Genomic DNA, 67,861 nt, shown 5'->3' with positions numbered 1-67,861 from the left:
AGAGAGCTGCGGGTCTGTAACGATCGGATGCCTGCACTCAGCCGGGCGGCGAGATGTGCCGGCCGGCGATACGACACCCACCGCGGATGATCTGCAGCAGCTGCTCCACCTGCTCCGCGCAGGCGTCCAGGAACTGGCGGCGCGACTGCTGCTGGTGTTGCGCGGCTCGTAGATGGTGGGCGTACTGGGACTCGTCTGCGGACGGCGGGCGGCGTCAGGGTGGCGCGGCGGCCGGCGTCCGTCAGCACGGTCGCCATCAGCAGCGGCGCAGCCCACACACACAGCTGGAGCCGACACACACAGCCGCCCATAAGAACCGTACCGCCGGCAGCCCGATGATGTTCGATATTTACGGTCAGCGTCGAGCGCGATAACCAGCATCTGGGACACGTCCTTATGGCGGCAGACATCTATTACGGGGCAAGTTACATCTCTCAAAGCTACAACAGGGCGCATGCGTTACGGGGCCATTGCTCTCGCATTCGACGCACTTCACCTGAAACACGTAGATCGCTGACGATTGAGCGATAACCAAAGCACACACGCAGCACGAGCAAACGCCACGGGCAGGCACGCTACGGCAAACACGGCGCACAAAACACCGCGCGCGCGATTAAGAGCGCGCGCGGCCCACATGTCGGCGGGTCGGGACCACACAGGAGGCGGCCGGGCCAGGCGAGCCCCGCCGCGACGTCACCGGCCGACACTGGGCCGGGCCGCACAGTGGCCGCGCCGCGCCGCCGCCGGCCGGTTGGTCGGGCCCTCTGCAGCGTGGGTGACCCTCGGCGGCCGGCCGCGTTACCGGACATGCGTCTCAATCGCGCTACAAACGCGCCTCCAAGGCTGAATCCCTGCTGACAACAGGCGCAGAACGAGCCGGGCGAGGCGCCGGCCGACCGTTAACAGCGTGCACGTGCCGGCCGGCCGCCTGGCCGGCGAGCCGCGCAGCGGATCGGCGCCGCCGCTTAACGGATCGGGCATGGACGACTGCCAGCGAAAGTAGAGGGGGTCCCCGCCAGGTTGAGCGAAGTCTGCAGGTTCGTGAGAGCCGGACCGAAAACCATCGTTCCAAAGCTGTCCCCTGTTCCTGTCACCTGCTCACGGACCGACGACCGCACTCGTCCCGGCTGTTCTCTAACCTACTGGGGAACGCCACCGCAGCGGGGCGACTGACCCGACCGCGTCAGCAGAGCTGTGTCACGACCCGGGCCGGCCGCTGAGCTCCGTGCCGAGGGGGCAGCACAGCACGCGCCAGAGCCGGCCCGGGCGTGGCCGCTGTCAGCACCGAGTCGGTGTGACGCCCGGCCGCCCCAGGCCTGGAGACGGTCGTGGGTCGGCCCCCTGCGGCCGGCGCACGGAAGCTGTGGGCAGATAGCGGCCGGCGCCGGCAGGGGCGGAAGGAAAGGCGGCACCTCCGGGACGCATCGCCGGCTTATTATAGCCGCCACGCGTGTGTGTGTCATTGGGGTTTTACGACACACTCAGCTGCTGAGACTATATGGCGTCGCCTGCCTCTCACCCTGGCAGGAAGGACGGGCACCGCGGGGAATCGAACCCCGTACCTTCGGTTTCCCACACGCGCAGTGGTTAACGCAGGGGCGTTACCCACTACCCTACCGGCACCCGCCACGCGTCACGCCACAGCACGCCACGGGGCTATCACATCCCCGTGACGCGGGACGCCCCGGCGACGTCGCGTGCGGTCCGCCGGCGGCTGACGCAGCGTGCGATGCTCCCCGGCAGCTGACGCAGCGTGCGATGCTCCCCGGAGGCTGACGCAGCGTGGGATGCTCCCCGGAGGCTGACGCAGCGTGGGATGCTCCCCGGAGGCTCCCCGCTGACGCAGCGTGCGACGCTCCCCGGAGGCTCCCCGCTGACGCAGCGTGCGATGCTCCCCGGAGGCTGACGCAGCGTGCGATGCTCCCCGGCGGCTGACGCAGCGTGCGATGCTCCCCGGAGGCTGACGCAGCGTGCGATGCTCCCCGGAGCCTCCCCGCTGACGCAGCGTGCGACGCTCCCCGGAGGCTCCCCGCTGACGCAGCGTGCGATGCTCCCCGGAGGCTGACGCAGCGTGCGATGCTCCCCGGAGGCGTCCCCGCCCAGCCTCCGACGTCAGCCGGCATGACAGAGGTCGCCGATAGCCGCACTTCCCGCCTCTGTTCCGCTATCGCGCGCCGCCATCGCCGGCTGTCGTTAGCGTGAGCCCAGGCGATAGCGGCACTCTAACCCTGTCGTCAGCGCGACGGTCCACCACGTGTCGATGGCCCCACCTGGACCCGGTCGCACCGAGCGGCCGCCGGCCCGTGCTGGCAACTGCACCCGGGACTAGATTAAATCCACTTAGGATAGCGTGCGCTTCGTATGAAATATGTACCCCAACAAGTGTGCAAACGCTTGTTGGGGTACATGTTATATGTAAAGCGCGCAAACGGGCGTGCAAGCGCTTGTTCGGGCAACGTACTCTACTTATCCATAATGGTTCATGAATTCAGCATACGCCATGCATCAAACTAGTTAATATTGTACATGATCATGATATTGATTTTCCTGGCATTCGTCTCATATTACGTGTCACAACCAATTTGCAACTGAGCACCCAGCCTCCGAATCGATGTCGCGAAGCCCCAGGCCAGCGGTCGGCCTGTCCCTGTCGCAGTGGGGGTGCCGGCCGGGTCCGCGCGGACCGTCCGGGGGTCCGCGCGGACCCTACAGGCGGCCGGCTCCACTATCAGCCAGCCACAATAACACTGTCGCAGCGAGAGATGAGATGCCCTTGGGCCGTTTGCAGGCGCCTGATGAAGACTGAGGAGCCGAGCGGTCGCCATAAATCACCAGCCGGCCGCCGGTGATCGAGACAACGGTATCAGGGCCGGCCGGGTCGTGACGTCGCGGACGGTTCAAAGGGTCGGGCGGCGTCCGACGGAAGGCCACCGGCGCAGAAGGGCCATAAGTCCATCTCCGTCCTCGGTCGCGCCAGCCCCCCCCCCCCCTCCCTCCGCAGGTGGAGGGGGCCTCGGTCGGTCGTCCCCGGCCGCCGCCGGCCGGCCGTCACCGCTCCTGATCACACATCACGCGAGCCGCTGCGGCCGGGCCGCGAGGACCACACGGCTCCGGCGCCGCCACGTCCCAGCCACCGGGCCACCAAGGCTGCTGCGGACAGCCTCTGCGCAGCAGCGCTCCATGACGCATTTGTACAGCTCTCCGCGTTGACTTGCGCCGCGTCGGTGCACCCACCGTTAAATGCGATCCCCAAAAAGCCGCCCAGGAATGCACGTTGCCCCGGTGTGAAGCCCAGCCGGGAGCGGTCGTGAGCAGGCGCGCGAGACTCGCGCTTCGCCGCGCCAGCGCGGCGCTGCTGACAGCGGCCGCAGTGGGGCGCGCTGGGCCGGTCCGGCCCGGTGGCGGTCCGGTTCACACCGCGGACACCGGCGCTCCGTGCACCGGGCCGGCCACTATCTCCCCATCGGCGGCGGCGCCGAGCCGTGGCGGTTTGCGGCCGATCGTGCCGTGGCGCGGCCCGAGCGCGGCGCCGCCAGCCCGGCGTCGAGCCGGCCGACAGGTCGTGACAGCCGACTGCCCCGCTTCGGCGCGCCCGCGGACAGGTGCTGACCGGCGACAGGTGGCCACGGACTGGGAGCCCCCGCCGGGCCAGCAGCGGACCCTCACCTGGCGCCGAGTCGGTGGACAGGTTGTGGCTGTTGATCAGGTCGTAGCCGGTCTCGACGCCGCCTGTCGAGGAGGCCGACGTCTCGGTGGCGTCACCATCCGTGGCGCCCAGGCTGCCGCCGCCGTCCGAGCTGGGGCGACCGGTCTGCGCGACAGGAACTTCTCTTCAGCGTGCTGGAGCGGGACGCGTAGGCGTCCATCTTGGCCAGCATGCAGTCCCGCACACCTGACTCTTCTCTGCGGGCGGACGGGGATGACGTCAGCGCTTTAGTCCCATACGCCGCACGTGGTCACGGACACGGGCCTCGCGTAACATGCTTCCACCAGGCACGTGGCACACAGCCCAACACGTTTAACAACAGAGCTTAAACGAGCCGCCGGCGGAAACGTGGAGCACTGATGTGTTTGCCACCGGTCTAAACAATGGAGGAATCAAAAACAAACACTGTCAATGTCGGCTGGAAGAACCTCGTTCACAACGCCGAAATTGGTTCATAATAGCACAATACAAACGGACGTGATGGCGACGATACAAATTGTGGACTCGTTGGGGTACTTTCGTAAGATTGTGGGCGCGAATTGTGAACGCCTAATAATGCTTTTGACGGGTTGGAGCACAGGCCATCTTCGTTCCAAGCTTGTCGCTTCTCATCGAAATCAGAACTTCTTAAGAGCACGTCGCAGGTTGCTGAACGATCCCAACCACCGGAGTGCAATCTATGCAGATAGGACCTTGCCTCTGGCGAGCCTAACGACGTCTATTTCACTGGGATACATTTACATTTTTCGTTAGATATAGCGATCTTTTGAACTCGGCACCCCACTTGCGGTGGAGGCGGCCCGTCGCAGCCACACAGCGGCCCCACGTGGCGCGCTGCGAACGGCGCCCCTCCATCTGTCCGCAGGCTGACGGCCGGCCCGTATCAGACGGCCGCCACCCACGGCTGAGCTGCGACGCCGGCCGGCCCCACACCACTCCGGTCACGAGCCGTGCGCGCGCGCGCGCGCCGGCGCCGGTCCCGCGCTCCATCTCGCCCCGTGGTTATGTCAGCTCCGGGGTGCAACCTCTGCCGCAGCTGCTGCCCGCCAGCATGACTGATCACCGCCGCCGCCTGAGCGACGCCGACAGATGGCTTCGTCAGGCCACGCAATAGCAGGCAAAACAGTGAGCGAGCCACGCAGCGGGATGGAGTGAGGCGGCGGCAGCGCGATGTCGCAGAGGTGACCCTTCGCCGCCTTGCCGCGCCGGAGCTTGGTCAACAGCGGGCGCGGGGCGCGGCGGCGCCGGACCCACCTTGGCCGACGACAGCGTCGAAGTCACGCAGCGCAGAGTCGTACAGAGTCACGGCGTCTTCGTACATGCCCTCGAGGTCCTGCTCCGTGGCGCGCGTCACCGTTCCGATGGCCCTCTGCAACAGAACGCCGCGCCCGGTCAGGCACAGTCCGGAGGCGGCGGCCCACTTACGAGTCAGGGGCAGCCTGGACCGGCTGAAGAAAGGTATGGGACGAGGCCCCGCCACCGTCCCGCTGCGGACCCGTGCATGAGGTGGACAATCTGGGCCCTGACATCAGAAGCACGCTAAGCCGACGCGAAGAACATCATGATTGAACCAACATGCTGACACACGGGAGTAAGCACAACAGGCCTACGGTAATCCGGCCATCCATTCGGGTGCTTACGCCGCGCGAAACCTGGGTTAACAAAGAAAACAACGGCTGGGCAGCGTGGCAGCTGATGCTGAGAGGCGGACACTGCAGCTCCAAATAAGCAGGGGACCGGTCCGAGCGGCCCACCGCTTAGGAGCCGACCGGGGCGGGTGACGGCCGCCGGGCTGACAGCCGCGCGCCCGCACAGGGCGGCACAGGAGCTACGCGGCACCAGGCCGAGAGCGTAGACGTGCAGGAGGGACGATGAGGGGTTTGATGGCCCAGCACGGGTCAGCTAGCTACGAAGTGATAAACAGATGCGAAAATTATGGAAGGAGGGAGAGTGAGGTGGAATATATACACGCCATATGGCATGGGAAAGCCATTCGACGGCTGCCACGTCACCCGAACACATCGGGCAACTTTACTACAGTGACGACATTGACACGACCACGCCACACAAGCCATATCTATCACGGATCGGACCAGTCTAGCCCATCGGATAGGACACGCTGAGTTGTGTTCGCGTGCTGGAGTCCTACAGCACGTTTAGCAAGTCAGCAAACCGGCTGGTAGATTTCCTAAGACCTGGCCGTACCGATTAGTCGGAGTGACAGCTGATCACGTTTGTTGGTTTGTAAACTGACGGCGAATCTGGAAACCGAGTCTGGCACCAGACGTCACCAGTAAGACATCAGCCCTCGGTCGGGCATCAGTGTGTGGCAAAAATAGAATGCAAGATTCAATTTTGCGTGCATCTCAGACCGTTCACCCATACTCCAGCCCCGCAACACCAGCATAAGGTTCGTCGACACCCTTGTCAGCCGCAGCCAGCTTGGACTCGAGCATAATAACATCGCCAACCAAAACCGCCTCCAACAGCCAGCGCATGTGTCACCAATGAACGCGAACAAACGACAGCCGCTGCAGAGCGCATTTCCAGCCTCCATTAAGGCGCGACAGCTCACGGCGGCGCCGGCCATTATTCTGTGCATCGCGTCCAGTGCGACGCACGTCTCAAGGTGCCCCTCGCCCACTCCCTCTCCCCCCATCCCACCCCGCCCTCTCTTGGCCGAGTGACTCGCCGCTGTGTACAGCGCTACACAAAGGCCCAGCACCGTCAGCAGCCGTCAGAAGAACGGCACCGGTCCGCGTCCGGGCGGCGGCGCCGGTCGAGGCGAGGCATGCCGACAAAAAGTCACCCTCTAACCGGCGCACGGGGACAGCCGACCGCCAGCCGAGCCAGGCGGGCGGGGAGGGCCGCCAACGACACGGCCGCCGGCGGACGTCTTTGAGACGCGCCGCAGGCACGGGATGCGACAGTCGAACAGAACGAGCGTGGACGGAGGTGTGGGAGTGTACCCTACCCTCATCTCAAGTGTTGCAGACTCGCTTCGAAACTGTCACGTGCGTATATCATGGTCTGTCAACGTCGTGCTCCTGATCGCAAGGTACAGGTAACGAGTATCACCATTGCTTTTCCGCGGAGCCGTGCCGAAGGCCACCAACAACGTCGCACGACAACGCCACTCGTTCCTAAGGCCGCCCCAGAGCCGCCACCTGGCAACCTGGTCCAAGTCCCGGGCTGCCGACTGGACAGCGTACGTCGTACACCGCACAGCACGCCAGTATGGGCTTCCGCGCTGCCCCTGACGCGGCTGTCAGGGCTGACGCTGCTGTTGCCTCTGAGTTATGCACGCGCGCACACGTAATCGCGGTGGCGCATCCCACGCAGATAACGGGCATCGGGCCTGGAATGCGGGCGGGGATAGCTGTATGGGGCATGCCTAGACCAGCAGCTGGCGGTCCTCTTCGGCCGTCGGTTAAATGGACGGGTATTAGACGGCTATTTATCGGTAGCTATTTAAAATCCCGCCAGCAACTTCCGGCAGAGCCGCCACATCCGCTGCTGGCGGTGGGTCGGCAACGGATACATATTTTTTACTGGCACGGAGCCAAGCAGCGGCAGCCTCGTCGCACGGAGTTCACCGGGGCACCGCGCGCCACCGCAGACAGGTACGTGGACGGAGGTGGATGGCCGCCGACTGTTTCGCGCCGCCGTCGCCTGGGCGGCGCTGGCGGCGGGCCGGAGCCGGTTCACGGTGCGCGGCTCCACCCCGCCGTGACGTCACAAAGCGGCTCTGTCCGGACGGCGGCGGCTCGCCACCCCGCTCTGGCCGCCAGCTTTCGCCGTCCTGCCACAGCGCAGCGGCCGCAGCGGCCGCCCTGCCATAGCGCAGCGGCCGCCCGCCGCCGCCCTGTGCGGCACGGCGGCGGCCGGCGGCGGCCGGCCCGACAGCACTACGTGCCGCACTAACCCGCACTCTGGTCCGGTTCCGCTCGCGCGGCAGACGTGGTGGCATTTCGGGCAGACTGAATCAGAAGCAGTACTAATTACAGCTAAACGCGTTCGCTCCTTAAGTGGTACACAGACAATAGCCCGTGTGGGCAAACGACCTAGCCTACGCATTCCGAAGACAATGGTCCGAACGGTGCTGATAACGCCTTTTGTCGCGCTATTAATAGCCAGTTTGACGACGAGAAGCAAATTGGTTTCGTGGAAGCGTGTCTCGAACACACCATGCCGAAAATTACAGCTACAAACTACCATCCAATTACGCAAGCTGCTGAAAAAACATCAATCTGAGCTGCTCCGAATCTGACGTGAGCTGCTCCAACGCCTGAAAGTGTGTAATCCGACTGCATTGCCCATATGCACGGAAGAAATCGCATTATGATGAGCCACGCACGGGGTGTAAAGGCGCGGCGTTAATCGCAGCGCATTGTTACAGGAGCCCCGGCAGCAGGCCAATACGGCAGCGCCGAGCCGTGCTAATCCTCACGTCGCTCGCGCTCAGAGCTCAAGTGGCCGTTTCGAGGCGGAGCCGCGGCGGACTGGGGGGCGGAGGCTGTCCGTGCCCGCTCACGCAGCACCCCTCCTCCCGAAGGTCGCGGGTTCCATTCTCGGTGGGCGGGCTCTTCCGGCTCTCAGTCCAGGGACGCGGAGGTAATAAGGCAAGACGAGGAGGGGGAGGGGGAGGGGGAGGGGGAGGGGGAGGGGGAGGTTGGCAGCCAACCACAGAGGGGAAACCCTTCAGCTAGTCATATGCAGACGAGGAAAGCCGTCACCACAGCACAAGCTGCGGGGGAAACCCTACGCGAGAAATAGCCTGCTGGAATATCGCAGTGTCACGGGAAGAAGCGGTGCAACCGTCACTGCATTCAGGGTCAGGAACAACAACGGCGTCTGAGGGCAAGCTCATCGCTTAGAAATGGGTGGCGAAAATCCCTCCCCAGGTGGGAGCGGTTGTTTTAGAGGCCTCCATACGAACCGTTGCATAGTCATGAACAGCTGCACCCTGCCGCTACCCAACCAACTGTATCATTTCAGCATGTTAGTTTTAACTTATGACAGCGTGCAGGAAGGCTCACAAACTAACTCTTGTACAACAGTAATCGCAAGACAACATTGCAAGGAGCTGAAAACGAAGCAAAAAAGAAACACGAAGCACAAGAAGCGAAGAAGGCCTGACCATGACTAAAACAAGTGCAAACAGCAACGTAGTGGACTATTTCTGGATATGTTTATCCGACATGGTGGGAACGTCTCGCCCGTACCCGTAATTCATCCCAGATCTGTACCCAGTCCAGCCCGTTACCCACTCCACCAGGATGTCAGTGGTCGACATGGGTATCAACCCCAGCGGTGAGCGAACTCGGAGCCTGCCGCTGGGCGAGGCCCGAGAGCCCGGTGATTTCCGCCGCATTCCGCCCGCCCTGTGAGCCCCGCCACGTCAGCAGAGGCCATCCTCGGGTGACACTGGCTGCACTCCCTCGAAGCGCCCCGCTCCAGGGAGAGCGCGTCACAGGCGCGGAGTTCCCGCGGCCAGCCGACGTCGGTAGCAGACCCGGACCGGCCTGACCAGGGGAGCCCCGCACCAGAGACGGCCCCCTGACGCCGGTCTGGGGCAGGTCGGCACGACGCCCGCCGCTGTCCTGACCGAGACGGCGCCCGCCGCTGTCCTGACCGGTACAGCGTCCGCCGCTGTCCTGACCCGGACGGCACCCGCCGCTGTCCTGACCGGCACGGCGCCCGCCGCAGCCTCGGGGCCGGCGCAGTGGAGCTCAGCTGCACCGATGCATGCGTCAACACGGCCCATGCTGTGTCCTGTTTACGGCCGACCGGCCGGCCTGGCCTCCGTCACCACCGCGCCCGTTCTCAGAAGCGCGGTCAGCGCCGGCCCGCTGCCCACACGGCGCCAGCCGCCGATGCGACGCCCGCGCCGCTGCCCCCCCCCCCCCCCCCGCAGGGAGTCGTGACCGGCGACGGCAGCGCCCACGGTCAGGCAGAGTCGTCCGCGCCGTCGCTGTCTCTGAGCCGGCGCCGCGCTGGTCACAACAGCGTCTTTGTGGAGGTCAATCTACACATCACTACGCATACACACATACATACTGGTTCCGATCGGAAGCAGCCAGTCATGTCACCTCCAACGTGACGCTTCTCAGTATCTTATCCGACCGCCGACTGCCGTGGCGTCTGCTGCGCTGCACGGGCCGGCTGCAGCTGCTCTGCACGTGTCGAACGAGTCATGCTTCAGTCCCGATACCCGGTGCGCCTCAGTGCATCGATTCGGAGACCACCCACTCGCTGATCACAATGAACTCATGGACTGAGGCCGGTCCATCCCACACTGGTTAAGTCATGGTTCGCGATCAGTCTCAATAAGCGACGCTCCCGATTACCAACGCGTGAAGAGTACGTGCGGATCCAGCTATGATCAGACGAGGGGGAGGAGGGGGGGGGGGCGGAGGCATCGATGGATCACGTGATTTTCTCACGACAGATGTTTCAGCTTGGTAGCTCGCTGCTGCCGACCATTGCCGGATATTGGGGTCCGATCATGTGCGTACGCTCAACGTTTGTTTCCACGCAGCGCCAGTAAAATCGCTGGGGCTTTCGTCGCCGTCAAACTAGCAATGATATCAGCAATACCTCGGCAAGTTAGTATTGCGACGGTCGTCAGATGTTCCTCCGGCATGACCGCTGATGTGCTGTATTGGCTGGCCTTGTCACGTGCATCGCACGCCGTAAAGATCAGCGGCTTTTGCACGTGCTGTTTGTTGCCTGCTTTCAAGTAATACCATTGCATGCCAAACTGAAATCTATTTGAGCCTCTTCAAGGGGAAAGCATTTACCGAGCACCGTTTTCCCCCAGTCCCTCCTTTTCCGATTGCCTCCTGATGTGATAAGGGCATGACTACAAACATGCATATCGTCACACGGAAATGCATATCTGTTAATCTGGAGGCTGATGCCATGGGCCCGGACGTTGGACGCAGGACGGGAGCGCGGCTGGCGGCGTGCGGCGGCGCGGAGCCTGACCAGCTCGGCGGCGTCGGCTGACAGTCCTGGCGTGACGCCAGCGTCCGTCCTGTCAGCGTGACACGCCCCGGAGCGGCGGCCGCCACGGCACGGCAGCACCGCCGCGTTCCGGGACTGGTGGTGACGCCGCCCCCGGCCCCGTCCGCGAACATGACGCAACAGGCCAGCCCGACCGGCCAGCCGGCCATCTCGGATCTGACGCGAGGAAACCCAGCCTGCTCAATGCTAGATTGCCTGCGATACTGAGATAGCATTGACATGGTGGCTGGCTGCAGGTGGCAGTTCTTCCTAATCGCGTCAGCTGCTCGGCGTGACGGCAAATCGCGCTGATGCCGGTCTGAGCCGGGTTTAATGAACACTTTCACCACCCTCCCTCCTCCCCGGTTCCCACACAAAGTGCGACTTCTCTATTTATGCCTTAGACATTACATGCGTCGACAAATGGCTGGGCGAATAATGATAACAAGCCCAGAGTACCAGCATCAGAATGCTGTGCTGGCGGTCTTTCCCTCCCCGCGCCGCCGTCAGGCCGGGAACGATGGACCGCGGCAGGCACCCTCTCCCCTCGTTCCCCGCCACAACAGAGCGGGAGCACGCGCCGGCCGCGCCAGGGATTGCGTCATCTCCCGCCGCCCTCGGGCGGAGGGAGAGGCGATCGGCGCGGGCCGCCGGTCTGCAGCGTACGATTCCGGCGACCGAGTGCCGCCATTATCCAATTACCGCGTGCTCGCCGTGGCCGCCCGCGGCCGCCAGCCCGGTAAAAAGCGCCGCCTTTGAGCGGGGTCACGCGACGTGACCCGATAGTGCCACCGCGCGAACTTGCTGACCCGGCGCCAGTCAGCGCGGCGAGCAGACAGCCTGCTGCCAGCTGGACACGTGGTCGAGTGCTGGCGCGATGCTGGGGAGAGCGGTGGCGGCGGCGACGGCGGGCGGCGGTGCACGCGATGCCGGAGAACTGGGTTAATGGCGACCTGACGGCCCGCAGCAGCCACGCGCCCGACAGTCACCCGTCCCATCCAGAGACCACGAGGAAGTCGCATCCACCGCGCGTGAAGACGAGTACGACTCAAGATAAAATACAAAGCACGATCTCGCGAGTACGTACGCGCCGAACCACCGAACGCACGCGACCTGCATGCTAATTTACCTGTCGGGAGGAGCGTCCGCTTGTTTCTAGAGAACACAAAGCCACGGCAATCCGGCTGGACCTATCGCAGCCGCCATTCACGGGCGCGCCAGCAGCCAGCCGCAGAGCAGCCAGCCGCGCCGGGCGCACGCACTCACGCACCCTCCGGGATTACGCGCTGGCGGCCGGCGCACAAAGAGAAGACATCCCGGCCGGCGGCCGGGTCCCCAGCGCGTGACGTCACGCGGAGCGGCGGCCCGGCGAGCGGCGGGCATTCCAGCCGGCGGCGGGCCGAGCGCGAGGAGGCGGGGCGGACGCCGGGCGGATACATCACGCCAGACGGCACCGGCCGGAGGCGGCGTGTGGCGCCGGCCCGGCACACCGGCCGGCAGCCACACAGCAGGGGGGGATGGGAGGAGAGAGCAGTCGTGTCAGAAACGCCCCTTCGCCCGCCCAGGTCTGCGATGTCTCCGGGCCGAAAATCTCGACGCATTTGTAACCCATGGCTACACTGATAACCGGCCGAGAAAGAGACACAAGCAAGATCAAACCAATATGTCGCAAGGGAGCCGCTGAATGCGATGCTTACGCGGCGTACCCAACACGGCCGCGCGCCGCGTCTCGCTTGGCCACCAAATTAGCGCCCTTGAACCAGATCGGGTGCGCCTGAGTTCGCCGGCGGCGACGGCGCCCGCACTCACCGGCGGCACTGTCGGCGGCAGTCTGGACCGACTCCGCTGCAGCCGCCGCCGCCGCCGCCGCCGCCGGTCAGCGGGGGGTGGGAGGACGGCAGCTGGAGCGATCGCCCCTATCATCGGCCCGGCCCAGAGCAGATAACGTGTCATGCGGCGACCACGACCGAGCCTGGACCGTGCGAAACCCACCGTCACCGCGGCCCTGGGCCCCGGACACCACCCGGAAATGACCCTGCGGCGGGCGGACGTCGACTCGCTTGGCGGCCGGCCTCTGCTGGCCGCACCGCCGGTCAGCCGGCCGCTCGGCGGACGGGCAGGCGCGACATCGCGGCCAGGCCGGCGGTAAACAGAGCTCGGCCCGGCTAGCGGGCGCCGCTCCCTCTCCACCTCTCGCCGCCGCTCTCTCCGGCTGACCTTGTCCGGGCGGCGCCCAGCCTCAGCCCCAGCGCGCCACGGCCGGCGGCGCACCGCCCCGGCGAGATGGCGGCCGCGCAGAACCGGACCGGGCCGGCGCGTAGGCCCGAGTCGCCAGGCCGGCCGACGGCAGCCAATGCCGGCGAACGATAGCCGCCGGAGGTCCGCCCGCAGACCCATGCCTCACACCCCCAGCGCCGCTGGCCGCCAGCCCTCACCGATCGCTGGACGTCAGGAGACCAGTCGCCCATTACAGATGTGAAAGCGCATCTGCGGACCGTATGATGATCGGGCCTTTTTACTAGTTTTTAGCACACGTTCCGCGATTGCGTGCAACATGGCAAGTCGTCTGCGTGGATCTCCTACATCCTTGCACACGCTGAGCTCAACTCGAACATAACCTTGACTACAGGAGAACAATATCTCGACAGACGCATTAAGGTAGCATGCTTAAAACGAGCGTCGATGGGTCCGCAAGTTGTCACATCATGACGCGCTTCCCTCACGAGAGCCTGCTGGCCAATGGTAATAACTGGAACATTGAAAAGATCGGACCTGCAGAGGCTGAGCTCAACCCGAACGGTCATGAACTGCAATGCCATCGCCAGAGCCGTAACGACAGCGCACAGACCTGGCCCAAATGAGCGACGAACCACGTGACGTGTTATGATCCTCACGGCCATCAGATTCCCGAGACATAAACACTGCCTCCGTTTCACGAGGGCCAGCCAGGGACGCGGGAGCTAACGGTGTGCTTAACGCAATACGTAACTGGTGGCGCTCCAGTCCATCCGGACCCCGCAGCAGCCAACCGCCACCGATTACCGCGGCGCATCACCATTCCGGAAAACACACCCACAAGAACGAAGTTCACGATCCCTCTGAAAAACATTTTTAGTGTTCCCATTTCCGTCCATTACTGCGAAAACCCCATGAGCTACATCCCATTGTAGCTGCTGTACAATTCGGAACTGTGCGGGCCAGGCATGAGGACAAGAGCCAGCTTCGGCTTCGCGAAGCCGCAGCTTTTCTGCAATGGCTTCGAAGTTCGGCTTCAGCTTCGAGACATTTTCCAGGACTGATTCCGCTTCGTGCAAATTTAAAGCCGTTGACTTGGGTCTCAGCTTTGGCTCTGCGTCATTCTTTCAAGTCTGGCTTCGGCTTCTAACGGTTTGTTTAATTATGGCTTGAGCGTCGGCTTTATGCGATCTTGAACTGCTGGCCTCGGCTTTGTCGTGGCAATGCGACTTTCCTTCCTATCAAACTTGCCTGACCTGTCTATGGTGAACTGCTTAAGCGACATAGAGCAACCATTGATCATATCGTCAGTATACCGTACCGAGTGCTGTGAATAAGACCAGCTTAAGGTGCAGTCTAAACAATACAATCAAACAGTACTCAGTAATGAGTGGCATCAAAAATAACCAATGTTTGCCTAAAATTTATAAGTATCTTCTAATACATTGAAAGTTGATTTCTCAGCATAAGAACTCTGAACTCATAATGTAGAAAAAACAGGAGCTAAAGACCTCTCTTGCTTACACCAAGCACACCTTTGCTATCAACAAAATGTGCAGTTGGGATAATTTAGTGACATCTTCCTTTTTTTGCCAGTTACTCAAACCTCACACCACAAAAAGTTCACAAAATTGTGTCTGCAAAAATCTTATACCCTGGACACTGCCAGCCCTGACCTTTTGGGAAGAAAGCAGGTGCTCAGTGTTATAGCCACGGATGAAGATTGTATGGGTGATGCTGCATACGTAACATAACACACCTCACAAATTCTCAAAATCATCCCATGAAATTTAATTGTTACTGTTATCATGATGGAGCCTACAACCCAGCTAGCTGCAACTGGCCTTGAGCAGTGTTTTAGAGTGCACTGACTGCAGATGATCATGCAGCCACTGACCTTGAGCTGAACAAATTGCCCTAGTGGTAATATTTTCATTGGTAATATCTTAATATAGAAAACAATACCTGAGCAGTAATATTTTCATTGATCAGTATCTCCTGGTCATGGGTGGAAGTAAAAATGGATGCAGCCTTGGGTAATGGGTGGTATCTTGCATGATGAAGTCAGGGCATAAGAACTGCACCCTATTTACCACAAATGATACAAGAACAGATTACACAAATGGGAAGCCTGTATAGGAAACAGAATGGATGTGACAAGTGCAAAATATAATGAGAGTTGGGATTTGGCCACACCAGCCAAATTCCTGCAAACAGATTCATGAGAAATTTTGTGAGTGAAAAGCTGTCACAGCAGTAAAAAAAGTTATAGTATGCAGCCTGACCAAGACGAGTGCACATGATTTGCCTTTGAGCCACATGAAACATGGCTTTACCTTTACCAATGCCTGAAATATGAGCCTTTCCTGTTGATTATGGCCTACAAATACTTTCACCTGTACAAGCATCCAGTGGAAAGAAACAAGGATTTGGCTCTAAATTTGCTGCACCAATGAACAGCTTGAGCAGGTGATGGATGAGCACAATGCTGTGGCTCATGTTAATATTGATTGCTGCACAGGTATCAATGAATTTATTTCAACACAACTAAGGTGATGTGAAAGCTTTTCATACCTTACACTGGCATTTCAACATTTTGTTCTCATTCACTACATTAAAAACCCAAACCGGGCAAAAGGGCTCCAACACATCTTACTTGCCAGCTCAGAGTACTACATCCCTACTCAGACTAATGCAATATGGAGTTCACGGCATGTATTATAGAAGGTCTGTGATAGCATGTTATCCAGTGTAGTAGCTTTTTAAGAGTAGTTGAGAATAGTGTGTTTAGGCTGGATTGGCCTAAAGCATCGATTTTACATTGCAAGCAGCATTGCAAACATTGTTTTACATGGCCTTGCTTTCAGTTCAAATGATTCACTGCAACAACAGAACTCACAGGCAACCAGGCACCTGAGAACTTGAGAACAGCAACAAGTTAGGGCCAAAGCTAATGTATGCTAGCCTCATTAGATTTTTGGCTGTGACATGGGCATTTCTCTCTTAAATCTCACCATCATCTCATGTGTACAGATGGTTTGAGTCAGGAGATAACCAATGAAATAATTATTGGAATTATTCTTGGCAAGATCACATCAAGACCCACAGGTGATGACTGTCTGTAATGCACGTTGTGTACACTACAATTGGATGACATACACACAGGGTGTCTGAAGACCAGCTTGTATGATTCCAATATAATCCGTCATATAACATCACGGAATTCGTTATTCGAGAGGCAACACAGGCACCCAGTTCCTTACCGTGAGTGCGACATTCCTGTCTTGGGGTTGTAGTACGTTGTCTACCTCCATCTTGATCGTCTGCAGTATAAGATGAGACAATGTATGAGCAAATTAGCTATGAGCAATGGCCAAACGCAACGCTTCTGTCGTATTTGCAAGCTGCCCCGTTGCTTCACCCACGACCCTCTCGGTCACTTCACACGACCAGCGTGACACGCTCCTCGCGAACGCCACACACTGCCCAGGAATCGCTTGCGTCACAATCACATATTGCAGCAGAGCTGCCATATATCTATTTAGAACTCTTTACCTTATGCCGTTGAAGTCGCAGTTTTTCGTTGGATCAGAAAGTCGTCAGATTAGAATTGGGTGGACAGTGCGCGCATCGCTCCATGCGTACACCGCACATCCAAGCAAGACATTCTTTAGCAAGTCCGTCTTCTGTCGCCAGAGAGCCCCCGAAACAATTTGGGTCTCTTTTTAGGCCAGGCGACCAACATCGACCAATTCGCCCCGTGCTCATCTGAGCCCCGGGAGCCCATTTGCCGAACAGGAGAAAGGCCGGGGCCGGCGATTTGCAGTGATCGAGGCCGCTGAAATGATGGGGGACACTTTTCGGTCAGGGGCCCACAGAAGCCAACAGGGGGCCCTGTGTCGGTAAGTGACCCTGAGTCCGCCGGGGGCCGTGTTCGAGGTGGTCCGAAGGACGTCCCAAAGTGGGGCCCGAAGGGTCCCTGAGGACAAAAGGTCACAGGCCTGATTTTAAGGCTGAGGAGGCCGAAGGGCTGGCTGTGGGTCACATTAAGGATTCCCACTTATAGAGCCGTGAGCTCAATGCCTGCCAGATGGTCTCTTACACCGACAGGAGATCCCCCGTGGACAATGAAGGCCTATTTCGGTCAGGGACCATTAACACTGAATAGTAGGCTCAGTGTCGGCCTGTGCCCTAAGGGCCCATTTCGTGAGCCGGGGTGAGACTGGAACCGACAATTTGCATCGGCCCAGCCGCTGCAGCGATTAGGGCCTGTTTCAGTCAAGAGCCCACAGTGCCTAACAAAGGTTTCTGTATCAGCAAGGGGTCCGGAGTCGGCGGGAGGGGGGGGGGGAGCATTTGCTGAATAGGAACGGGGACATGACCCCGAATGCGGAAGGGTCTCTTGCATTGGTCGTTGCCCCCTGACAATGAAAGTACACATGAGAACTCGTGATGAAATTCACAGTGAGATAGTGGAAGGGCCTTTCGTCAGTAGGAGCCTCCAGCACGGAAGGGGAGGGGAACGGCCCAGCCCATTTCATTTAAGGGCCCGTGAACTCGAACTGAAGTTCCTGTGCCAATTCTTGGACCACCTGCGGGGCTAAGAGATCTTGTTGCGTCAATGAGGAGTCCTCCATCTATAAGGACTGAGGACTCCTTTATCTCGATCTGTTGCCAACTGCCCAGGCCCACAGAGCCTCCCGCGCCTGCAAGGGGACCAATGTATGACGCATCCCTCTAAGGACCTCAGGATCGATCAGAGGACTCCGTCCCGTATCGCCAGAATGGCAGCCGAATGGCAGCCGGTAGGCCTCGCGGTGGGACGGAGAGGCCCTTCAGCTCTTGGCCGGGAACGACAATCTGCCACCGAAGTGTTATACCCACAGGGGCCCTTTGACCGAAAACAGGTAAGGGTTCTCATTAATGTTAACTGTTTAGGGCCCAGAGGTCCCAGGCAGAGGTGCATGGACTAGGGGTCCAGGCCTCCTCTCTCTCTCTCTCCTCTCTCTCTCTCCTCTCTCTCTCTCTCTCTCTCTCTCTCTCTCTCTCTCTCTCTCACGCGACTGTACAGAGGCAGTTGCAGGCATGGGACACTTGTGCCCATTCGCACAATTACTGTACCTGTACCTACCTTGTGCCTGCCCTGGTCTTGCTCTGAACTAATCCGCCTATTCGTGGGGCAGCGGACTGACAGGTTTGACTGCGGTAACGGAAGGGAAGGAGTGGGCAGGGTACCGGTCCGTCTTCTGTCGCCAGCGGAGGGTCGCGAGTCGCGATCCTTAAATGGCCCGGGCGTCGCGACTCGCGACACCCGGGCCATTTTTATCTGCCAGCAGAGTCGGCGGTGCTCGAGTGGGGAAGGTCGTGGTGTGGCACATTGGCTCATGACAATAAATCCTTGCATGCCTGACTGCCTGAATCACGATATGCATTGCAGCCTGCTCGCAAAATGCTTTTGGGTCGTTAAGTCGTTCGGTCAGCATTGATAAACAAACTTACAAACCAGCAGTAAAGCTTATGTTTGCACGGCGGCGGAGCAGCACCGCTTTATGTAGAGCAACACTACAATCATCGACAGTGTTATTCATGTAAGATAAATTCGTTTCTTCTGCGTTTGCTTGCACAATGTCACAATGAACGTGAAGGAAGCCAGTGTAGGATAGATTTCCTCGTCAGTGAAATCTGTCAATGAACAATACGGCAATGATTGTGACTTAAGTCAGTTAACTACACATTTTTTGCGTAAATGTTGAGCTGTTCATTACTCTTCCGCAGAGGTATAACACGCATTGTAATGGCAAATCTTCATGGACACTGCCACCAATCATGTCAGTCGTGCTTAGATAGGGTGGATCGAAAAGGTCATCCATGTTTGCCTGACAGCATCTGTCCTTTTGCAGAATCGACTTGTGAACACGATTCTATCAAAGTTTTGAGCCTGCGCGCTAGCCGTCTCATCAGCAAGAACAGCGATGGCTGGGGTTGCAGTTCCCGTAAAACCGAGCGCCGTTGGCCGCTGCAGATAGCATCAGGCGGCGAACACTGGGCGCGCGAGAACGACCGTCGTGAAACAGTGCTTCCGAAAGTCTTTCAAATTCATATTCTTTATTATTATCTTTAAACGGTACTCTTTATTAAACGGTGCTCTTTATTTGTTCATATTCTTTATTATTATCTTTAAACGGTACTCAATTCATACCGTTCAAAGATAAGGCTGTATTGTACATGGACATTTATCATTTTGGGTGAAATACTCCCCATGAGTGTATTCGCAACACACCAAGAATGTTCTAGTCTAAGTGGCGTTACGTGGAGCCTTTACCAGGGCGTGTTCGCAGCGCAAGTCGTTTTCTGCTTACATTTTCGTAACTGTCATGAAAATATGCACGGGCAGAGACAATAGGATTCTCGTTTGGAAGTGCCACGTATGCCCCAAATGATGAAAGCAGCAAATTGTGCAGTTTGTAACGTGTAAAACGCCTTTTTATCACGAGTTGTCAGCCTGAGCACGCAAATCGACTTCTCTGCAATTGAATCTGTTGCGCGATTTTTGTCTCACTTTGATGAAATTGCGGAAAAGGATTCTGCGTGTGCGGTAAAGATTCTACGTTAGGTCACGTATAATCTGTGCCGTCCGGGTCGCTGCGACCAATAAAGGGCGTACAATCTGTGGGATATGACGTCATGAGTGCGTCGATAGCATCGATCGACTTTCGCGAGCGCACATATTCAAAACTACATTACATGATTGTTATCACTAACTGATTCTGACTGAAGGTTAAACAATTCCAGCGTAAGTAGTCTGGAGGCCGGCCGCCGTCATCAACACCGACCATCTGGCCACGCCCGTCACGCACGAAACCTGCAGCGCCGCCCAAATCCTTGATCACCACAATTGGCTCAAGTGCCGCCGGTTGGAATTCATTAGTGCCGCCGGTTGGATTGCGGCCGCGAACGCGAGATCGTGGTCTGGAACAGGAGCGAGGCAAGTCAGGCTAAGGCTCTGCAACTCAATTAACCTACCCATAACGATTATTGCTCGACCGAGACTCGGACTCTGCTTTAAAATTGCCCGCTACAGTTGTGAATCATTGCGATAATCACGACTTTCCATAAACAAAAGCTCCTTCGAAAATCCATCGTCAATCCTGATACAGAGCAGCTGGACACCCATTGTGTCATCGTGCAAAACACAATATTATCACGCGCTGTCGGCCCTGAGCACGATAACGTTGCACCAGTCCGAACAGACCCGTAACCTAACCCGTTACAGGTTCACACGGTTTGTGTCTCATCGCAGAACTCAGGACACGGACACACTTGGGAGTGGCACGCTTCGATGGTGGGTGGAGCGGGCAAGATGATGATGATTAGTCACGCGCCCACGTGTTGAACTATGAATTTGGCTATTTTCGACGAGTTTACACGTTTTTGTGATATGGCGGCACCCGCGGCACGAATCGACTCGAGAGTGTCATTCTTCGATAGGTAATGTAACGGGCAATCACGTGGTGCAAGATATGATGTATACAGGGGCAGATCCAAGATCTCCTCAAGGGGGAGGCAGATAATACTGTAGGGCTTCCTTAGTAATACATATATATATATATATATATATATATATATATATATATATATATATATATATATATATACATATATACGCAAACACGCACACACACACACACACACATATATATATATATATAACCCAAAAATCGATGTTTGGCCACCGAAAATAAGATTCTTCGAACATTTTTGATACGGAAATCTATCTGACTGCACATCCCCGGAAAACTAGGCGTGCTACGTATGCACACGCATGGAGCTTGATCATTTTCTCCAGACCATGGTAAATGCTATCATTTTAAGGCTAAGTATATTCGGAAAAGACTCGACAAATTAAGCTGAAGTTGACTGACTGAGTGACTGAGAGAAAAAAAGACTGAGTAAGCCCGATTAGCTTAACAGATGGTCGCCAGAAAAGAGTGCTGGGCCCAAGCGAGAGAAAATTGAAAGGACTCTAGACCAATAAGGAGGGCCCATGAGCATATCGTGAGTGTGCCAATGGGTTAATCGTGACCAGCGTGAAGGGCCCCTGAGCAAACGAGAATACCCCGGCATGTCAACACATGAGGCCCCAGCTCTGGCGTATAGAGCGTTTCGAGCGAATGGAAAGAATCCGTGCAGGGTCCCTGATTGATGAAGAGTGCCTCGGCACGTTAGCAAGAATGGCACCAGCAACAGCGCAGGCCACTCCGAGCAAATGCAAAGAAATCGAGGGCAACGTGGAAGGCTCCTTAACGATCAAGCTGACCACGCAAGTTGGCATACAGGGCCCCGGGAACAACGTAGGGCCTCTGGACAGCGTAAGCAGTCTGGAGATCTCTGTCATCATCTTCTCAATCAGCAAATCATAATTTTTGTCTACTCACGGGCTCTTCACTTTCGCTTGCGACTGTCATTGATCGCCTGGAGGCCCAAAGACGTCCAATATTGTTGCCTTGTGTAAAAAAATGCATCTGCTCGGCCGGCTATGAGCCGCTCGGAGCCTAAGGGCCCCTGCGGGACTCACGGGGACCGTAACGCCGTCCCTGCTCTGGATTCGCCCCTAGTCGCACATGTCACAATCCACGTGCACACTAGCTGCGAAGATCCATTTTGCTGATGTCGTCGGTTTTTACGTTTTTCGCCACATTTCCTTATTCAGAACATACAGCCACACTTGACTCGCATACCGCGATAATGCATCAAATGGCCAGTGGTGTTCCGTGTGCGTACGCGCGGGTTACGTATCACACTCACACGCAGCAGACTGAATTTCGCATTTTTGACAGGATGAAAGTTTTGTGACAAATCGCAGTACGCAGGACGCGAAGCCGCTGGGGAGTCGCAAGCGTTGATAGGGAATCGAACAATGACGTTGCATGAATTGTCATCACGCACGTGCTGCGAACCATGCGTGCACGAGCCCATCAGATGGATTTGGCTGCTACCGGCCGTTTTTCACATTTTCGCCACATCTCGGCAACCAGGGCAGCTAGAGACGTGAATCCACCTAGAAAACATGGCTAAGCTCAGTATGTTTTCTTACATTTAGTGCAGCGAAGCAAACGTGCAAACGCCTGTTGCGCGCCTTCTTCGATCGAACTTTCAAGAGCGTGTGATTGTCTTACGGCGTGTTTTTCTAGAGGATTTTCTTCCACCAACAAGTCTGGAGATGTGGAGAGATTTGCTATACTTCTGGAGAAATTCGAGTAAGTACTTACCTCCGGCCTCCAAACTCGCAACCTTCATTGGGTGATTTCTGTTCACCTGGGCAATCTAGCTGATCGTCACACACCCAGGGGCACGCACAAGCAGATAAGCCACCTTACATGGAAACACTGTATTTGACAGATTACACAGCACATTAACATACTGCAGAGACAAATGTGGCATCCGTAAATTAGGACTTCCGCCATCCATGACAGTTCAACATGACATCGATGTCATGGTGTACAGAAATATTCAGCATCGATACTCAAGGGCCAGGCGCATTTGTCCGAGCCACGGAGCAGGGGCATGAGATGGGCGCAGTGCGACACAGCGGTCCACGGACAAAGCTACTTTTGCGCGGACATGGAGCCGCATAACGCATTATAAATGCCCTAGCGCATAACATTGGAGAGAAAATGGTCGTGACGGGACGAAAAGACACTCAGCTTTGTCTATCTGGTTGCGCAAAAGACCGACCAGGCCTGACATAAGAACAAACCAAAAACATGGCTTGGTATGAGTACAAATATATGTTAAGTACAAATATGGCATAAGTAAGTATAATATTCACATAGGCAAGTCTAAAACCCCCCGTTTCTTTACAATCTCGATATCGAGGCAGTGCACAGCAAAAACGCCGACTCCGCTAAAACAGCGGGAGTACGTGTCTCAGTGCCGAACAGAGATCATACCACGCCGCACCCCGATAAGGCACACATCAGCCAGCGCACAAGCAAAGGCACGCAGCGTCGGGTCCTCATAGGCGCGAGGCTGGGGCCGCCGCCCCGGCGCACCACACAGCGAATATGACACAGAGGTACGTGGAATAGTGGACGAATACACACATACCACCCTCCCAGCATGCCCGCAGGCGTTCCCAGCGCAGAGGTGCGCCCTCACCCCATGGCGCGGCTGGCCGCTATCGGTGAGACGCAGCAGCAGACCTGCCGGCCTATTCCCGTCCGACGCAGCACCGTCACCAGCCGGCTCTGTCTGTCGCAGCTGGAGGAAGAGCGGCCTCCCCGGCGGGAGAGCGGCCTCCCCGGCAGGAGAGCGGCCTCCCCGGCAGGAGAGCGCCTCCCCGGTGAGAGCGGCCTCCCCGGTGAGAGCGGCCTCCCCGACGGGAGAGCGGCTTCACCGGCGGGAGAGCAGCCTCCCCGGTGAGAGCGGCCTCCCCGGCGAGGGAGCGGCCTGGCCTGCCTGGCGGGAAAGCGGCCTCCCCGGCGGGAGAGCGACCTCCATGAAGGAGGGCCTCCCCGACGAGATATCGGGCACCCCGGCGGCGGCGGCGGCGGCACTAGCACGGGCTGAAGTAGCGCGCGCCGGTGGCCAGCGCGTCGCCCACTTGGCGCACCTCCTGTGGCCCCATGAGCCGGGTGCAGGTCAGCCGGATGGCCGGCACCGGCAGCCGGTACTCCTCCTGCTCCAGGTAGCGGGCCAGCGTCAGCGCCACGCCTTGCTCCCGGCACTGCAACGCGGCCACACACGTCTGCTCACCAGGGTGTCAAAACGCAAGGCTTTGAACGGGAAATGTCACTTTTAACAGACAACCTTGGGTTCTCAATTTTATAGCTTTTTCATGGCGTTAATTTCTCACAAGAATCGACTGAATTTCCTCCTAATTTCGATGTCCTTGGGAGCTTTGTGTGAAGACAGCTGGGTCTTCACAGCATCTTTGACTCTGGGGATTTCGACACAGTACAGCTCACGACACAAAAACGGATAGGGATGGGAGCTGCCGCCATGGCTTCACCGTGCTGCCGGGTCCTAGCCATGACACCGGAACGGTGGCGGGCACAGGTTGGAACGCGTCACACAAGCGCTCATATGCAGAGAGAAGCAAAAATGAAGCAGAAGGGGAAACTGCACATGGGTGCGAACGCGCACGAGAAGGTACACTTAACTTTAGCCTGTCTGGACTGTTGTTGGAAACAGACAAAACACCAAAAAGACGGCACACGCCAAGAAAGGCTGGCATGTACGGCTCCGATAACAGGGCACCAACAAAGGAGACGTACTGGTGGCGCGGCGTCGGGCACACCTACCCAACACGCCGATACAAAGCGCGTACAAGGTACAGTGAAGGCCAAACACACCGCTGGGCACGCCGCGGACAATCCGGCGAGCGACTATCTCACTCCCCTGACGCTGAAACACGTGCCGTTTGTAATCCTGCTCTCACGACACCGAAGGACAGCGAACAAAGTCGAACACTCCCTGCGACAACCAAACGCCACATCTGCATCACAAACTCGCGTGTGAGAAAAGCCAGATTTACGTCGAAAAAGCTTCTCCAGGATCTCACGTGAAATAACAGCTGCGATTACAGACCACCTACAGAGGGTGCGCCCAACGGGGAGCCCGCTGGCGGCGAGCTCAGGGACAGCGGTCCGCTGCACGGAACCACACATCAGGACCACAGCCCTGGCCCACCACTGACCGAGCCGCAGCCCCGTACCTGATCCACTACTGACCGGGCCGCAGCTCCGTACCCGATCCACTTCTGATCAGGCCGCAGCCCCGTACCTGGTCTGATACTGACCGGGCCGCAGCCCCGTACCTGATCCACTACTGACCGGGCCGCAGCTCCGTACCTGATCCACTACTGACCGGGCCGCATCCCCGTACCTGATCCACTACTGACCGGGCCGCAGCTCCGTACACGATCCTCTACTGACCGGGCCGCAGCTCCGTACCTGGTCCACTAATGACCGGGCCGCAGCCCCGTACCTGATCCACTACTGACCGGGCCGCAGCCCCGTACCTGGTCCACTACTGACCGGGCCGCAGCGCCGTACCTGATCCACTACTGACCGGGCCGCAGCCCCGTACCTGGTCCACTACTGACCGGGCCGCAGCCCCGTGCCTAATCCACTACTGACCGGACCGCAGCCCCGTACCTGATCCACTACTGACCGGGCCGCAGCCGCGTACCTGATCCACTACTGACCGGGCCGCAGCCCCGTACCTGGTCCACTACTGACCGGGCCACAGTCCCGTACCTGATCCACTACTGACCAGGCCGCAGCCCCGTACCTGATCCACAATGCACTGCAGGGTCCTCTCGCTATCGCGCCTGTCTAAGTCCGAGCCGGGCAGCTGCAGGAACTTAACCGGCGACAGCTCGTCACCCACCAGATGGAGCCTGCCGGGCGCACGCACACACACGCAAGTCAGACGGGCCGACGGTGCGGGGCGAGGGGGGGGGGGGGGCATCATTAGGAAGCACTGGAATGCCGCTGACAGGCGACATCGACCGGAACTTGTATATCAAAATGCCCTAATTGCTCAGCACCATCTCACCCACCATCATCGCAATGGCAATTCAAAATTGCCGCTGTCGTCCTGCCCAAGTATTCAATACATTTTACGTAAAGCTAGGAAAGTGCTTACCACCAGAATGACACAGCCTGTGTAACTATGCACGCAAACCCTTGGCCAACTTGTGCTATCTTGACCAAACCTGCACCACTGGAGGACAAGCGCGGCAACAAAGCCCATCTCCGAGCAGGCACGCTCCGCTCATCCGCACCAGATGGACATCGCGCACGCAATGCCAGCGACGTGAGTGATAACGACGCGGGCGGAGAGGATGAAGGAGGGGAGGGAATGGGGAGGGGAGACGTACCCGTCTATGCCGGCCAGCGCCTTATGCATGGCCCGGCAGACGTCGCGCAGCTGATCAGTCATCTCTGGCTCGGCGTCCAGCAGGTCGATGACGCACATGGCGGCGGCGGCGCAGAGTGGCGCCAGCGCCGCCGAAAACACGTACCCTGCGGCGGCGCGCCGGGTCAGGTCAGTGGAGGGGGGCGGGGGAGGAGTGGCGCCAGCGCCACCGAGAACACATACCCCGCGGCAGTGCGCCGGGTCAGGTCAGTGGAGGGGGCGGGGAGACGGGTGCAGAGTGGCGCCAGCGCCGCCGAGAACACATCCCCGCGGCAGTGCGCCGGGTCATGTCAGCTCGGCGGCCAGTACGCAGCGCAGGGCAGCGCGGCTAGGGCGGCTCCGCATGTCACCGCTACCGACTCTGTCCACGGGCATTGTGAAGCGCCAGCCCTCAGATCCAGTCCCACGTGCCGCCGCTGACCGCATCCCGTCTGCCCCGGCCTACTGCCCACCAAGCGTCCACTAACAAGTCCAGCCCAGACCAGTCCAACGACCCTGAGCAGTCTGCTTCTGCTCACTCTGCTAACCATGCCCCTGCGCGCCATCTGGCCACCGTGTGTACGCTGATGCTGGCCGTCGCCTACACACAGTCGCGTCGTCACCGTCGCCTTCCCACCGCCGCGTCGTCACCGTCGCCTACTCTCCCTCGCGTAGTCACCGTCGCCTACCCAGCGTCGTGAAGTCACCGTCGCCTACCCACCGTCGCGCCGTCACCGTCGCCTACTCTCCGTCGCGTCGTCACCGTTGCATAGTCACCGTCGCATAGTCACCGTCGCCTACCCATCGTCGTGAAGTCACCGTCGCCCTCCCACCGTCGCGTCGTCACCGTCGCCTAGCTACCGTTGCGTCGTCACCGACCCTGTCAACTAGGCGGCCCCGGACCCCTCACGGCGAGCGTGTGTCGATCGCCGCTGTGCAGCGCGTGTCGACTGACCCTGTCCGCTGAGGCGCTGGTGGTCGGCCACGTAGAACGAGCCGGTGGTGAAGCCGCCCACAGAGCCGAGCGCCGCTTCCATGCTGACCATGATCAGGTCCGCTTCCCGCGCCTGCAGACAGCACACACACGCGCACTTGGGTCACGCACGGTCACGCACGGTCACACTCGGGTCATCTACGAGTCACACCCGGTCACACTCGGGTCACATAGCGTCACGCATGGATCGGATCGGTCACGCACAGGTCAATCACGGGCCAAGCAGATGTTACACGGGTCGAGCACAGGTCGAGCATGGGTCGAGGGAGCATGGTGAGGGCGTGTCACATACTGTGCCTGCGCGGGTTTGACAGCGATACAGGTCACACTCACAGGAGGCACGCACGCCCGACAGAGCCCGACGGCCGATGGCAGGCTGGTCCAGCGCCGGTCATGAACACCGTACTGACAGACGACAGGCAGGCCACACACTGCACGGGCCACAGATAAACACATATCCCACAAAGTCCGACAAACATGCATCTCCCCTCCCTCACGTACACCGACCGGACCACGGGCGCGCCAGGGGGAGGGTGGGGGGAGGTGAACAGCGTCACAGCAACTCAGGAGTGACGGAAAAGGCATGGAATGAAACCACCTCGTGATATATCAGGCTTGACGACACCACAGATAATACTGAATGTAAAAGGCAGATCAGAAGCGCGCACGGCACGTCGACTCCAGTGTAAGAGTCATTGAGACATTTAATCGGGGATATGGGCATTTCCTACGATATTTCGGGTACTTCATTTTCGCATCGATAGCTTATCATTCACACAGGGTGGGGGGCAGTGGCACAAGCTGTCAATCAGCGTCCCAAGCAGCAAACCAAACACAGGGGATCAGAGATCAACGGCAGGGCCAACCAACCAATGGCGGACATGCATTCGCCACTCAAAAGGTTTATTGGAGAGCAGCGCCGGCAAACAGAGGACTTTACGCCAGAGGCCACTCCAGCTGCCATCTCGGCTCAGGGCCAGATGTGCCGACAAAACAGGGAACAATAGGACACAGGCCACTCCAGCTGCCGTCTCGGATCAGAGCCAGATGTGCCGGCCAAACAGGGAACTATTGGCCACAACCAACCCAGTTGCCGCCTCGACTCGGGGCCAGATGTGCGGCCAAACAAGGAACAATAGGACACAGGCCACTCCAGCTGCCGTCTCGGCTCGGGGCCAGATGTGCTGGCCAAACAACGAACTATAGGACACAGGTCACTCCAGCTGCCGTCTCGGCTCGGGGCCAGATGTGCCGGGCAAACAAGGAACTGTTGGCCATAACCACCCCAGCTGCTGTCTCGGATCGGGGCCAGATGTGCCGGCCAAACAGGGAACTATAGGACACAGGCCACTCCAGCTGCCGTCTCGGCGCCGCCGCCACACTGACCGTGACCCCGAAGTGTTCGGTGACGCCGCGGCCCGTGCCGCCCAGCACGCCGAGCGAAAGCGACTCGTCGATGAACAGACGCAGCTTGTGCTCGGCCTTGAGCCGCAGCAGCTCCGGCAGACGACACACGGCGCCCGTGTTGGCGTACACGCCCTCCACCACCAGGAACTTGCGCACCTCGGCCGCCGCCTTCGGCTTCTGTCGGCACAACGACACAGGGTCTGAGTGGAGCGTCAGCGGTGGAGGGTCAGTGGTGGGGGGTAAATGGTGAAAGGACAGTGGTGGAGGGTCAGCGGTGGAAGATCGGTGGTGGAAGGTCAGTGGTGTAGGATGACTAGCTGATGGTCAGTGGTGGAGGGTCAGTGATGGAGCGCCAGTGGTCGGGGGTCAGTGGTGCAGGGTCAGTGATGGGGGGTCGGTGGTGGATGGTCTGTAGTAAAGGGCCAGTGATGGAGGGTCAGTGGTAGAGGGTGAAAACAGCAATTGAATTTGGTCACTTATTCCATTTTGCGTACGTTACTAAGTCATTAGATTTGTCCATTTAATCCATTATCTGCATATTACTATCATTCGCATGACATAACACATTTCTGATGGGAGTCACCAGCGTCGCTCATCCGTGACTGCGACGGCTGGTGCTGGCGGCCGGGGCCCCTCACCAGCCAGTCGGCCTGGGCCTGCCGCTGCAGCAGCTCCTCCAGGTGCTCCATGTCGTTGTGTCGAAAGTACCGCACGTCACTGCGAGACGCCTGCAGGCCCTTCTGGATGGCGAAGCAGACAGCCTCGTCCCTGCACACACCGGCCGTACGCCGTCAGCACCGGCCGGTGTACCATGACGTCACCCGTCACACGTCGTAACGCTGTCACGGCGGACCTCTGACCTCTGACACGCATGGTAACTCGCTAAACCCTCAGATTGAGCAACTTGTGATGATACTGATGTCCATGTCAAAACTGTCAAATCTAAATTATATAAGCTACATAAGTAATAAAAGGACATCCAACAAAGTGTCAAAAACACCTGTGCTGTCTGTGCTGATGACGCTCGTGCGCGGCCGGCACGACCCTTATGAGCGGCTGCCGGTATGCCGGCCGCACGACTTACGCGAAGATAATGTCGGCCCGCTTGGCGTACGCGGGGATGGCACTGGCCACGGTGGAAAAGCCCAGCGAGTACAGCACAGACTCCTCGGTGCCCATGAACTCCGAGATGCGCTTCTCCAGGTCCAGGTGCACGTCTGGAGAGCGGCCCGGGCGGAGCTTAGGCAGGTCAGCCGACACCGAGGTCACGGGCCGGGCACGCAGCCACCAGACGGGGACACACCGCGGCCAGAGATACTGCTGTTTGGTGTTGGGCAGCAGCTCAGCCGGCGTGGGAGCGGAGCCTGGTCTGACCATGCCGGGACCTGGCCGATCCCATGCCGGTGTGCGAGCGAGGCCTGGTCCGACCATGCCGGGGCCTGGCCGATCCCATGCCGGTGTGCGAGCGAGGCCTGGTCCGACCATGTCGGGATCTGGCCGATCCCATGCGAGGGCTCAAATCTGAGATAAATACAGCGAGCGCGCGAGTCTCGGTCGACGGTTACACCCAAACACTGCTGATGGTCACCAGTGATCAGGCGTCTGCACCGGTACCCAGCAACCGGTGCCCGAGCCGGCAGCAGGTTTCACAATATATTGCCCCTCTCTTTATAGTGCACAAAGCACGCACCAGCCGCCTACGACAGAGGATACTGGAGGATATGGGCGCACAGCTCACAAAGGGAATAACTGACGCGATTGTCACCGACCGGCGAGAACATACCCCGAAACGCAATAGCAGTACAGACCACCGAGCTCTCAACACAGCCGTCTGCCCCGCCCGCGTCCGCCAGTACCGGCTCAGTGTTCAACCAGCGGCGTCACAAACTGGCTGCGGTGCTCACGGCGCCACAGTGTGGTGAGGATCGGGCCGCTGCACCCACCCGAGCGCAGCGGCTCGGACAGCGGCCCAGACGCGTCCGTGGTCCCACAGCCCAGAGACGGCGCGGCCCCGCCCGCCCCGAGCCCGGCAGCACCGCTCACCTATGGTGCCGAAGAAGGCGCGCGGGCCGCACGAGCCGACGCCGTACTTGCGCAGGCAGGTGACGGCCGCCTCCTCCACCCGCTCGTCACCCACCATGCCCAGGAAGTTGTGCGTGGCCGCGTTCAGGTACTGGCGGCCGCCGATCGTCACGTACTTGCCCACCTGCGGCCGCCGGGCGGAGGGTCACCATGGCGCACCGGGTCACTGGTCACCGTTACGGGCGACGCAACACACTAGCTCCTGCCCGTAGAGGCGCAATACTGTTGGAGATCACAGCAGAGCCCGCCAGCTTGACCACGATAATTCAACCGGCGTACGGTTGTCAAATGCTTGTTTCGAATACGATACAAATCAATGTGAATACAGATGCTCGTGATGCTTATTCTACACAACATATGATACAAACGAAGCCATCTGAAATACAAACGCCACAAGTACACATTAAAAACAAACCAAGCATCTCAAACATCTGGTACATCAGGTACACCAGGATAATAAACCAACACAAATGCATCTGAAATACAAACGATTCAGGCGCATGACATATAAACGACGCAAGTATATCTGAAATACAAACCACCCAACGGCATTGCAGGGCACATGATGATAGGATGGTGGTCATGGAGACACATGTGATGGCGCGAGGTCAAGCTCAACCATCGCCATATGTTTACATTCCCCAGGCATCAAACACATCCATATTCAGCACGATGCACAACATTTTGTGTCAAGACGGTACGACACGGAATTCGTAGTGCTCTCGTGTTCAAGATCAATGTGGATGGTGAGCACAGCACGCCAGTCACGCTGGGAACATGACCAGCCGTCTGCAGGAGATCCTATACATGAGAGCCGAGAGCCCACATAGGGCCCACACACCAGCGGACGTTTGAACAGGGTGGGCCGCCTCGATTCCTCGATCGCCCCTCGCCAGCGCCCGTCGCGCTGGAGAAGCCAGTACCTTTCCCTGGATCACGTCGTACTTGATGGGCTCCTGATCGGCATCGTCAGGCACCAGCGGCTCAGGAGTCCACTCCTGAATCAACTCCTCCCTCTCCTGCACACAGACGGGGCGCGTGAGCAGGGTGGTGACGGTCCTGAGCTCACTGGGGCGTGTGAAGCGGCAGAAACATTACAGGGCCATAACCGCCGGCGCAGCACCGGTGTCACGACCCTAGCGGCAGGCACGGGACGAACGACAACGAAGGGCACGCACAAAAAGCCTCACAAACAGTTAGCCACAGGTGAGGCAGACAGTCGACGGTGCCGGGGCATTCCGCGTGAGATTTCACTGCGGCTGGTTACAGACGGACGCCGTACGCCCTTTCCGACCCCACGTGGCCGGCTTGGACGACCAAGCGAGGAGGCGACCCCGTCCGGACTCGAAACGAGAGGCACGGTAACACGCGAGCGACAACAACAAACTTCGGCGCCACTGGAACACCCAAGCGGTGCATATGCTCGGATGGAACCAAATCCAAGTGGTCGGCAACACGAAGCCAGGTGGATCTGAGGTGCATATGGTTGGCAAAGATATGTACACTAATAACGACTAGCGCAACAAACTGGAGCCTAGCCCATGGGTTGAATCTTGAAGCGAATGTTTCTTCTGAGCGGGTGTGCACCAATGGAACTACTACTACGACTAAACAAGGGGCGCTGAAAACAGCTGCGCTCTTTTGTTTGTTACAAAGCGCCAAATATAACGACATGAGGCTGCAGATTGTTTCTCACGGTCAATTTACGTGAATAAATTGACCATGTCAATTTGCCGATTAAATTCATTGTTAAATGTGTGAGTAAATTGACCGTGAGTAAATTAAGTAAATATACGTGATAGGTTTAAACAGATTTAATTAAATTTAGTAAAGTAAACTTACGGTTGTAGATAACTGACACAGCAGATCAAACAACTTGCTTCAAACTTCAGCAGACACCCCGCTTTTTCAAAGTACATCCCAGACCACCAGCTCCCTTCTCTTAGTCCTCACCCGATCCCCCATTCATCAGGCGTCAATTTCTGGTGACGGCCCTGCTCTTGATGCTTAACTATGTTTCATGAAGCATTGTGCTGGTGAAACCCATTAAGAATGTCATTATGTCCCCACCTCATCTTTGAGTCTTGACTATTTTGACTTAGAAGCCAGTTGCTATGAAAGAAAAAAACAGAGCAGAGGAGCTCCTTTACAATCACCATTGAGCTGTCACGTCGACAGTTGTCAGCAGTCACGTGCTCAGTAATCTAAACATACCCGAAATATGACCACCAGTACGTAACATTAAACAGGATCGACCTCACAAACCCCACGATAGTTTTTTCTGATGTTCTTAACAGTTTGAGTGTTCCAACATCCCGCTCTTTTAGCCTCCCTCAACAGTTTTTTTCGTGCACCATTTCTGGCCTCTTCACCTACAGTATAGAGAGGGGATTTCCAGCGCGACATGTGGAACTCTCGGCAGTTGAGTTTCCCACTTCACCTCACGAGTGCGTGCGCATGCCGCCATTGCTCCGCCGCGGTCTTGACCGAAGTGCGACATTCAGCGCGGCACTCATGCATGTTGTGGCGAACGTGCAGGCCCACGGACAGACAGACTGGCAAGTCGGGTGACATCGACCGGCTGACAACACGGCGCCGACGGGACAGACGCCTGCACAGAGCGGTGGGTCGGACCAGCCAACGGGTGGCAGATGGACAGACGTGTCACGACTGGGAGGTCGTGGCTGGTGTGACTCACATGCCCTGAGAGCTTATTCCACAGGTGGCTGCCCTGGACAGCGAGACAGCTGTTAGTGCACTGGGCGAGCTAAGCTCGGCGTGCAGTTCCTGCAGTTGCCGATCACAGGTTGGAGCTGCAGGCTTTCTACAAGCATTTGCTAGTAATAAGTTCATTGGCTCATTGCCTCATGTGAACTTCTTTCTGATGCAAGTGCCTCCTTCCAGGGTATTTTGTTTTGACAATGTTGGTATTTGACTGCAGATATTCTAAGACATTCCAGATATCCTGCCAATATAAACATGCCCTCCAACCAATCATCTGCAAGAATATGACTCCTAGCTATATGGTGCACACTGACAGATGTGAGATGCAAACAAGTCAATAGCACATAGGCATGGGTACAAATGGTGAATGGTATGGTGAATGGTGGCTATCACATACTCACTTCAGGTTTGCAAATGGTCAGAGGTTATCATGATGCATTTGCAATGATTATCACAAACACTTCGCCATATTTATCATCATTTTTATAATGCATAGGACTGTCAGACTGTTAGATATCTGGACCATCAGATGTCTGATGCCCAGGACTGTCAGAGGTCTCTATTTCATTTCAACTGGCCAGTTATGCTGCCCTTGACAGAATTTGTCTTCAGCATTGCTTGAATGATGGATAAGTCAAGCCAAGAACAAAGTTACCTGCTTTCCTATGAATCCAAACACAAAGAATGTCCAAATTGGTTGTAGTAAGGTTATCGTCTAACAGGAAAAGCGCAAAGTCAGGTAGACACATGTGCAAGTAAAAGAGGCAGGATAATTATATTTGATACAACTCTTGCCTTTTCTGACAGTGAAGACTTTGCTGGGTTATGGCTTTTCTTCTTCAGAATGAGGCTTAGTACCCAAATGATGAGGACTGCCTCCAGGACCAGATGGTAGGTTGGAACCTGAAAGAGCAGACAAACACTGCTATTATTTTCAGTACAAGCAGCCTAGGAGCTGGCATCATTCACACCTAATATTTCTAGTTTTGCTTGCTTTTTTGGGCTCATGTTCCAAGTATATTCAGGCCAGTCTGCAAAAGACCTATCCACTATGCTGGACACCTATGCCACTGTATGCCTTTAGTGCTCTAAACTTTGTGCTCCACTAAACTCAGGCCATGGGAAACTATGTTCAATTTTCAATGTATCTTTGAGTGAAAAAATGTACAAGGTTTGCATTACATTACTGTTCTAATAGCATAGTCCTGGGACATTGACCCTCTATGCATTACTGTTCTAATAGCATAGTCCTGGGACATTGACCCCCTATGCACTGATTGGCAGCAACAATGAATCCAAATCCTGGCATGTGACTTGCTGTGCACATGTCCTGAAATTGTTGCAACAATGTCACTACTACACTAGACATGTTTGGTGTACTTTTTGCTGTCTGGCATTCTGGCAATGTAGGTTTTCAAAGAACACTTAGGTTTTCTAAAGCAAGTTCCATAAAACAAGGAGTGGTGGGCTTTTGAAAAAGAAATCCAAATTCCATTCATTGCTTAGATATTGACAAGGATGTTACATCCAGGTTTAAAGCGCTAAACGATTATCAAACCAATGTTCACGATGAAAAGAAAATGCTATAGATGTAAAATGCTTTGGTAGAACATTCTGTTAAAACCACATGACACATGCAAATGTTGCATGAGTCTAACACGGCATGGAAAACCTCATATACCTATTCAGCATCTGACCGCTTCCGAAAAAGATCCGGAGAATAACCATCGATTTCCCTCAAAGCTGTACTTACCTCAAAAAACAGCCTGACAAGTTCATATATTTCCATGGTGAGCATATCTCGATCACTTGCAGCTCAAAATTAAACAAAACTTATTCAAAGGAGCGGATATTTATATCAATATGCCGCTAAAACGAGCAGAAACTGCCACGCGGACCCCAAGCGATAACCTCGTACTAGCCAGATACTCGACTAGATAAGATCGCTTCATACTTTGTCTAACCGCGCCGTTTCCGTCGTAAATATTGTCCCCAAAAGTACTGCATCAAAGCTTTTCAACAGCGAGCGGGCGAGTGTACGATTAGCAGGCATGTTTCGGAAAGATGGACATTATGAAGCGCATTAATAGCAGTTGCCGATACAAAATTATAACTACAGACGCACACAATCAATAGCTCCTGTCGTAATGAGTTAGGCCATTATTCCGGCAGCATTGTTTCTGACACGTTCACGATCCTGCTAGCAAATGCTGCCTTTTACAATAACAAACCGCTCAGGTGGATTTAAAGCCATCAGAGCCGCAATATTGTTCTCAGGTGAACCTTGCAGGTTTTTGTTTATCTGTTTCATATTTGCAGAGTAAGTTTGTACTATCAGAATAATCAGAATAGGCATGTGATAGGCTGTCTTACGCTGTAGTTTTTTGACGCCATACCTTTAAAGTCAAGTCGGGAACCATTTTCTGGCATTCTTTTATTGGCGAATAAATGGATTCCAAATTCATATTTTGCTTAGAAATATTACAGTGCCACATTACTCCACCGCTTTCACTTAAATGGGCTATCCTCAGGATGTTTTTAATTTTATGATATTCTGGATGGAATTTTATGATATTCAGTCCGTGATGCCCTGCTTAATCACTTCTCGGAGTCTGGACTTCTTCATGCAGCCCAGCATGGGTTTCTCCCTAAGCGGTCCTGTACCACCCAGCTGTTGGAGGTCATGGAGGATTGGAGCGCCGCGGTAGAGGATGGAGAGCTGGTGGACGTGGCGTATCTAGACTTCAGCAAAACCTTTGATTCTGTTCCCCATAACCGTCTGCTCTCCAAGCTTCATGCTTACGGTGTGAGAGGTAATTTGCTACCCTGGATCAGGGCTTTTCTTACTCACCGGATGCAGAGAGTGCGGGTCCAGGGCTCAAAGCCGGACTGGACCGACGTCGTCAGCGGCATCCTGTAAGGGTCAATACCTGGACCAACGCTGTTCATAATTTTCGTGGACGATCTACCAAAACAAGTGCGAAGCGTGGTCAAGATGTTTGCGGATGACACCAAGGTCTACTGTCGTGTCCCGAGGCCCCCGACTAGCTCACCTCTACAGGCTGACCTCGACGCCCTGGCCAAGTGGTCAAAGGAGTGGCTGCTCCCCTTGAGTGCAGCAAAGTGCAAAATAATGCACATCGGGAACTGCAACCCGAGGCAGACGTACTTCTTGGACGGCGCAGAAATCGCGGTCGAGTCCACCGAGGACCTCGGGATCTTCGTGGATTACCGCCTCCAGTTCCACGTGCCGACGGCGGAAGCGATCTCCAAGGCCGACCAGATGCTGGCGGTCGTGAGGCGGTCTTTTGCCAACATCAGTGCTCGCACGTTGCCATTGCTTTTTAAGATCTTAGTACGTCCATACTTAGAGTATGACAGCATTATCTGGGGCCCGTTCGGCAAACTGGACCAGAAAGGGCTGGAACGGGTTCAGGGACGAGCTACCCGGCTTGTCTGTAAAGTGAGGCGCCAGCCATACCCTATTAGGCTCAGACTCCTTCAGTTGCCCTCGCTGTACTATCGTCGTCGTAGGGGAGACATGGTAACAGTGTACCAGCTGTTTCACGGAGGTATGTCGCTATCAGGAGAGGACTTCCTGACAAGACACAACTCGGAGGTGACGAGAGGACACCAATGGAAGCTCAGAAAACCTCGAGCTAGGACTCTCGTCCGTCGTAACTCATTCAGCACGCAGGTTGTCAACGGCTGGAACGCTCTTCCACATCCGGTAGTGTGGTCGACCTCAGTTGAACAGTTCAAGTCTAGGCTTGATACGCACTAGGCTGACATCATGTACGACGTCCCACACTGAATCTTCCCATAATTCGAGACTGTTTGGTTAGCGGACCGGGAGCCTGACGAGACCGGGACGTACAGGCCTAGTGGCCTTTTACAATTCCGGATCACCATAAGGTAAGGTAAGGTAAGGCATGATTTAGGTGCCTTGTGTCATGGTGCAGTGCGGCATGGTGCGTTGCATTCGTAGCGTTGGCGTCGCTGTAATCGCCCCTCGCCACCTTTGGTGCCGATTATTTTATTATTACGAATTTCTCATTCTGCAGATAGCAACGCTGGTTGTTTGCATTCAGCGTGTGAGGTTGCTGACAGGTGACAAGGCTTTGAGCTGTTACGGGTTCATTTCATTATAACGAGCGGCTGGTGTGGTGTTAGCGCTTCTTGATAACATTCCTGCGTTCTCTTGGTGTTTTTTTTTCGGAGGCCCCGTTGAAGATATGCTCGGGTCAGTGTAAGCCTGCAGCAGTTGACAGCATCGAAAGGTAAGTTAAGTATCAGTAGTGTCTTTGCCGTCCCACATTCTTGGCTATGATATCCTCATTGACAGGCTCTTTTACATGTCAAGTGGCGGGATGTGACGTCGTTCCATTCATTGGAAGGATTGTCCAATTAAAGCTGGTTAATTTTAAGCTCGGCATTATGCTAAGAGTTAATTTTAGTCTTGAATAACAGTCCAACCATTATCTTTTGATGTAACTTCCAGCCCACCAGGCATGCAGATTGCAGTAAAAGGCAATGATTATCCTTTCTTCCTTGACTCAGCCGCATGACCTACAGCAGTTGATGTGCCCTGAACCCCACCCCATTCCTGGATTCATTCTTCTGCTTTCACCCCACCATGCATGCAGACTGCAATAAAAGGAGATGGTTGTGCTTTCTTTTATGGTTGGGTTTTCTTCAAATTTCTTACCTGTAAAGTGAAGTTTCACTTCTTATTTCTTACCTGTGAAAAGTAACTGATTATGTCATTGTTGCATGATTATGATCAGGAAATGAAATGAAATCCCTCAAAGTATGTTAATGTTGGTCACCAAAGAACCTGGCTCAAATGCCATCCACACCACAGATTCAGCTCCTACAACTTCATCATAATTTCAGACCACTTCATTTTATCAAGCCAACCTATTACCCAATTTAGCCTTGGCCAAAGCATGTCTGGCCCTGCCAGAAAGAAATTGAGTGCTATATAGAAGTGTCAGGTAAGCTAATAGGGCTGGCTTAACCTAAGTGGTGTTCATTGTCTTTGGAATTAAATATAATGAAGGCTCTGTCAACCAGCTCCACAGCACCCATATCAAGCATGGGGGCAAAGCCAGGTTCCTGGCTTCAAAACTTAATCAAAGGACAAGACAACAACATTTAGCTGTAGTCATTGCTGAAGCCTGTAGCCTTACAGCTCAAACTTGTGGTATCAAAACCAAAGCAGGTGGCTTTGTGTTTTTTAAATGTGAAGTATAGTCAGGCCAGTGGCTTTGAATTTTGAACATAAAAACACAAGCACAGAATCATTGTCTTTGAACCAGGTAAACATGAAACCAAATGGAATCTATCAGTTCAAATTTACCACACCAAAGCCAAAGGTAAACCTAGTCAACAGTGGGAAATGTTGTTTTGTGAAACCAAAACCACTTCCTGATCTATTAGAAGTGTATGGAGTCACAAGATGCCATGCTCTTTTAGTGGGCCAGATGAAATGTTAGCATTAGAGATGCAAGTTGTATTTGGGCTATTGTCCTCTAGCTGTGGCCTCCAATAATTGGTCCTGAAAATAGCAGGCTGTTTATTGACTTTCTGTCATGTGCAGTGCAGCTTCCAACTGCTTTGTGGTGTATTGGAGCCACAGCATGACAGGATGGGCAGGATGTTTTTTTAAGTTAAGTCACAACTGTAGTGAAAACATCAGACAAAGTTGAGGTCAATGCTTGAAGATTGCACAAAACAAAGACATGAAGTGCCTAGCTGTAATTCAAATTGTTTGAAGCCTTAGCCGGCTGACAGAACTTATGCCAAGCTAAAGGCAGAGTCAAAGCCAACCATTTAAAATAACAGAAGCAATACAAGAAGCATGCCATGACAAATTTCACAAAGCTAAAGCTGGAACCAAAACCATTGAAGGAAAACTGAGGCAAAAGCAAAGTGGAAGCTGGCTTGGTCCCCATGCCTGATCTGTGTCTTGAGATTAGGTGGTGTTGGTTTCCTGGGAATTCAATGCAATGGTGGCTCCCTAGACATCACAGTACCTGTGGATTGTGATTACAGTCAACCTTTGTTAAGGTGCGCAACCTAAATGTGTAGGCAGTTTGAAGGATCTACATTTCACTCATATTTTTACATCATATTTGGTTACAATATTAAACACATTACTCTTCCTTTCTAAGTGACCAGTTCACAACCAAGGTCATTTTTCACCATGGTCAGGCATTGAAGTGCAAGTGTTGTCATGTCAGTGAGCCCCCATCAGTGTACAAATGCCATCAACTTTTTTGAACTTGAAACTATTGCATTTTGAAATGGAGATGATGCAATCTTACCTTTTGGTTGCTGTTCATGTTGTCACTCCAAACATGATGGCTTGTATTAATAGTTTTTTTTTGAAGACAGGCAGGCATGCATGGTCCTCCCAAGATAGTCATTGACCACTCTGTGGGCAATGAGTAATACTGATGTAATGGAATAAAACACTTCAAAGCAGAATTATTGTCAAATATTTCTCTAAAGGTCATTATATAATCAGTTTTATTACACAACTGCCTTTGTGATGTATTTCACCTCTCACAGGTTGTTGACTTGTACCACTTATAGCAACCTGCATTTGGAGATTGTGGATGTTGTGTATCACAGGTAAGGCAGCGCAATTCTCTGGTTTTGTGGCAGTTGTCCTATGCATACAGCCTCGTGACACAAGGATGGCTGAAGAAACTGAAAACCTCCCACCCACCCCCTCAGAAACTGGTGTCAGATGCTCAGTATGTCCCAGAGTTGGAGTACATGCAACTTCTGGTTGCACTCTTGTAGTTTATCGCTGCATGTGTTTACTTAGATACTGTGCAAATGGATAAGGATGACTGCTGTACCTCAAACTCAATGTGTTCCTGGTACTTGCATGTGCACAGTTCCCACTGTTGGCTCTTGTTGGCTCCTGGCTTCACTCGCCCATTCGTGGAGGCAAGACTTTGGATCCTGGCTCCTGCTGGTTCTTTCATGGCAAGAGCTCCTGGCTCATGGAACCCATCAGTCTTCTTGTAGACACTGGACCTGGGTTCCAGGTTTTCACCAGTTCTTTTGCAAATGCCAGATACATTGCTCCCTGTTTCCATTGGTGTGTTTTGGGCACCTGATATTACCAGCAAGCACATCATGCTATTTTTGTGTGGAAGTAACCAAGTGTCACTCTGCACCTTAAAAAAGAGGACATATTATGTTTGCAGCACAACTGGTAAGTAAGCTGCAGTCAGCAAAATTTAGCAGACAATAATATCCCCAGCTTTAGTAAGTATAACTTTTTTGCCACTCATAAGCCTGGCATGTCTGGCTATGCACATTGAAGTGACAGCGACTTCTGAGGTGTTGGGCCGTCCTGGTCGGGCTATTCACCGTGGCGTACCTTTTTGTGGAGCATCGCAGTGGTATGTGAGCTCGGAGTCCGACTAGGCTAGTGTGTTCGGCTGCAGGCGATGAGCGTTTTGTGGGTGGGGCTGCGTTTTGTGTGTGAATCGGGCTCAAGCTCCGGCTTGGCATCCAATCAGCGACGGCCTCGCACTGGAACTCAGTGCATGGGTGGTACACTTGGGACACTCACCTGTTGATAACCGCGTGCTCGTTGTGTGTCTTTGGTTCCAAGAATTGTTTCTGCTCTTGCTGGTCCATCAAGCAAGCATGGCGATCCTCAAGCGTTCTGTAAAAGTGCAACGAAGCGGGTTATCTAGTCATTGAAACTATATGTATCATGGTATGACGAATAATTGATGTTTTGCAAGCAAAAGGCGAGCCTTTTTTCAACCTGGGTCGTATTCTGAAATAAGGACGTGAACGTACTTCAATACAGAAAGTGAGGTAGGAGTAAGAGGCACTGAACTGCCTGCCGACGTGTGAGATCTGAGGTAAAGGGAAGCAATACCAGACGCATAACTAGTTTTCAAGTAAACTGTGATGCTGAAGATGACCAACACTTCAACGCCCGAAAACCGTCCCGAGCATCTTCTCGCCATCGATAGCAGTTGACACACGGACACGCGTACCGCTTCCCAGCCAGCCGGCGCCATCGAGCGGGCATGCTCCGAAGAGCATGATGCCGGCCGGCTGCCGGGCGGCGCGTGAGCGGCGGCGCGTCTGACCGAGCCCGCGCGCCTCTGCCCGCAGACTGCAGCCAGCCGGCCGGCCGGCATGATCACGCTCAGCAAGAAGCTGCTGCAGAAGCGCGGCGAGACGGCCGCCGGCGGTCCGGTGGCCGCCGGCGCCGAGCCGCGCCGCCGCACCGCTATGCGGGACCGCCTGCTCACCAAGGAGGTGCAGGAGCTGCACGAGAACCTGCCGGCCACATGCAGCGTCGAGTTCCCACGGCCCGACGCGCTGCACGAGTTCGTGCTGACCGTGCGGCCCGACGAGGGCTATTGGCGCCGCGGCGCCTTCTCGTTCGGCATCAGCGTGGGCGAGGAGTACAACATGTCGCCGCCGGAGGTGCGCTGCCACACGCGGCTCTGGCACCCGAACATCGCCGAGGACGGCGCCGTCTGCCTGAGCCTGCTGCGCCAGAACTCTTACGACGGCATGGGCTGGGCACCGACGCGCCGCCTCAAAGACGTGGTGTGGGGCCTCAACTCCCTGTTCACCGACCTGCTCAACTTCGACGATCCGCTTAACACGGAGGCTGCCGAACACTACGCGCTCGACCGCGACGGCTTCGAGCGCAAGGTGTCCGAGTACGTGCGCCTGTACGCGGCGCGGTGAGGGGCGAGCGGGCGGCGCTGTGTCGGACCGGACCGCACGTCCCTGCCGGGCGGCGGACGCCCCCGGACCGGTGACCAGGCGCCGGCGGTGCCACGGGGTCACGCCACCCCCCGCCGGCGTGACCCCGCGAGGAGTAGCGAGATGGCGGTGAAGATCCAGCGGGGGTGATGGCATGATGCTCCGGAGACTGGTGGCGTCTGGCACAGTGCTTATGTGACCCGCCGAGGATGATATTGCGCGGCTCTCAGAGGACGAGAGATGAGTCACGAGGGCGCTTTTGCAATAACTGGACCGGTGAAGGAGCGGCGGGGCGATGCCGCGGTGGGCTCTGCGACGATAGGCGCTGGTGGAGGAGCGTTTTAATGAGCGTGACCGTCCGGGGATAGCTGACTAGGGAACGTCGGAGGTATGTTGTGCTGATTGCTTCACTCTGAGAGGAGAAATAGCTAGGGGTCGGTGGATGATGCCGGCAGGTCATTGACGTCTCCATCCGTGGGTGAGAGGCTATGCGTCAGTGGATGTGGGTGACGTCATATAATGACTCGCCGAGGATGATTGACGGGACGTTTGAGCAGGCTTCGAACGATGATCGCATGCGGATGAGTGACCTGACCTCCAGCACGGTAACGGCGAGGTGCCGGCCGGCTGAGGGCGACACGATAGCATGATATTCGGGGTGTTCTCAGATGTGTGTCTCGCGTCGCCCGTCCAGAGCGGCGCCGCGCACCGCCCCAGAGCGGCGCGACTGCGGCGCTCCAGCCATGCGCTGATCCTGTGTTTCCTTCGCGTTTGCTCTGATTGCCTTCCATTGTGCGGCGGCTGACTGCGGCTGCCCCGTGCCGTTTGGTAACTAATCGCCGCCGTGTTAACCGAGGCATGCCTGTCCTAGTCGCTCTCCGGTCATCTGATTTGATGTGCTGACAACTAATATAAGCATTGCATTGTAAACCCCTGTGTGGAGGGCGTTTTTGTGCCATCGCACGGGCACGTGCTGGACTAAATTAGAGTCCCGTGCCGCTGATGCAGCCTGGCCTTTATTTTGTTTACTTGAAATCTTTATTTAGTTCATTTAAGTTTATATATGTAGTGGCATTAACTGATGCGCGTTAAATTGAAATCTCGTCGGAAGGCAGGCAGGCAGATGTTTTCAGACTGCCTAATTCTGTATGGATTGGGAAGTGTTCTCAGATTCCGAGAGCCACCAAATTGTATTGCAAGTTAATAAGCCAAATAGTAAGCACAAAAGGGACGTTTATGCTTTGGAACCTTAATTGATCATGAGTTGAAGTCACTCGCGAAATTGACCACCCCAGCTGCCTACTGGTGGAGCATGACAATAATTTCACTTTGTCATTTGTGAATTGGCCTGAATCATCGAACCATCGGTAATACCTCATGGATCGGTTGAGTAAGACGCTTTCGCGGATCTGTGCTTCTTACGCCGGTAGTTAATGGTTTTCTTCTTGTAATAACATATTTGCTTGATTATCAAGCTGAACATGATAGATTAGCCCTCACTTTCCCTGTAGGCTAGACTAAATCTGCGAAACAAGAAATAAGTGTTTTCGGCTCTTCTTTTTCCGGCATTAAGAGTTCAGACTGATGCTGACAATGTCACGCTTCAGACTGTTCTTAATGTCACGAGTCGCTCGTGGCCACTCACGACAGTCAGCACAACTTGGAACGTGGGGTTTCAACAATAAACCGATGTTCTGCCCGATAACGTCACCGAAGCAGTACCTACTATTATGCTGATATCCGGTTACTAGCAGCATAAAACACTGAACAAATTATGTATTAGCATGTTGAAACCTCAAGCTGCTGTTTGTGTAGCACCTTGCTGATTCAGCGGAAGCGGTGGCGCCATGTTATCCTTTAGGGATACGGCGTACCAAAGAAATCTTGTATTTTTCGTAGAACGAGCAGTAAATCATGGTTTCTAAAACTAAGTTTTTAAACCGAGCTCCCGTATCCAATTACCTGAAATACCTGAAATAGAGCCACTGCGCGCTTCGGCCATCGTTTGCTTCGTTTTTCGATCCCGGTGCCAGAGATCAAAGTGTTGTCGAACGAAGCTCCACTTTTGGGAACTTTGGATAGATAGATAGAATTTGGTAAGATTCGCGTTCGGAAATGATAAAATCTACTTGAAAAGCTTTGATTCGAGAGCATAATTTAAAACGGAGCAATTTTCTCGTGTGTTCAGCACCGGGTTCAGATCAGGCATCAGGGTCACACAGAAGTAGCAGGGTTAGGTCACGACGTAACACGGAGGAAGCGATTTATTGGAACGGAGGAGGTGCAGAAGCTATACGTTGACAGTAGGTTAGGATGTCCTTTCCAACAGCCCCTTCAGGAAATTTATGGTACCATTCGGCTGTTTGTGAAAACATGATGCTTTCAGCTGGCCTGGTCATTCCGCAAGCGTCGTTTCCTAAGCTACATCGTTGTTTCCAGGTGTCTGTGAGTTCCAGTACAATGACTTCCCCGTCCGGCTCGATCGTCTTCGCTGGCGCCCTCTGGCGGGGTGGCTGTGCTGCCATCACGCGGCGGTTGGTATCAACAAGCGCGCCGCTGCAGCGCCGCTTCCCACGCGCCAAGCTGCCGCCGAACAGGGATCTGTTGCCGCGCTCCGAGCGCATGGCGGTGGCCGTCACAGACAAGCCGGACAGCTCACGCGGCGTGCCGCGGCCCGACGGCGGCATCCAGTACCACGGCTTCATTTACTACCCGCGGTCAGTGGCAGCGCGACCCGGCGGGTTCCTGCCGACTCGATGGTGCACCGCCCCTCCATCATACCGCCTGCCCTTGCCGCTGACGCTCGGCAGACTGTGGAGCCGATGCACCCTGCGTCTCAGCGTTGTGAACCAGTCACCTGTGGTGGTTGAACGCGCCGGTGTCACCCTGGGCCGGTTGGATAAGGCGGGAGGGGGGGGGGGGGGGATGGGACAGCTGACGCGCGCCTGCCATCGTTCTGCCAGTGTAACGACGTTTTTTTTCAAACTCGGAAGAGGATTGGTTCATGCTGATATAAATTATTAGAACTGTCCCAATGTTACATCAAATCCAATGACTCCACGGATTTCGCCCACTTCGCTTATAAGGTGTTGTGGAGGGGGGGGGGGGGGGGAGGGGAACGGAAAGGGACCGACGGCGGCAAAGTGAAGTGTTAGGGGAAAGGCTGGCACCCCTCCAATACGACACTTCAATCCGGCGCCATTGCCTCATAGCGGACCGATGGCTGGAGCGGGCTTGTGCCGGAGACGAATGGAGCGTCTCGTCGCCACGTGGGCCCGCGGCGCCAGTGCCTCATAGCGGACCGATGGCTGGAGCGGGCGTGTGCCGGAGTCGAGTGGAGCCTCCCGTTCCCACGTGGGCCGGCCAGCTCTGTGCGCTGCACTCTGACCGGACAGACGGACTGCCCGTCCGATCTGCTGCCGGTTGCCAGCAGACGTAAAGACCCGGTGCACGAAGCGGACATTTCGTAAACACAAGGAAAAAGAGAAGAAAGTGGTGAAACTTCCTGGAAACGTTTAGCCTTTCAGAATCCTGTGTGCCCTGCGTAACAACTATAATTGAGTGGGTGGGGTCGCGCTTGAGAAGCGTGGAAAGCTTGAACCACACTCACTGGCGGTTTGCACTGCTCGAGTCCTCGCACGGAGAAACGCCGGCTATCACGAGCCGGCCAGCATCGCCCCGCCCCGGCCGTCGTGTCCCGGGCTCAGCGTTGATCGCGGCTGCCCTCGGTGCTGACCCGGCTCTGATGGCGGGCCCGGCCGTCGCCAGGTTTCCGGACCGGCCCGACCCGCCGGTGACGCCAGCCAAGCTGCATCGGATCCAGCTGATAGCTCCGCTCCAGGGCCAGCCCTACTGGATCAAGGACACCTGCCGCCAACTCGGCCTGCACGAGGGGGTGAGAGCTCGGTGCTGGCGGCTGAGGAGCGGCGCCACGAGGGGGTGAGAGCTCGGTGCTGATGGCTGAGGGTGGTGCCACGAGGCGGTGAGAGCTCGGTGCTGATGGCTGAGGAGCGGTGTCACGAGGGGTTAAGGGCCCGGTGCTGGCGGCTGAGGGCGGTGCCACGAGGGGGTGAGAGCCCGGTGCTGGCGGCTGAGCAGTGGTGCTGATTGACCCCGCCAGCAGATTTGATCGGCCATGGTGTATGGCTTGTGGCTACGTAGGTACTTGGCTGTTCCCAGGACTTCATATCGTATGCCGGATTTCCAGAAATGTGATAAAACATTCTTCCAGCTTATGGGATCAAGGTAGATTTCACGTGAATTACGTACTTTGTTACGCAAAATTTTGATGCCGCATTTTACCTGCCTCCCTTAAAGTAATATGAAATGGACGTATTTTTATCGCAAACGGTTTTCGATTGTACTTTAGATGCTGCATAAATCTGCACTGCCTTCGCTCAGCCCGTGATGCAGCCGTTGAAACTAGATGAATGCATTTTGTAAAGAACTTTTGGTGGACCATTAATCTTTCTTTTCCATCGTGGCAGTCGTCTAGCATGAACTGATCACGTTGTTAAGTCTTTTTAATGAGCCTAGTTCCCATTCAATCACGAGAACATTCAGAGAACTTTGTTCTTAGAATCGTTTCGGAAGTTGGGCCAATTCTGCGATAAAATCTGCATTCATTTCTCTCCGAGCTCTGTCGGAAATGGGATCTGGTCGTCCGAATTGAGGCACATTTCGCGGCCGGCGGAAGCTGCCGGCAGCTGGGATCGCCGGCATGTGCCGCCGCCCGCGCGGGACGCTGGCCGGTCCCGTGTCACCTGGCCACGTGCTCGTGTGGCTGGTCTAGCCGAGACGCCTCGACACACGGACAGTGTTCCGGTGCCGCGATACACACGTCTGGCACACGTCTGGCACGCGGGACAGTGCGCCAGTGACGCAGGAGGCGTCAGGACAGACTCGATGACGAATTTTGGGTCCACTATTGCTGATGAATGAAGGGAGGGGGAGGAGGCATCCAACACCAGACACTCTTCCGGGGTTGTTGCCGGATGCGCCAACCCTGAACACTCAGCTGCGCTGTTGTCACGCACACTGACTGCGTGTGACGGCCGCCCGCCAGCGTTCAACGCGCACCGTCGGCGCCGTCAACGTCGTCAAGAACATCCCGGAGGTGAACGCCATGCTTTACACCGTGAAGCACGTGATCCGCGTGGACCCAATCACCTTCCCGGACGGCCAGCCGGCGAACGACGACCTGGACGGCTGGCAGCTGCTGGAGGTGAGGGCTGACAGCTGTTGGCCATGGAGCCGGCAGCTACTGACGTTGATGATGACTGCTGGTGCCTGTTGGATTTGAGGGTCGGCAGCTGCTGGAAATGGGGACATGGCAACTGTTGGAAGCGAGGATGGACAGCTTCTAGAGGTAGGGATCGGCGGGTGCTGGAAACGGGGACTGGCAACTGTTGGAAGCGAGGACGGACAGCTTCCAGAGGTAGGAATCGGCAGCTGCGGGAGGTGAGGACCGATACCGCGGGCGGCGAAGGCCAGCTGCTGCTACAGATGAGGACTGGCAGCCGCTGAAGGTAATGGCTGCAGCCGCCGCCCCGCGCAATGATTAACGACGGGAGCGGCGGTCTGCTTTAATTGATGGCAGCTCCATTTGATTTAGACTGCGGAGAGACGGCGCAGGTGCGGGCCTCGCCGCCGGCCGGGGCCTCACTCGCGGCAGACTGCGGCGCTCGTGAGACGTACCTCGGTCAGGGGAGCTGGCAGACGGCGGGACATGACGAGGTCAGCGACAGTCGACAGCCGGAGGGTCCATCCGTTGAAGCGTCTGTGTAACCATTACCGGAACAAGGTGTTGAACATTTTCAAAATTAAGCATCGGGGTAGCGAGACGTCTGATGCGCTAGTCGTCTTCGGCAGGCCGAGCTTCGTCTGTGGGTGTTTTTGATTGCCGTGTGTTACTCCATGAATTGTTGGACTATCGCTAATGGTGGTGAATGCTGGTTGTTCAGTTACTGCCAGTGTGATGCCAGGCGCTGCCCAAATTAAGGGTCGATTTAACTCACACACCACGCGTCGCGACATTCTGTCATGAGCGCCCTCGTTATTGTGCCCTGGTGAGGCTAGAGGCAAGTTTTCCTCCAGAGAAAGGGCGGTAGCCCAGCGGGTGTATGGAGAAGGCGGATCCTGTGTTTACCGTGGTGTGAAAACCGCGGGGCTCAAGTGCGTCACTCTTGCACCAAGTAGCTTGTGGAGCCCGGACAGTAGCGAGATGGCGTAATCGTTGGTAAGGTTAGGAAGGTCGTCATAAGACATATCCACGCTGGAATGCTCCTTTTGGAGGCACTCTGAAACATATTACGCGACCCTCGTGCATCTGATGAACGGTGGGCGGGCAGGCCTCGTTTCCAGTGCACAGCTCTCGTGCACCTCATTCTGTGAATATTCCGTTCGATGTCAAGCCCGTAAACGCGGCCCGACAGCCTGACGGCCTCGAGGCGGACCCGCCGGGCTGCAGACTGCGGACGAGCGCCGGCGGGCCGCCCGCCGCTGCCGTCCGCCCGCCGCGCCGTCCGTCCGGCGCCCCGCCTACCCCGTGCGCCGCCGATTGATTCCTCCGGGCGGGCCGGCCCCCGAGTTAGCTCTCGCAGCCACCTGCAATCTGGGCACAGACGAGTCCATTTGTCAGAGGGGCGGCGAGTTACGGCGGCGGCGCTCCCCGGCCGGGGCGAGATTTACGCGCGCCGGCCCGGCCGCCGACAGAGCGGCGGCACGGCGCCCCGGAGCCGGCGCCCACGCCCGGCGCTGCGGCGCGCGGCGGCGCGAGGCGCCACCCCGCTGGTGGGGCTACCCTGCCAAGCGGCGCCGGCCCGGCTCTGAACCGACCCGGCGTGCTGTACTAGACCCGTCCTGGTCTACCCGACCCAAGTCACTCGGATAAGCCTGGTGCCAGTCAGGGAATGGGACGGCGTCCTGCCTGTATTTTAGATGGAGGTTCAGGGTTATACGCGCGCTGTTACATCGATACTGTTCTGTACTTTTGGGGAGCCACATCCAGAGCTTGTCGTACGTCTGAGGTGGTGCTGAGATCAGACAATTGGAAAGATAACCGTCGGAATGTTTTGCGGCATGGCAGGTTAAGTCTTCGTCGCGATTGTCCCCAGCTTACGTGGGCATATTAACGTAAGTAACCAGACACTGTTGTATACAAAGCGCGGAATAACAACAGCTTTCCGAAAGCCCCAACTCATTTCAAACTTGAAACACCCGCTCCGGGTGGACAGGCCGATTTGAACCCCCTCCCTCTCCTCTTTAAGGCTTTTTCAAGAATTTAAAACGAATTAAAAAAACAACTCCGAATTCGTACGACTTTAGCGACGCCAATATGCGTACAGCTGTAGACAACTGCATAACGAGCCATTTGGTATCAACTGTTGGTTATGCCTCTTAAGGTAGCTGACCTGTAGCGGGTCGAAAACAGGTCATAGTTGCCAGTAAGGACACTTCTTAGAAATATTTCCAGCTGATATGGCAGCGGAGCGTTAGACATCACACAAATTTGCGATGGCTTCCGAAGCAAATGGACGATTTTAACTCGGAGGTCCAACTAATTTCTTTGAAATTGGGTCAGGTATTCATGTCAAACCAAGGTCAGATCAAAGTTTTTATTTTGAAAAACTTTCTTCAGGAGCCAGTCTTTGATACTCATTTTGAATTAATTCATTACAAAAATTCGAATATCAAAATAATTGGGACGTTTCTGTTTGTTTGACCTTCTCAAGGCAAGATAAGAACACTGAATTGACATGACCCTGATTGGCCTCTCGATTAGAACAATTATCTAGGTTCGATTTGGTTGTTTGCCGTGGTTAGGGGGGGAAGGAGGGGCACTTCGGACAACAATCTCGAGTTTGAAACTGTTCGACCTTATTGTCTCTGACTTTCTGCGTTGTGCATGTGGTGCATTCAGCTTTCTAAGATTTGGATATCTCAGGGATTCCAAGTTGCACTCGCCCCAACCCACTCGAGCGCGTCTTTTTCAACCGATTACCCAAGCACGTATTAAGGTGCATTACCCCGCTTGATGTGTCTTGTTTGTGTGTGTGTGGGGGGGGACTTGCTATTATTTGTGTATATATATATATATATATATATATATATATATATATATATATATATAGATCATCAACAGATATTCTCACGAAGGATAGGCATAGGGGGCTCCGAATCATCATGGCGTATTGGGGCCGACCTTTCCGACTGATGTGTGTGGAATCTGAGTCATATATCACAGAGTCTAGATGGCGGGTTTTGCTCGTGGGTCGCCTACATGTCTGCGTGAAGCTGGCGCTATCTGTGAACTGTACGTGTTTTGAGGCGTGGTGTTGAGTGCAAGACGTGAAGACGGTGCCCGTTCGGATGCTAGACGCAGGGCCTCAGGTCGCCGTGTGCTCTTGCAGGACGGCCGGGTGGTGCGGAACGCCGCCATGCGCGTGACGCCGGTCGTCACCGAGTACGACCGGCTGAAGCTGGCGCCGGCCACGGTGCGGGAGCGTCTGCGACTGCGCTGGATCAAGCCGTTCAGCTTGGATGAGAAGCGTACCGTTTAGTGCCGCCGCGCCGCGGGCCGCCCTCAGTATCGGCCGGAGGCAGCGGGCCGCCCTCAGCTGCGGTCAGGGGTGGCGGGCCGCCCTCAGCTGCGGCCAGAGGCGGCGGGCCGCCCTCAGCTGCGGCCAGAGGCGGCGGGCTACCCTCAGCTACGGCCGGAGGCAGTAAGCCGCCCCCAGCTGCGGCCAAAGGTGGCGGGCCGCCCTCAGCTACGGCCGGAGGCAGCGGGCCGCCCTCAGCTGCGGTCAGGGGTGGCGGGCCGCCCTCAGCTGCGGCCAGAGGCGGCGGGCCGCCCTCAGCTGCGGACAGAGGCGGCGGGCCACCTTCAGCTACGGCCGGAGGCAGTGGGCCGCCCCCAGCTGCGGCCAGAGGCGGCGGGCCGCCCTCAGCTACGGCCGGAGGCAGCGGGCCGCCCTCAGCTGCGGCCAGAGGCGGTGGGCCACCCTCAGCTACGGCCGGAGGCAGTGGGCCGCCGCCCCAGCTGCGGCCAGAGCCGGCGGGCACCCCCCGCCCTGCAGTGTTGGGACCGGCCGGGAGGTGCTGTGTGTGTGTGGTCTTACGCAATAGAAGCGGTATGTGAGCCGTTGTCGTTCAGTTGTGTTCGGGTCCCGCGCGAAGAGAAGGAGCGGAAGGAGAGCACCGGATTCCCGGCGGGTTTTGGGTGTTTGTGACAAGGTTGTCGGAGAGGGATCACACACCGAACATGAGTGAACGCCTCATGGCTTTCCACCTCTTGGTCTAAACACCGTAAGCAGGCTGCTGTTGACCCTTGTTGACTCCACATCACGGGACTGAGCTAGGTGACCGAGGTCAGCTCCGGTCCCCTGTCCGTGTGGTTCATGCAGAGCCTTGACTTGATTTTGGTATGCCGACGAGCTTCATGCGCCTTGGTAGTGTGTGAGGACACCGTCCCAGCTATCAGGATCACCATCCCGCCGTACCTAGTGACCAAAATGCCAAAGAACGCTATGGGGTTGGGGGCCAGGACCCAAACAACACTTGTGTGACAGGGATCGGCGATGGAGCGTTTGAAGCGAAGTTTAGCGTCTGCAGCGTCCCGCTGTTAGATGGGCACAGGATGAACCGCACATCTAAACGCCCGCCAGCTTGCGCAACAGTCTGTGCGTTTCTCGTTGCATTTGGCTGGGTAAGGAGGGCGCGCCCTTCGCTCGTTGCGTTCGCGCGCGTTCCCCTCCGTCGTTTCTTTGTGATAATCTTTCCCTGTAATTTCCTTGAGCTGGCTCCTTGCGTTTCGCCGGGAGGGGAACTCTTCAACCGAGCGTTAAAAATTGATCAGATAGGAAGCCTATTAAGGAAATGGAATTGGTCTGGCGCTGCCGGCAATCCTGGAAGGAGACAATGGTGTTTTCGACCTCAGACACGTGGCTACGCGAGGCGATTTGACTGAGATCAAGGCGCGGGGCACTGAGAATCTTGCCGCGACTACAGGTGAATAGCGTCTCAGCAAACTGCTGTCGAATGACCCTGCCAGTCATCTGCATAACATTCGGTACGAACAGAGCTACACACGTTTGATTAATATGTTTTTTGGCACAGGAATTTGGTTGGTCCCATCGAATACCTTTTGGAGTGAAATATGTTGGAGGTTGCGGCGTACAGTTCATGGGCGTCCATTTTTATTTTGCGTCGGACGTCCTCCGTACGCTATGGGTTCATTGTGGTATCAACGTGCCAAAATGTACAAAAGCTTCCAGAGCGTCGACGGAAGACAATGCACAGAACTGGCAGTGTTATGGCCGCCCAGGAATGATTAAGGCTGCAAAGTGTTTTCTGGGAAAACTGATGTGCCCCTTCGTTGGCATAATCGGGCAGGCTAAGTGGAATATTGTTTTTAGGCTCATGCAAACAAACCTGACAGCTATTAACTAATATGGTCATGTTCGGCAATGCTGTCAAGAAAACGCGTCTCAAATAGTTCCATTCGATTTTTTCGCCCGTTGAGAGTGACCACCTCCTCACGCTGCGCGAAGCTGCGTTACTGCGTTACGCTGCGTGAAGCTGTCACCTCCTTACGCTGCGTGAGGCTGAGTCACTGCGTGAGGCTGAGTCTCCTTACGCCGACGGGGGCACCTCTCCGCGCTGACAGCGGAGAACAAACGCTGTCGTGCTGGGAGCTGCACCGGTCTTGAGATGGGCCGAGGCACGTCGTCTGAGTGTGTTCTCGGCTCGTCAAGGCTGGTTTTTCCAGTTGAAATGGCGGTTTGTCTCATTGGTAGGCATGGGGTCCGTTTGAATGGCAGCGTAGAAGCGACTTGCCATGCATATGGCGCGTGTGAGCCGGTTTGGATCCGGGCCATGGGCGAGGATACCCTCTCCACGTTGACGATCATGAGTGTTGCACACTGCGGTTGGAAAATGAAGTTCAAACGAATGGGTTCGCGATGTAATATGGCTCGACAGCGTGCTGAACGCGTTCGCTTCCTACCGCGATGCCGCGGCGGTAGTCATTGTTAGGCAAACGCATTCCAAGTGTCTGGACAATGCTTAGGACCCATGAACCGAACACGACACATGTCTCAATCCCGGCGTCCAGTCATACTGGGGTTACGACCAGGGGATCCCCTCAACGTTCTTGGCGTTTCATTAGGGCTGTGCGCCGAAGTGATAACTGTGCACGATTGCTGTCTTTTCCTCCTCATTTCCGTACTCCTCTTCGACTGGTAGCATTTGTACGTGGCCGATCTTTGCAGCTATGTGCCTTTTGCGCGGTCGGTCTCATTCTCTCTCATCAATTTAAGTGACCTGACCAAAGCCAACAAGTTATTTCAGATAACTTTATTTCATTTCGACACTTGGCCAAGTCCGCCGCGGTGACTCGACGCTGTACATTTCTCGATAAATGAAATTGATGAAGATTATCCCGCCTTAACTTTTTCCTCATCTAACGTCGTATCTCCGAAGAACAGATCTCACATGTGTGGATCACCAGTCTGACATTTGACCGAGCGTTGTTCTACGCAAGGCGTAGGCGTGCCGGGTCATCGCCCGATCAGCAGCCGCGGGTCATAGTGCTGTTGCGCCTACAGAACTAACCGGAGCCGGTGAATTATTGGGGTCTCGGGATCCCCCGACTGCCAGGGTCGTGCCGCGTCCATGGCCAGCGAAACCGCCAAAGACCTTCTCTGAGGCTAATGATCATATTCTCACTAAGTGACACGAACAATCAGCGTCCCCTCTCCCTCCTCCATAAGGTTTGGTACAGATTTGAGCAATTGCAAATGCAATTACCCTCCGGGATTAACGACATGTCACACAGCGAACGCCGAAGGAAACATTCTCCCCCATTAGTAACTGGGGGTGGGGGTGGGGTGGGGGTGGGGGAAGATAGCACGCCATCGAATATGACTGTAGAAAGACTGCACAACGACAAAGCAGACACAAGAGGGAACTGCTGAGAAACGGTAGTGTGGCAAAGCTGTCGGCTCAAGCACTGTTCGATGGAAAATGTTTAAATTATGGTATAAGGAGGGGATGTGAATTGCAACACTCAAGGGCAATCCAGGGCTTAGTCAAGTAGGGGGTCGATGAGCATGTCGTGAGTGTGTCGGTAGGTTAACCGTGACCAACGTGAAGGGTTCCGAAGCAGCCGAGAATGCGTCGGCATGTCAACATATGAGGACCCACGGTTCTAGCGTATAGAGCGTTTTGGGCGAATAAAAAGAATCCGTGGAAGGTTCCTGATCAATAAAGAGTGCCACAGCACGTAAGCAGGACGAGGCCATCAACAGCGCAAGGTACTCCGATCAAAGGCAAGAAAATCAAGCGCGCCGTAGACAAATCCTTAAATCGGGTTGGCACCGCACGTGGATATATAGGGCCCTCGGAAACAGCATTGGTCTTCTGGACAGCGTAAGCACTCTCAAGACCTCCCAATCACCACTCTCTCAATCAGAGGATACTTATTTTTTCAGACGCTTCACATTCGCTTGCGACTGGTGATGGTCGCCTAGAAGCCCAAAAACGTACAATTTTGTCGCGTTCTACTGTAAAAAACTGCATCTGTTTGGCTGGCTGTAGGTCCCTTCGGAGTCTGTGGGCCCGTTCAGTGCTCAAGGAAGGGGGGGGGGGGGAGGGGGCGGCGGCATGGCCCATGGCCCCTTCCGTCTGGATCCGCCCCTGGCAATAGCAAAGCTGCTGACATTTAGCAAAACCGAAATATTCGCCTGCAGTTGGGCTTCCCTGACCACGCGCGGGATATTCGGTGCCCGGTCTTGTAGGGGAGTCAGGCTCCATGTCTTCACTAATGGTTCGCCCAAAGCCTCATTTCAGCCTGCTTTGGAGCCAATTTGAGCCGCCTATAGTCTCTGGTCCCGAGCACATTCAGCCAGCCAGCCATTCACCATTGGCCGCGTTTTCAAACAAGCGACGCGCAGAAACGGGACGTCCATCAAACCGCATTACTGGGGAATGGGGCTCGTTGGCATTAGATGAGATTGCCGTGGCCGGAGCCGTGCCTTTCAGCGGGCTCCGTCTCCCGTCAAGAGCACCTGTCGTCAGAGCAGCTGGCCAGGACATGTGACCTCTCAGGCTCTGCCCGGGACGCCTGTGACGGCTGCAGCTCTACCCGGGACGTCTGTGACAGCTACAGCCCTACCAGGGACACCTGTAATGACTGCAGCTCTACCTGGGACGCTTATGACAGCTGAAGCTCTACCCGGGACGCTTGTGACGGCTGCAGCCCTATCCGGGACGTCTGTGACAGCTACAGCCCTACCCAGGACGCCTGTGGTGGCTGCAGCTCTACCCGGGACGCCTGTGGTGGCTGCGGTTCTACCCGGCACGCCTGTAATGGCTGCAGCTCTACCCGGGACGCCTGTGACGGCTGCAGCTCTACCCGGGACGCCTGTGACGGCTGCAGCTCTACCCGGGACGCCTGTGACGGCTGCAGCCCTACCCGGGACGCTTATGGTGGCTGCAACTCTACCCAGGACGCCTGTGGCGGCTGCAACTCTATCCGGGACGCCTGTGGTGGTTGCAGCTCTACCCAGGATGCCTGTGACGGCAGCAGCTCTTCCCGGGACGCCTGTGACGGCTGCAGCTCTACCCGGGACGCTTGTGACGGCAGCAGCTCTTCCCGGGACGCCTGTGACGGCTGCAGCTCTACCCGGGACGCCTGTGACGACAGCAGCCCTACCCGGGACGCCTGCGACGGCTGCAGCTCTACTCGGGACGCCTGTGGTGGCTGCAGCTCGACCCGTGACGTCTGTGGTGGCTGCAGCTCTACCCGGGACGCCTGTGACGGCAGCAGCCCTACCCGGGACGCCTGTGACGGCTGCAGCTCTACCCGGGATGCCTGTGGTGGCTGCAGCTTGACCCGGGACGCCTGTGGTGGCTGTAGCTCTACCCGGGACGCCTGTGACGGCAGCAGCTCTACCTGGGACACCTGCAATGACTGCAGCTCCCCTAGGGACGCCTATGACAGCTGAAGCTCTACCCGGGACGTCTGTGGTGGCTGCAGCTCTACCCCGGACGTCTATAATGACTGCAGCTCTACCTGGGACGCCTATGACGGCTGCAGATGTAAGCGAGATGTTTGTGGGCTTCAGCAGTGCAGCTCCAGCCTGAAAACGTGACGGTTCCATTTTGCTGTTCAGGATAATACAAATTTCAGCAGGTGACAACTTTGTTAAGCTTTTTATCTTAATTGGTGGCATTGTACGTACGTAGGCAATGTACCATGCATATGGCTGCACTACATCACATCATATATGAAGCCACTTTTTCCACCTTATGCCCGTATTTACCACAGGGATCAGCATTGTTCTCTACGGAGCACAAAATCGCTATCAATTCGATCTTTTTTTTAAATCGCGTCATATGCCGCTGCGGTACAGTTACGCAAAGCCCTGTCGCTGCGGTACAGCCACGCAAAACCCTGCACTCGTTAGCTCATGTGTCGAAACTGCGACCTCCAGAGGTCATGATATGCTATGTCGATGGTCGGAATTAGCCCGTAAGACCGTTGAAACCAGCCGTTGTTTTGATCACCTTCAAATGAACGCCAGTATATTATAAAATCCATTCGGTATCATGGCTGCTTGCACTCCCCCTCTCTGCAGCTCAAGTCTTAACTGGACGATTCAGGAACAAAGCCTGGACGACTCAGGAACAAAGCCATATCAGGTCAGACCATATTACCGAAATTAGACACAAACTGTACGTTATTGAAAAGCTTTAGTCAGGTTGGACATACTCGTAAAGCTCCCTTGGATCGATCATTCTTTTCTGTAAAAGTAACCCGTTTATGTAAGCCATTAGTTTTTCCCCTTAAGTCTATTTTCCTACAGCAATTACTTAGTGGCCCACGGAGCTCAAAATCGTAACGCTTTGAATTAATATTAGTCATTCATTTATTGGTCGTGGAAGTACACTTTGTTTTGTCAGATTTGGTAGTTGTCCCGCCTCTTGGAAATACGACGCAGTTCTTTTAGAAACTGTTTCTACACACTGCACTCCGTTATCAAAAACCTCTTCCTGGGTAAACAAGGCAGGCTGAGTGCCAACGGTAATATTTACGGCTGCCTCCGCTTTATCATCCAACGTCTGCCTTCAATCGGGCCCACGACAAACCAGACTGCAGTCGTTTGGTCGTGCGCCGTCGCACACCGCTGGATTTGACCACTCGCGGACGGTGACAGCGCGGCGGCGGACGCGGCGCGATGGCTACATTTGGTGGTGCACCGGCTGGTGGGCGGCCGTCCTGGCGCGCCACATGCTCCAAACTTTCCAAATATTCCCGGAAACGGCTGTCCTCAAGGCAAACTTGATGCAGTGGAGAGTGCTCTTTAATTCTATACAGGAAGCCAGTAAGGCCTTTATGGGCAGTTTGCGGACGGCGGCGGCGATAATTGCTGGCATTCTGGGAAGGCCCTGGCCTGCCGGTCCCCTCTTTCCTTAACTGGTAGGCAGTCTGATAGACATTCAGCGGTTTTGGTAGAAGGGCGTTGGGGGAGTGCGTGGCCCTTCGAGACACCACCACACAATTAACGACTCACAGCAGCACACAAGCAAAGCGGGAACAGTCCCGAACATGACGTCATACAATGAACGTACCAGGCGTATCTCCATACTAATTTTGACATTAGCCAGAAGCTTCATCACAGTCCGTTCGTCACAACCACACCCCTGTAGAATTTCCTGACAGCGTTGCACACCAGTACCGCCTACAATAGCCCTGACAACAACACAGGCCAACACTACTTGTGGAAATTCCTGCAAACGCTGTTACGGCAGCGCAATATTAATTAAGCGGCGTCCTGTTCTTGGAAGAATGCAGGAGATCCCTCTCCTCATAAAGAGCAGAACATTCCAGCCGGAGGGAGACGGCTCCGCGCCGGGCGTACGCGATTGTCCCGGATGGCGAGCGTGTCCGAGGGCGCGCGACGACGGACGGCCGGCGTTAAAGGTCGGCAGCGATGACGGGGCTGTGATCGGCACCGAGGGGGGTGGGTGGGGAGGGGCGCGCGGGCCGCGGTTGACCTTAGGTCCGAGGTGTTACTTATGATGTGACATGTCGCCCTGATGTGAGTCATACGGCAACAAAAGAAAGACAGACACTGACTGCGGCCATTTTCGATTTGGATGCTACGTGACTGTTTAACACGCGCTCTGGTGGGGTCAAGTTGACCTCCACAAGTTTTCTGGAATGCTTTCTGAATGGCGGGGCGTAGCTGCGCCAAATTTTGCATAGCTGTAGACAATTGAATAGAGGATCTTTTGATGACAAAGAAATTTAAATGTACCTTGCAAGTTTGCTAACCTATGGCAGATCAAAGTCAGGCCATGCATTCAGCGAAGTCAATTTCTAGGGAATCGTTTAATCTGATTCAACAACGGAGTGTTAAACGAAGTGATACATCTCTGAGATACTTTCTAAGTAAACATAATAAATGAATGAACAAATTCCATTGACCTAGGGTCAGGTATAAACGTCAGACCGAGGTCAAAACCGACCTGTGTTATTACTCGAGGGCTTGCTGTATGGGATAGCTTCTGGTACTCATTTCGAATTGGTTGAGAAACAGAAATCACATTATAATCTTTCATGGACTTTTTAAAAGCTCAACATAGGTTACTGGCCTAGAATAGCCCAAGTCAACCCTTTGTTTTTGGGAGCACTACCGGCCTAGCGTAATCTTTTTAGCTTATTCAAATGCAAAACTCAAGGCGGTCTTTCATGATTTTGTTCACCATGACCTTAGAAAGATGAAACAGAGTCACTGACCTTGGAATGAGGCATTTTACCTTTTGCTTACAACGGGTATTTAGGGTCTGGGGCACTTTGGACACCAACCTGGAGATTTACCTTGTTTGACGTTATTTAACCCAAAAGGTCATAAACAAGGAACCTCAAAATTTGACCCAAGTGAGTCCACGCACAGGCCATTATACCCTATGAATTCGGTGTCCGCAGCCTTCTCAGTTTCTGAAATCGCAGGGGTGGCCAAAATGACCCCCCACCCAAGCGAAGGGTATCCAGCCGGCCACCCGGGAGCGTGTTAAGTGACAATAACAGCTCAAATCGCTTGATTGTAATCATTATCCAATGGAATCAGAAACAGATGACATCAGCAATCATGGAAATAATGTCAAAATGCCACTACATACAAAAGGTCAATTTTCAACTAACTAAATCAGTCAGTCCGGCTTAAGGTGCAATTCTACTGCTATGGTGCCGTTTGTGTATACTTATACGGTCAGACCACAACGGCAGTACCGTTTGCCATCATCAGATTCGGCTGATCAGCAACAGGTTGAGCAATTTATGACCGGTATCATCTCCTACCGAAAACTGATCTGAAATATGTTTGCGTTTAAATAAGGACGGATCCCACGATTTTTTTTTCGGCTAGCCGTGGCCAAATCTAGAGGTGAGATGCATGAATAGAATATGTTGAAGCTTAAGGGCAAAATTTGACCGATACACTTGTATTAGTTAGCTTCCCACTTCCATCGTTGCAATACCTGCGAAGCCCGATGTCATCTACCAGGCTTTCCTCGCCTAGACTTTCCAGACCGGACTTTCCTTTTCGCCCGGACTGCCTTCTAAATGTACGATTTGATGGCCTAAAGCGTTCAGATGTGCTTCTTTCACATGTGTCATCATTTTCGCTCACCCATTGGCCACGACTTAATATTAATCATGAGGGCAACCCTGCGCAGCCTATGGAGACTGCAACGCCTGGCGCCGAGGTTTCTGTTGCCAAGATTTGCGAACGTGCATGCTCAAAACTATGTTACATGAATTGCACACTGATAGATGCTAACTGCATGATGAACATTTCCAGACATGGCTTGGCCATGTTGATACACATTGTTGGTCCATTTCGATCTACATCTACATACACGGAGTGTTTAATATCTTCGTAAAACCCAGGTCAAAATTTTAGCCAACCCTCCGAGTTTTATCGGTTTAGAAATAGTCTGTTGAACCATTGTAGAACAAGGAGAACCGACGGCTTGCTTCATGCAGTCGTTTTACGCATGATTTTGCAGCTTATTGACTGCAAAATTCGGGCAGAGTTGATCTCGCGGTAGCTTCCGGCTTTTATTCCAGTTACAGACCGGAAAAATGGAGAAAAAACAAAGAAAAACACGCCCCTGTTAACAAATAAGCTATACCGCACAATTTTTCGGGGGCGGGGTCACTATCAGGAGTCCATTTTCAACCCTGTACCCCTCCCTGCCAAGGCTCTGGCTGCACCCCTGTGTGAGGGTTAATATTTAATGCCACAGCTGCCTACGTTCTTGGCGTGAGCCATCAATATCCAGCCAAAAAATAACATGATTGTGGACGACCTCCGGGAGCCGTTGTCCTCTTTCTCCCAGAACATAAGTCGGATATTCCTGCCATCGTCTCAGCACATGCCGGAGGAGGGCCGATGGTCCAACAGTCAGTTCGGGGCGAAACCTCTCCGTAGTGCTGTCGGCAGCGGCACCGACACCCAGGCCGTGACTGGCATCACAGCCACGTATACATGCAAATGGAACAGGAGCGGCGTAGCCCGGTTTTTCCGACTGGTGGGGCCGGCAGCACGGCAGAGGTGCCAGGCGCGGCCGGTGGTTCCGGTTCCGGCTCCGTTGCCGCCGCCTCGTCGCGGGCCGATGGCTGGCGCTACCGTGCCGGCCGCCGCCCGTCACACGCCTTTGTCAGCGACGGTCCCGCCGGCGGCACATTGTGCTCCCGGCACTGTCCCGGCCATATAAAGCCCCGCGCCGAAGCCGAGGGTCACCAGTGGTGCCGTCAGCAACCAGCAGTCATGGTACCGCTGATCATGCTGAGCCTGGCGTGCGTGGCGGCCGGCGGCGTGCTGACGCAGGACGAGACCAGCACCCCCTGCACGCCCGGCACCGTCTGGACGACCGCCGACGGCTGCAACACCTGCTTCTGCCTGGCTGACGGCATGCCGGCCTGCTCGCGGATGGAGTGCGGCTCGCGGCCGGCGCCCGACAGGCGCGATTACAACGACTTCTTCAAGCCGGAGCCGGCGCCGGAGCCGGAGCCGGTGGACGAGCGCACCGGGGTCAACTGCAGCCTGGGCGAGACGTGGCAGGAGCAGTGCAACTCGTGCGTCTGCCTGGAGGACGGCATGGCGATCTGCACGAAGGCGGAGTGCGCGGTGGACGGCAGCGCGCTGGCCGAGCGCGTCAAGGAGCGCTGCCAGGCGGGCGACACCTGGGCCGACGGCTGCAACGTGTGCCACTGCGTGGGCGGCAGCCAGGTGGTCTGCAGCCACGGCGTGTGGCCGCAGCGAGCGCCGCCGCCGCCAGGCCGGCTGCACGCCGGGCTCGGAGCGGCGGGTGGCCTGCAACACGTGCTTCTGCATGGCGGGACGGCGTCGAGGCGTGCTCGCGCCGCTTCTGTCTGCAAGAGCAGGCTTCGAGCCGGGCGGTGGGCGCCGGCTGCGCCGTACAGCAGTGCGCGGGCCGACTGCGGCAGCAAGCGCGGCGCCGACGGCTGTCTGCAGTGCATGTGCGGCCCCGAGCCCTTCTTCGGAAGCGTCCCATCCGTGCCCGAGCCGCTCGACAGTCTCTGGGGCGGGCCGCTGGCGCTCTGTCGGCGAGAAGTGAACAGCACCGGCCGACCGGACGCGCACGCGAGGACAAGGACCCGCCGGACTACAACGGGATGGGGAGGACAGAGATGAACCGCACGTGGAAGACGAGAATGAGACGCCCTGTCAGTTATGTGATGCACCGTTTTGATCAGACGCACACTGGTTTCAAGTTGCACTGGGAAAGCAGGATTCCTTTTTTACGTTTCATCGTGACGAACAGCTGAAGAGGGCTACACAGCACAGACTGGAACGCACGCTGTGCATTTTTGCACGATGCTAAATTTGGATGCATGAAAATACATTTTGGAAATCAATGTCTTATTTCAGTATATCTTGGAGCCTGGAGCATGAACGAAGCTTGATTGATAAGCAGCTGACAACCAATAACCAGGTAGATTAACAATCAGCTCAACAGCTGCGTTTGAATATCCATACCTGACCGTTTCGCGCGGAATGAAAGGCACGTCACTAAACGCTTGTCCTCCTATTACATCTGACAGGTACAAGCGTAGTCTATGACATCCATATGCGGCCAAACCAATGAAATTCCCCAGGAAATGTAATGCCCTCGTCACGACTCTGCTGCGGGGCTTTTCCCATACACATACACAGCGCAGGCAACCAATCTATTATTCAAATCAGTGAATCACCCCGACTGCCAATTGACGCCGGCGGCCGGGCGGCCACACCTTGCGGCCTGGAAAATTAGCATGTTCCATTTTGCCCGGAACTGTCGCCGGGCGGCGCGCCTCGGTGGCATACTGATGGCGGCTGCTGTCTGCCGAGGATGTCCGTCCCTGCGGCGGTCTGATCAACGCTGATGACGCACTGCCGCCATTTGCATATGTCAACGTTTTGACCGCGGCGCGCGTGCTATTATCACACGAAGGGGCTTTCACAGGCGACGAATTCATGGGTAAAGTTTTCGCAGCCGACTGCTATGAAAATTGCCTCGAGGAAAATGCCAAGGCCTCGGTCGAGATTACAACCACTTTGAAGCGCAGGAATCATACTTGTGATCAGATTTAGAGAGACGAAATTGAATTGCAGTGGGACTCGGTCGTTGACCAGCAAACTCGGCCGCGTTCGCAGGCCTCGGGCAACGCGCTGTGTGACCCGAGCTGACATTTCAGGGCGATGGGACAGCCGCCATCCGCGAAATATGCGACTGTCATCCGCAAGTTTATGTAGGGCTCCCCTCCACCCACGATCAAAGCCCACGGGCACCCTTTCATATGCAATGTCATGCATCATATACCGGGCCGTCCAGTGGGTGTGAGCCGGTCGTCCGGTGGGCGGGGTGTGTGATCCGGTCTTCCAGTGGGCGGGAGGTGTGAACCGTCCAGTCATCCAGTGGGCGGCAGGTGTGAGCCGGTTTTCCAGTGGACGGAGGCGTGAGCCGGTTTTCCATTGGGCGGAGGTGTGAGCCGGTCTTCCAGTGGGCGGAGGTGTGAGCCGGTCTTCCGGTGGGCGGGGTGTGTGAGCCGTCCAGTCGTCCAGTGGGCGAGAGGTGTGAGCCGGTCGTACAGTGAGCGGGAGGTGTGAACCGGTCGTCCAGTGGGCGAGAGATGTGAACCGGTCGTGCAGTGGGCGAGATGTGTGAGCCGGTCTTCCAGTGGGCGGGGTGTGTGAGCCGTCCAGTCGTCCAGTGGGCGAGAGGTGTGACCCGGTCGTACAGTGAGCGGGAGGTGTGAGCCGGTCGTTCCATTGGGCGGAAGTGTGAGCCGATCGTCCAGTGGGCGGGAGGCGTGAACCGGTCATCCAATGGGCGGGAGGGTGTGAGCCGGTCGTCCAGTGAGCGGGAGGTGCGAACCGATCGTCCAGTGGGCGAGATGTGTGAGCCGGTCGTCCGGTGGGCGAGATGTGTGAGCCGGTCGTCCAGTGAGCGAGAGGTGTGAGGGCGGGTCGTCCAGTGGGGCGAGAGGTGTGAGCCGGTCGTCCATTGGGCGGAAGTGTGAGCTGATCTTCCAGTGGGCGGGAGGTGTGAGCCGGTCGTCCAGTGGGCGAGAGGTGTGAGCCGGTCGTCCATTGGGCGGAAGTGTGAGCCGATCTTCCAGTGGGCGGGTGGTGTGAGCCGTCCTGTCATCCAGTGGGCGGGAGGTGTGAGCCGTCCAGTCGCCCAGTGGGCGGGGGTTGTGAGCTGGTCGTTCAGTGGGTGGGGTGTGTAAGCCGGTCTTCCAATGGGCGGAGGTGTGAACCGGTCGTCCAGTGGGCGGGAGGTGTGAGCCGGTAGTGGTGTCGTGTGTCAACCGAGCACCAGCCCTCTGGATGCTGGTGATGAGATTGTGATGCTGATGCTGGCAGCGGTCATAGGCGATGCTAGTGGTGCCGGCGTCATCTAAACGGCCTTGCTCCAGTAAGCGGCAAAACCCTCTCCGAAATAGGATTGTCATGGATCAGTAAGGCGCTTTTGAGGCGCGGAACAGACGGGATGACAGGACTCGTGCTTGTGATCGCCATATGAGCAATACCATACCTACATCAACAGGACCGGCCGCTTCAAAGAACACACCTAAATAGATCTTAAGAATACAATCAGGAGGCTGTCTTCCATACGCCTCACGGGCAAGGAAGTCCGGCTCTTTAAAGAGATCACTTGTTGATAAATGGCATAGCTTCCAAACTGACTGGCTGTGGACATTGCCACGCCCGACAGCTTCAGTCGACATATCTATCAGACAACAAAGGTCAGAAACAGCTTAGTTCAGTTTATTTGTCGCGTGGCAAGATAACGGAGGAACATTTCAAACGAGGGACAGGTGTTGTCAGGAACCAAGGTGTGAGCCCAATAGCATACAAATGAAGAAAATGTCATCATGCTGCCAAACATCGCGTTGATCACGTTTCATTTTCAATCAAATCCTGAAATCTCTTCATGCGGCAAGATTCCGTGACGTAGGGTGAAAGAGCGTGACATGGGGTTCGGTAATCCCTGACGCCGGAATACTGGCGGCAAAGATGAACAGCGTATTTGTCACCATTAGTTAGCCCTCGTGTTCAGGTTCCAGGACCGCCGCCATTCGCTCATTAAGCTTTGCAAAGTGGTGCCGAGGGTTTATCGCTATTGTTCCGCGACTGCTAGAGTCTTATATACTTATATGATATGATATATGATAGACTTCCTGATCCAATCCTAGTGTCCTGAAATGTCCACGCACATGCGACCTTTAGTGCCGGCTAGTGGGAAAACTGGACTTAGGAGTTTGGCCCCTAAACCCCCAGCGTTGACTGCGGTGATTTCTGGTGCAGCTACGCAAGTCATGAGAGCTACAGGTTCGCAGAACACCGACCTCCCCCTGATCACGTGACGACGAATCGCACCGTTTCCAAGTTCGTCGAATTACCAGAACCGGGAGGCAGATCCGTGCTCCTCGCTGCATTGCCCCGGAACACAGAAACGCATTTCGCACAGCGGCGTTCGCCCTCTCACCGTCAAGTGCATAATAGGCAGACGTCACAGCCCGTCAGACGGCCCAGTGCGCGCGCAGCTGGCTCCCCGTCCGTCTTCATCAGCTGACAGCACCCCTCCCGCCCCACCGCAGGCCGGGCCGTACAGCTCGAGTGCGGCCCGCCGCCCGCCGAACCCGGCTGGCTGCTGCGCCGCGTCGCGGCCGGCGGCCAGCTGGCCCGCAGCACACTCAACGCCGCGCTGATGCTGATGTCAGAGGCACACCAGGGCCCGGAACGGACACGCCGCGCTGAGCGAAACGCGGGCCGATGTCCGCAGTCTCATGCTTCACACACCAGAGTCCGGAGCGGACACGCCGCACTGATCGAGACGCGGCCGATGTCCGCAGCGTCATGCTGGCACACCGGGGCTCAGAGCGAACACGCCGCGCTGATCGAGACGAGGCCGATGTCCGCAGCGTCATGCTGGCACACCCGAGCCGGGTTGTGCAGTATGTTGCGTCCCATTACGGAGGGAGCAGCGCCCGTCGCCGGTCAGACGGCGGAGGCATCGCATCAGTCATCACCGACGTGGTAACATACCAATGAATACAAGAAGCATCCACACGACGTAAGGAAGCGGACGGAGTATGCTGGCGATGATGGAGGGCGTAAGCATACCATACGCGCGGGCGTAACATCCCTTCGTGAGACTGCAAAAACGCATGGCGGACTGGTGACACCTATGAACAGGAAGACAGTGGGTAGGCGATGCGGTTGCTTTGTCGGAGAAGTATGTGCTTCTTCAATCAGCTGTCACAAGCGACGATAAAATGCATGGATCCGATAATACCGGGCATAGCGCCGCCGTAATGGGATAAACGGAGGACCATTAATCGCTTCGCCTTATCCTATGGTGTGTCGTCGTGCGAAGGCGGATTAGTAGATCGTGATAAATGATGCAAGGGGAAGCTTAAAGTTCTGTGAAAAGAAACTGGCGTGAGGCGAAGACAAGGCTATCGTACACATTTGCAGCAATAACCAAAGTTTTGTCGGCCTGGCCAAATCAGCAAAGATGGGATGCGATGCCAGAGTTAAACTTCAGAGAGAGCCTCTTATTCAACATCACTACGCAGTCAATAAAGCCGCGAGCGATGTCTGATGCTATTCGTTGATTACATCCCAGAAGGACCCTGAAACATCTGTTCGCACAAGTGCAGGCCTCAAAGAAAGTGGTTCCGGGCTACTTCTGCGTGCAGTCGGTACATTCAGATACAACCTCGACGAAGGCAGTCACGGGACGCTAATAGTTGCGTTGCAAAAATACTGGCAATAGCTTACTGCTTGCGGACTGCTAATGATCATGGAATAAGTTAAAGGCAGTCTTGATTGCCACTTTACCTGTTCAGGTTTTTGCAAAGGGCACGAAAAAATCACGCTAAGGTTTGATGCTTATTCGAAAGCCCTCACCTCGCGGCCTGCGTACAGTCAAATAATTTGACAGCCTTCCTTCCCTACAAGGCCGCGTTTAGAGAGCACGAAACAAAAACCTTGGCAAACCGAGCGTATTATCCTAGGTCATTCTATTTCCTGCCCCACCTGATGGGCTGACTGGGCGATCCTGGAGCTAGTACCAATTCCGCGGCGCAGCAGACAACCTTTGACTGGTTCGTGGACAACGGAGGCGTGGCCTGTCGTGCTAACCACTGCCGTCGATCTTCGCAGTGGTGTCCGCCGTCTGTGATGTGATGTGATTGGGAAATGGCCTGGCCCTGACCACGGAAGATGAGCCGTGCGCGTTCTGCAACGCAGCCCTCTGGCGCTGCATGTGGACTGTGTGGCGACTGCGCGAAGGACGTCGTGTTCAGGTCCAGCGCAAACCCAACGACGTAAACCGGATCAAGATGAAGTTGTTCACCCGTGTGATACCGCTACTGGGAGATGTGGTATCGTGCAGGCTAGGCTAATATTTGGCTAGCCTGGCCGTGGATCCTGCGCCGGTCTCGTGATGACGCAGGGGCTCCGTTTGACGGCGCGGGCCTCACGCGTCCCATCCTGACACGGCCCCTTTACGGCGCGGCGTTGTCGTCGGCACTTGAGACGCGTCTGTCGGCCGACAATAACTGTCGATCTCGACAGATGAGGGATGCCCGTCGCCGCTATATTGGCTCTCAGCCGGGCCCGAAATCGATGACACTTTGATGGAAGCCGATGTAATGAAATTTCGTTCAGATGGGCCGATCAGACTGCACGGTGCGCGGCGCCGAAAGAGGAAGGAGTAGGAAGCATAACAGAGCAGCGAGAGAGAGAGAGAGAGAGAGAGAGAGAGAGAGAGAGAGAGGAGAGAGAGAGAGAGAGAGAGAGAGAGAGAGAGAGAGAGAGAGAGAGAGAGAGGAGAGAGAGAGAGAGAGAGAGAGAGAGAGAGAGAGAGAGAGAGAGAGAGAGAGAGAGAGAGAGAGAGAGAGAGAGAGAGAGAGAGAGAGAGAGAGAGAGAGAGAGAGAGGAGAGAGAGAAGAGAGAAGGAGAGAGAGAGAGGAGAAAAGAGAGAGAGAGAGAAGAGAGAGAGAGAGAGAGAGAGAGAGAGAGAGAGAGAGAGAGAGAGAAGAGAGAGAGGAGAGAGAGAGAGAGAGAGAGAGAGAGAGCGAGAGAGAGAGAGAGAGATAGAGAGAGAGAGAGAGAGAGAGAGAGAGAGAGAGAGAGAAGAGAGAGAGCGAAGAGAGAGAGAGAGAGGAGAGAGAGGAGAGAGAGAGAGAGAGGAAGAGAGAGAAGAGAGAAGAGAGAGAGAGAGAGAGAGAGAGAGAAGAGAGAGAGAGAGAAGAGAGAGAGAGAGAGAGAGAGAGAGAGAGAAGAGAGAGAGAGAGAGAGAGAGAGAGAGAGAGAGAGAGAGAGAGAGAGAGAGAGAGAGGGAGAGAGAGAGAGAGAGAGAGAGGAGGAGAGAGAGAGAGAGAGGAGAGAGAGAGAGAGAGAGAGAGATGAGAGAGAGGAGAAGAGAGAGAGAGAGAGAGAGAGAGAGAG

At 55.7% G+C, this 67,861-nt stretch overlaps 2 protein-coding genes across 4 annotated transcripts; one reads left to right on the top strand and one right to left on the bottom strand.

Annotated features, from left to right (window-relative positions):
• Nucleotides 1–23,207: 23,207 nt before the first annotated feature.
• Nucleotides 23,208–34,978, bottom strand: LOC119092669 (serine palmitoyltransferase 1). Of its 2 annotated transcripts, XM_037215637.1 has the most exons (12): nt 34,813–34,978; nt 33,855–33,962; nt 33,034–33,066; nt 31,259–31,354; nt 30,297–30,459; nt 29,338–29,470; nt 28,892–29,021; nt 28,233–28,430; nt 26,808–26,919; nt 25,836–25,980; nt 25,244–25,352; nt 23,208–23,675 (listed from the first exon to the last, which is right to left on the bottom strand). In XM_037215637.1, exons 1-12 carry the CDS (start codon nt 34,855–34,857, stop codon nt 23,505–23,507), a joined length of 1,443 nt encoding a protein of 480 aa, XP_037071532.1. In that variant the 5' UTR covers nt 34,858–34,978; the 3' UTR covers nt 23,208–23,504. The 2 variants fall into 2 exon arrangements, with proteins under 2 accessions (XP_037071532.1, XP_037071533.1); XM_037215638.1 differs by lacking the exon at nt 33,034–33,066 and having other exon boundaries at nt 23,209–23,675.
• A 2,089-nt stretch (nt 34,979–37,067) lies between these two features.
• On the top strand, nt 37,068–50,455 carry LOC119092606 (NEDD8-conjugating enzyme UBE2F). Of its 2 annotated transcripts, XM_037215560.1 has the most exons (5): nt 37,068–37,339; nt 44,262–44,539; nt 45,591–45,717; nt 46,888–47,046; nt 50,234–50,455. In XM_037215560.1, the coding sequence occupies exons 2-5, from the start codon at nt 44,283–44,285 to the stop codon at nt 50,381–50,383; spliced, it is 693 nt and encodes a 230-aa protein (XP_037071455.1). In that variant the 5' UTR covers nt 37,068–37,339; nt 44,262–44,282; the 3' UTR covers nt 50,384–50,455. The 2 variants fall into 2 exon arrangements, with proteins under 2 accessions (XP_037071455.1, XP_037071456.1); XM_037215561.1 differs by lacking the exons at nt 44,262–44,539; nt 45,591–45,717; nt 46,888–47,046; nt 50,234–50,455 and adding an exon at nt 41,217–42,752.
• The last annotated feature ends 17,406 nt before the right edge of the window (nt 50,456–67,861 follow it).

The sequence above is a fragment of the Pollicipes pollicipes genome, unplaced genomic scaffold (assembly GCF_011947565.3).
Source record: "Pollicipes pollicipes isolate AB1234 unplaced genomic scaffold, Ppol_2.1 Scaffold_3447;HRSCAF=4054_pilon_pilon_pilon, whole genome shotgun sequence".
In the NCBI taxonomy this organism is placed as follows: Eukaryota; Metazoa; Arthropoda; class Thecostraca; order Pollicipedomorpha; family Pollicipedidae; genus Pollicipes; species Pollicipes pollicipes.
The sequence above is the reverse complement of the archived record's forward strand: the minus strand, read 5'-3'. Positions and strand labels throughout refer to the sequence as shown.

What these genes read in the sequence shown, in the direction of transcription:
- LOC119092606 (XM_037215560.1), top strand. Translation starts at nt 44,283, where the DNA reads ATGACTTCCCCGTCCGGCTCGATCGTCTTCGCTGGCGCCCTCTGGCGG. An exon ending in GGCTTCATTTACTACCCGCG is followed by an intron (nt 44,540 to 45,590) that starts GTCAGTGGCAGC and finishes GGCCGTCGCCAG; the next exon opens with GTTTCCGGACCGGCCCGACC. An exon ending in ACGGCTGGCAGCTGCTGGAG is followed by an intron (nt 47,047 to 50,233) that starts GTGAGGGCTGAC and finishes GTGCTCTTGCAG; the next exon opens with GACGGCCGGGTGGTGCGGAA.
- LOC119092669 (XM_037215637.1), bottom strand. Translation starts at nt 34,857, where the DNA reads ATGCTCACCATGGAAATATATGAACTTGTCAGGCTGTTTTTTGAG. An exon ending in CCGAACACTTCGGGGTCACG is followed by an intron (nt 26,920 to 28,232) that starts GTCAGTGTGGCG and finishes TGCTGTCTGCAG; the next exon opens with GCGCGGGAAGCGGACCTGAT. An exon ending in GCGCTGGCCGGCATAGACGG is followed by an intron (nt 25,353 to 25,835) that starts GTACGTCTCCCC and finishes TGCGCCCGGCAG; the next exon opens with GCTCCATCTGGTGGGTGACG.